A 72,089-nucleotide genomic window follows, 5' to 3' on the forward strand; every position below is an offset into this window, starting at 1 on the left:
TTCTGTCTCAAGGTATACACATAACAATATCTTTGAGCTCTTTACAGAACTAAAACTCCCCAGCAAATGGAGTTAGCATTCTTCATTCCAGAGAAGACCACCTGAGGCCAGATTAAAGGAACCAGAGAAGCTCATCAAGAGATTACCTGAGGGCTTCCCTGGTGGCGCAGTGGTTGAGAGTCCGCCTGCCGATGCAGGGGACACAGGTTCGTGCCTGGTCTGGGAAGATCCCACATGCCGCAGAGCGGCTGGGCCCGTGAGCCATGGCCGCTGAGCCTGCGCGTCCAGAGCCTGTGCTCCGCAACGGGAGAGGCCGCAACAGTGAGGCCCGCTTACAGCAAAAAAAAAAAAAAAAAAAAAGTAGAGATTACCTGAGACCAGATTAAAGGTGTACAGGCCCTGCACACACTCAAATCTTATCAGCCACCCTGCCCTTGAACCATTGCTATAAAACTCCTCACCAAATCCTCGCAGGTTTGGACATGCAGTTTTCCAGTCATGAGCCCTCTGTGCCCCGCTTTGCCTGGCAAAGCAATAAAGCTGTTCTTTTCTACTTCACCCAAAACTCTGTCTCTGAGATTCGATTTGGCACTGGTGCACAGGAGCTGAGATTTTGGCATTAATAACTCTCCCACCTCTCATGACAAACTCTCCATTTATTCATTTTTAAAAATCAGTATGGACACATATTTTTAAATTTTATTCTACTAATTCACAATTTTGATACTTAAATTGTCTCCCATTTGGTCAATGGAGCCCCTTCAACATAGCTTCTGTGTTCTTTTGACATGTCCACATCATGTTTTGAGGACTTTTGGGGGACAAAAAGACTCATCTTGTTCTCTCCCTGCCTCAGCACTAAAATCAATCATTTCCCTAAAGGGTGCTGATTTAGTGGAGAATGGTTTTAGAAACTAAGATTTGAGTTCTATGTGTACCCACTGCTTTTGTTGGAGGTCACTCTCCCAGACTCTCTCAGTGGACAAGCACACATGGTATGTTTGATTGTGCATGTATGTATATATATATACATGTATGCACGTATCTATTTGAAAATGATGAGTTTACCTCATTATCTTCAATTCTAGTCAAACCCACAGGGATCCTTCTAGTTTTTTCCCTTTCCAACTTGTAACTCCTTCAGGAATGAGAAACCAGGCTCCCATTATCCTCAATATATATATCTATATATCTATCTATCTATCTATTTTTTTTTTGCGGTACGTGGACCTCTCACTGTTGTGGCCTCTCCCATCACAGAGCACAGGCTCCGGACGCACAGGCTCAGCGGCCATGGCTCACGGGCCCAGCCACTCCGTGGCATATGGGATCCTCCCGGACAGGGGCACGAACCTGTGTCCCCTGCATCAGCAGGCGGACTCTCAACCACTGAGCCACCAGGGATACCCTATCCTTAATATATTTACTTATCTGATCAATCTCTGTGTGTGTTACCAATTTTCCATTGCCACTCTTCCCCCTGCAGGTGCCCTCTTCAGCCCACTGGGGCTCCGACACCCCACATCCAGGCTCTTATCTCTGCTGATGCCCCCATGGGTGCCCTCCTCACCCCTCTGGCGGCCTGAGAGCCTGCATGAGCACCTCCCCACCTGCTCCAACTCTAACACCCCATACCAGTGGCCCTACCCCTCTACACCCCTGTGGACACCACCCTTGTTTGTCCCATCTAATAGCTCTTAGACTGAATTGTTCCAGAAGGAAAGGAAAAAGGGCAACATAAACTTTGTGCATTTTCTTAGGTCATTTTGCTGGTGCTACTTCTAGTACCTCCAGTCATGAGATTTTACCTAAGTTGACTGGTCAGAAGAACTTGGCGGCACACCCAGACGTGTGGCCAAGCTGCAGGCTGCAGCAGACAGGGATTCTTGCTTTCCAGCAGTGCCGAGCAGTGAGTAATTGGATAGGTCCTCCTTTTTACTTCTAATGAGCAGTAAGTTACTGGTAATGGGTAAGAAGAGGGTTATTTAACTAACAGTTTCAGGTCTTGTTCTAAAGTTTCTTTGTAGCTAACTAGGTTTCCATTTCAAATTCACTTAGGTATGAGATTGGAATTAGGCTTCATAATGAGCTTCCCTGCTGGTCCCATGTTAGCCTTCTTCTCAATGGTTCTACGGTATGGTACAGAAATATGTCATTTCTACAAGAGATTAATATAATATAATGTAATATATAATGTAATGTAATATAATGTAATGTAATATACTATAATATAATAAATATAATATAATATAATTAATATAGGACATTTGGGGCTTTGCACACACTGTTGCCATTTCCTTCTGTTGACAGAGGAAATTCCACCCACACTGTGCACAGTCCCTTGAATATATATGACTGTGATCATATTTGACTTTTTCGCCTCTGTTTTGAAGAAACAGTCAGGAGCTGTGGAGTATGTTTTTCCCTTTATTTTCTAGGTAAAGCAGTGGGCATTTATAAGCTTTGACATTTCATAGCAATGAGTTTTGCTAAAACTGCCTTTTTGATATAAGAAAGGCACTTGCTGTCTTCAGGCTCTGATGGGAACTATTCTTGTAGCCTATCCTGGTTGCCTTCCAAAATGAGGACAGATAAGGCACCCTCTGGATTCACTAGCAGTTGTCCCGGTTCAGACTAAATCTTGCATTGCCTAGCAGGAGAAACTTACCCTGGCTTTTCTTTTCCCTCTGTTTTCCCCTCCTGGCTGTTTCTGTGGTCCCTCAGAGTGTGGATAAATGTCCTACAATTCCTTTAGACAGAGAAATAAAAACTAGGAGTCCAGACAGAGGTGGTATCATATCATGGGAGCTCTGGAAATGAAATCAGGAGATTTGCGGTTCAGTCTTTGCCTCTGTGGCTAAAAAGTTCTGTAGAGGGCCTCCCTGGTGGCGCAGTGGTTGAGAGCCTGCCGATGCAGGGGACACAGGTTCGTGCCCCGGTCCAGGAAGACCCCACATGCCACGGAGCGGCTGGGCCTGTGAGCCATGGCCGCTGAGCCTGCACGTCCGGAGCCTGTGCTCTGCAACGGGAGAGGCCACAACAGTGAGAGGCTCACGTACCGCAAAAAAAAAAAAAAAAGTTCTGTAGAATGTTTGGAAGCTTCTTAAGCAATTTAGGCCAGCTAAGGGGATGAGACTAGATCAGCAGTTTCTAATTGGCACTTTGTAGATACCCAGGGACTGTAGGTCACTCAGAGCTGCTTCCAGGGTTCATGGTAGCAGTTTTGGGGAACTGGGGTGATAGTCACTGAGAAGGATGGAAAGTGGGCTGTGCTGTGATAATCTCCATTGTCTTTCACTTAGAGCAGCAGCAGCTCAACTTTCATATATATTACACCTTAGTTGTACTTGAAGGATTTTTTTTTTTTGAAGAAAGCATTCTCGTAAAATAAAACAAGAGCAAATCAAATAAAACTTATGAGACTCTCAAAGTCCCCTTTAGCACCACATATTTAGTGGTCTCCTATGACGTTTATGCATCTTACATGCTCGTTCACTTGTTCTCTGAGATGAGCCCCATCTGTATCAATCTGGGAGAGAAATTCCATCTGTACTCTGACGAAGGGCAGCAGAGCCCTGCAGGACATGAAATCTGCTGGCTTGGACTTTGTTCGAACAGGTATGAGGATGAGAAGAGGTGGAAGAAGCAAAGGAAATGGGGTTTTGCATGTCACTAGTTCAACTCCTCCAGCCTTTTCTGTTAAGTGAGGGAAGCTCCCCGATCTCTGTAGGGCAGCAGCAGTGCCCAGGACCCCACATTTTTTGGGGTGCGTTTGTGAGAAGTAGTGTGGCAGCAACAGTGGGGAGAAACTCAGCAGGGGGCCCAGATGCTGCCCTTCCTAGTCTCTGAGCTATCTGATCAGGACAAAGGGAGCCAACTCCCCGAAACGAGCTAGCCCGCAATTTAGTTATTTACCCAGTTAGTCGTGGGGCACTCTTGAGCTCTTCTCCCACCCAGCACTGTGTACATTTACCTCAAGAATGTGCTCTTTGGGCTGGTGGTGGTTGAGATTGAGTGACATCTTTCTCTGATGCAGAATAACTGTCTGGAGAGTTATTTGTGGGGTGGAGGTAGGAGAGAGCAAGGAGAGTAAGAGCGGTACACCAAATATTCAATGTTATAAAACCTTCAGTGATTTATCTAAAATTACTGCGTATTGAATCTACTAGGGGCCATATACATCTTTTACTTTTTGTATAAAACTCGGTCTTCAAATAATTTAAGACCAACACCACGTTAAGAGAAAAAAGAGAATTAGATAACTGTCTTTCTTACACAAAGGATTATTTAAAAAATAATGAAAAGCTGTTCCTCTAAGCCCTCTTAGAACACATGGAAAAATTCAGAATAGTATAAGAACCTCTTGAGTACACTTCCTTCTCTGGAAATCAGAGACCTGAGCTGAGGGGTTTGAGGTAGCGCTGCTTAGAGGCCACTGCCTGGATGAGGTAACGCCGGATCCATGGTTTCCAGACTTATTAAATTCATGGAATATTAAAATAAACATGTGAATCAATTGTGATGATTAATTTTATGTGCTAACTGGCCTTGGCTTTTGTGCCCAGTTGTTTCAACACCAGTCTAGATGTTGCTGTGAAAATATTTTTTAGATATGATTAATATTTGAGTCAGTAGACTTTGTACACAGCAGATTATGCTCCATAACTCCCTAATGTGGGTGGGCCTCACCCAATCAGTTGAAGGCCTTAAGAGAAAAGACTAAGTTTCCCTGAAGCGGAAGGGATTCTGCCTCCAGACTGCTTTTAGGTCCAAGACTGCAACATCAACTCTTGCCAGAGTTTCCAGCCTGCAGCACCCACAATTGAGTAAGCCGATTCCCTAAAATCAATGAACCTCTTCCCCACCCCATCTCTCTGTCCACCTACCTACCTACCAACCTACCTATCTACCTATCCGTATTGGTTTTGTTTCTCTGCAGAGCTCTGAATAATGCACCAACATAAGACTGTGGTTTTAATTTTTACCAATAAGGACTCAAAACCAAACAAATAAATAAAAATGAAAACCAATCATCTACTGTTATCACTTCATGAAGGAAAGAACAATTTTCTGCTCCCATAATAGGAAAGAAGTAATCTCAGAATAAAGGAGTTCTATTAATTGAAGAAGTCATGTCCTACCAAACAGCTTACTGCACTGACTTTACATTTTTCATTTTCCATTCACAGGTGGAAATGTCTGAGCCAGTCTTTAGGACTTGTGCTCGGGGTGACCCAGCTTCTGATTGTGTGGGAGAACAGCCCCACTGTCACTCCTAAGAGAACAGTCTCCCCAAATACTTCTCCCTGATAAGAGAATGTGGGAAAGTGATGAGGTGTCAAGACTTACTGTCCTTTTCTCCTTTCCACAAACAGTACCTAGAGAATTGTAGAATTGTTTATGAGCCATGTTCATTCTGCCGTCTCTTCTTTTTTTTCAGATGGTCATAGAAACATCTTGTTGTAAAAGCACCTCACTGTTTCTTCTTAATGAAACCACACTTCCTTTATGTCCTTTCAGCTCAGTTCTGCTGTTCATGCAGAGGCCGAGGAAATTTTCCCTTGCAAGTTTCTTAAAATTCATTATCCTAAGAGTGTAAGACCTGGAAGTTCCCCTAAAGATCACAATGTTCAAGTCTACTTTTGACAGGCGAGATAACAGAGGCTAAGAAAGGTGGAGTGGAGACCAGGAGTGGCAGAGGAGGGTTAGACCCCAAGTTCCCGAATTTCAGTAGAGCAATGGCCTTGCTCATTAAAACTTCCTCTTCTGCCGTCATCACTTTCATTTCAGTTGACTCTTTCCCCCAGAAGAGCCCTTCTCCTTTTACCTCTCCTTTTCTTTGCTTTGACGTTACAGATCTGAAACTCAGTGTTTAGCTATGCCCTGGCTTTCTTCCACGTTCTGTGTACGGATGGCCTCTCATAAACCTCCTTTTATCTAGGTTTCGCATTTCCCCACCTTCCTCTGCTGAAGCTTGATACCAACTGACCTATAAGGGCTTGCCCTTCAAAACAGCCTTAGTCAACTCTTGCCTGTAAGGTCAATTACTGAGAGGACAAGTGAAAATAATTGCTTGGAAATTATTGCTTAAATTAAAGCTACAGAATTCATTTTGTTTCCTACATACTATTTATAGGATCTTTTCAAATTTCTCATTTTCCACACACTTGAAATTTTATCTATTGGGTAGGGTTTTGTGAATTTTTTTTTTTTTTTTTTTGGTACGCAGGCCTCTCACTGTTGTGGCCTCTCCCGTTGCGGAGCACAGGCTCCGGACGCGCAGGCTCAGCGGCCATGGCCCACGGGCCCAGCCGCTCTGCGGCATGTGGGATCCTCCCAGACCGGTGCACGAACCCGTGTCCCCTGAATCGGCAGGCAGACTCTCAACCATTGCGCCACCAGGGAAGCCCAGTTTTGTGAATTTTTGAGCCACAAATTTACCTGAGTTTCAGATTCTGATTTATTTTCAGTAGTGCTCTCAGTTTAGTTTACTCCAATTGCAAAAATACTCCATCTCTGTAGGTATTTACAGTAACAAAACCTGAATGCAAATTTAGAGAAATTCAATCAATGGTGAGTCATGGGTGCCAATCTCCACCTCATCTAAACAGTCTGGCAACCCTTCCAGTTGTAGCCAGAACTTTTCTCATTCCTCAAGAAGCAGCTATTCACCCCTTCCCTTGAGCTTCTGACCCCATCATCTTTTCCTTTTCTTTCATAGAGAATAGAAACAGCCAGGTAGGCACTTTCTCAACTTACCCTCCAACGAATCTCCTTCAAATACTTTCATCTGCAGTTTTACCGTCTATCCAATATCAAAGCCTGAGATGATCCTTGGCCTCTTCAAAGACAATTCATTCTAGGTGTGCCACATTGTTCTGCCTCTTCAGTGCTTTACTCCTTTGATTACTGCAGCCTCTCCATCTTTAGCCTTTCCACTAGATCTGTCTTCTCAGTATTTACTCATGTTTAAGTATTGATACTCCCCAACTTGAAACAAAACAAAAACCTTGGACCCACCATCCTGACTTCCTCAACTTTATTTTATGGTTAGACTTTTTAGAGCTCATACCCCAAATCCACTATCCTACTTGCCCACACACACTTCAAATCATTATGATCTACTTTTGCTCCCATAGTTCCAGTAAAACTATTCTCATTGAATTCCTAGTTGCTAAATCCAGTGACCTTTTTCAATCCTTATTTAATTGCTGGGCAGAATCCTTTTCAGTTGGCCAATATAGCTCTGTTGGCTTTTATATCTCTTAGACCCAAAGCCTACAGGGTTTGTTAAGAGTTCCTGGAACACAATCTCAATTTGATGAAATAATTAAAATGGAAAATAGGTGGGAACCCAATGGTGAAGTCTTTTAATGCTGAGCTGTGAGGATTGATTTTTATTCTCTAGGCAGTGGTAATCTATAAAAGGCTGAGAAAGGAAGTACAATAGTAATATCACATCTTTTGGAAGTAAACTCTGGGGCAGCAGATGGTTTGGAGCAGTGGTTTGCAAAGTGCTGTGTAAAAAAGCAGGATCAGCGGCACCTGGGACTTCGTTAGATGAAATTCTTGGGTCCCATCCTGATCTACTGATTCAGAAACTCTGGATGTGCAGCCACGTGACGTATGTTTCATGAAGCTCAAAGTTAGAGAACTACTGGTTTGGAGGAGAAACAGAGACAGAATAAGTACTAGTCATCAAAGGCCTAAAATAGAGTCACAATGTTGTGGAGAATGGGGTATGTGAAGAGAATGTGCAGTATTCAGTCACTGGATGAGGGCCTTAGACATTTTTTTTTTGTAACTACTGACATAGAGAACATGCAATCCTGGTGCTGCCTCTGAAGTCTTATTCACTCCTTCATTCAACATATGCTTACTGTGCCGGGGTCATTTCGTATGACCAGGGAGAACACAGGCCAAGCTCAGAGCTAAAGTTATGATCATCACTGGTTTGTATTAGATCACTTCCTGCAAGATCCTTGTAGATACAAACTGTGAGCACTTACAGTAATTCGTGGAGGACAGAGAGAAGTGCTCCAAAGTCACCCCACCAATGAACAATGAACACTTTTAACAGGAAAACAGGGCTTCCCTGGTGGCGCAGTGGTTGAGAATCTGCCTGCCGATGCAGGGGACATGGGTTCGAGCCCTGGTCTGGGAAGATCCCACATGCCGCGGAGCAACTAGCCCCGTGAGCCACAATTACTGAGCCAGCCTGCGCGTCTGGAGCCTGTGTTCCACAACAAGAGAGGCCACGATAGTGAGAGGCCCGCGCACCGCGATGAAGAGTGGCCCCCGCTTGCCGCAACTAGAGAAAGCCCTCGCACAGAGACGGAGACCCAGCACAGCCAAAAATAAAATAAATTAATTAATTAAAAAAAAAGAATCCGCCTGCCAATGCAGGGGACACGGGTTCGAGCCCTGGTCCGGGAAGATCCCACATGCCGCGGAGCAACTAAGCCCACGAGTCACAACTACTGAGCCTGCGCTCTAGAGGCTGCGAGCCACAACCACTGAAGCCCACGTGCCTAGAGCCTGTGATCCGCAACAAGAGAAGCCACTGCAATGAGAAGCCCATGCACCACAAGGAAGAGTAGCCCCCACTTGCCGCAACTAGAGAAAGCCCTCGCACAGAAACGAAGAGCCAACACAGCCATAAATAAAATTTTTTTAAAAAAGGCAAAATTCCTTTAAAGAAAACAAAACAAAACAGGAAAAAAGACATCTACATTACCAAAAGATTTAATTTCTCTTTAGAACCTTCGCATCAGTTTCAGCTAACCCAAGGCAGACCATGTGGTCCTGAGGGATAGTTCAGCTATGTGGTGGCTCTCAGCAGTTCACTTTTAGAAACCAATTCTGTAAGATCTCAGAGCGGGAGAGCACTGAAATGAGGTGTAACAAGGTTCTCAGTTGCAAGCCAGAGAAGGCAACTGGTTGATTTAGGCTGAAAAGGAATTTATTCAATGGGTAGAGATTGCCCAGGAAGCTTGGAAACCAGGCAGCAACAAAGGTGATTCATCGGCTAATAGGTTCATGGCCAAATTCTCAGAGCAATGGCTACTCAACACCAGATGCTAGGAGCTTACCTGTTGTCCCCATTGGCTATACCAGATGTTTCCCCTAGTGATAGTTAGACGCTGCTGCTCTCAGCGTGGATCCTCTCCTACCCAGTTTCTTTGCTTCGCCAATTAGGGTGCAGTGTCCAAGTTGCAAGGGAGGTTGGGTGAAGTTTTTGCTTTCACAGGTAAAAGTGGTCTGTGCCATTTGAACACTGGAATGGGATTCAGATGCAGAGCACATGTCGCCCCTACCCCTCCAAAGAAAAATACACTGATGTAAACTTGCAAGTCGTGTGGAACTTTACAAGGGATCTAAGACATCATCTAGATCAGATTCCAAAGATAAAACCTTTTAAAACCTTTTAATTAATAATTTAGAACACCAATATATAAATGATTTAAAAGGCGTTCTGCCTGCAGCTCCCCCTCCTTTCTATTCATCCTACTCACACCTACTTACCAGTCTCTAAGACACCTACAAAGAATTCTGGGTCCTGTAATGACATTTAAAAATGAGGGCGAACAAATCATTTTACAAGTACTTTGAAAATTCTTGAGAAGGCTCAGAACCTGTGCAGGAACAAAGATGATGAAGCAGAAGGCTTACATTTTACCAACTGTTGGCTCTAGCTTGTGAATTCAGGCTTAGAAAAATTTAAGTGATTAATTTCCCTTAACGTCACAAAGCAGTTAAAGCTAAATAGGAGAACAACTTCATTTGTGGTCTGGCGCTCTTTCCAGTACTTTCTCCAAACCAGACTCTCTTGGTCTTCATTGCCTCTTCTGGAAAACAAAGTGGTCTTAGACTGTTAGACTTTGAAGAGACCTTCAAGGACGATCAGTATTCTTTGCAACCCATTAAATGTTTCAATGCTCAAACATCCCTTATTTTGTAATCTTCCTCTTATCTCTTGAACAACTGTTTCCTAGTTTCAAATTATTACCACAAGGTATATAAATTACTTTAAAAATCATTTGTGGGAAAAATGATAATTAAAAACAAAATTCAGATTCATAGTGCTAACCATGAGTAATTTTGAATACTTTATTATTTTAATACCCTTTTAAAGGCCAACTTAAAAATATTCACAACAGCTTTATTCATATAACCTTAAACTGAAAACAACTCAAAAGTCCATCAACAGGATGAATGGCTAAACAAATTATAATACACACCAAAGACTAGTCAGCTAAAAAAGAGGGAATGAACTACTGAACCCTGCATTAATATAGATGAATTTCAGAGCAGCTGGCTGAGTGAAAAAAGCCAGAAGCAAATGAGCACATCCTGTAGAATAATATTTATGTCAAGTTCTAGGTCAGGCAAATGCAAATTACGGTGATAGAGATCAGAACAGTGGAAAGGAAATGGAGAGTGAAGAGATTAGAAAGGGGCCCAAAGAGGGGATGGTTACACAGTTGTATACACTTATTAAAACTCAAACAACACACTTAAAATCTGTGTATTTATTGTATGTAAAAAGTACACTCCAAATTAAAAAGTTGTATAGACATCTAGAAAGCCACAGGAATCTTATTTTCTGCTTCTGAACTCCTGGGACAGAGGGAATATTAAGTATCAAAGAAAGATTCTCACAAAAAATTAAGAAATTGTTAGATAACAATTCTAAGTATAGACTCCCTAATCGTGAAAAACAAAACTTTTCATTTGGGTCAATAATTTAAAGAAAATATACGGACACAAAAATATCCACTGAAGCTAGCAGATAATAAAATATTTATTTTATTGTTGTAAAATTAAAAATAGTAGACAAGCATATGTAGTTACAGTTCCAAAGCAGAGCAATACAAATATATAAATTATTGCAGTTTTAAAAGGAAAATATAACAGCCAAGTAATGTCTAAATAAACTTTTTTGAAACCAACTTGGTTTTCATCACTGCAGCTTCATTTTCTTTTCTCAAAGGTCTTAGACAATTTTGTACGAATTTCTACTCAAGTTTAAAGCAACATTAACACACACACAAATTGTAAAAGTATGAATGGCATTTAACAGAAGTCACTACTGAACACTGCCTAAAATGCCTCTTTTGGAGGCAGTAGAATGGAAATAAACATTCTACACGTTTGAAAGAAGAAACACACATTTACTAAAATTCCCTTTGCTTTCTGTGCAGTTGAGGGAAGTTCAACTAACACTTTTTCTGAAAGGAGGGTGGAGGGCAATACTCATCCTCATGATTTTTAAACTTTTTAATTTGTTAGGAAAAATTGCGGACTAATTCAACATCACTGAAATGCATTAGTAATCTGGATTATTTTAAACTAAAAAGAATAGGAAAAGCATATGTTACAAACTAGGTGCTCAAGAAATCTCAACGCTAGAGACTTGCTATGATATGGTTCATAGCAAGGTGACCAAGCTGCTTAATAGGTTAGACTACATCATCATAAGGGCAGTTATGAAAGGATGAAGTGAATGAAAATACTTAAGACGCTGGACAGAACCTTGTTATTCCAAGCACAGTATTACAGCCCCCCTCCAAGATACCTTTACTTGTGCCAGAGCCTTATTACCTTATTATTTTGGTAATAAACTCTCTCCCACCCCACCACCACAAATTTCCTCAAATAATTATTTCTACCAACCTAAGGTTAAAAATGCAATTGAACACTGAAATGAAATCAATTATCTTTGCTTTTCAGTCATATCTGAACAAAAGATATTTTAAAAAAATCTATTTGTAGAGTACTAAACTTTTTATTAAGTACTTAAAATTACTCACATATCTTACTTTAGCATAAAAATAACACTACAAGAACTTTACACTGTACCATTTGAAAATTTTTTATGTCACGTAACTTAATTTTATGGTCACTAACCTGAACCTCCTACTAAGCTACACAAATAATTTCTTTAAAAGTTCCTACTGAGGTTTTGAGCATATACATTTTGTATTACATTTTACAACATTAATAACACTAGCAGATTTCTTCCAAAACAAAACAAAATAAAGCCCAAACTGGTAAACATTAACACATTCATCCCAAAATATTAAAAAAAACCCAAAATGCGACAAAAACTGACCGAAAGCCTCAACATTGTAAACACATAGGTAAAAAAAATATATAAACAAAAAAGAATGAACTTTAAACCATTTTCAGTGGTAAAGAATACAGTAAAATAAAAAACCCGAGAAATCTCAAGATGCTTGTCAAGATGCCAACAACAAAAGAATATGTTTTGACTATATTTCTGAAATCACTTTCCAACATGAATTTCTCTTAAAAACAATCCTCAAATGCATATAAAAATGGGCACTTTGTGGTGAAATGAACAAATAATTTTGAAAAACTAACAACATTTCTCTGCTCCAATACTGTGTGTAAGCAACTACATTATGGAAAGAAACACTATCCTGCTGCCTGCATGCATCATCTATTATTGGTCTCTTAAGTGCATGCCTTTAAGAAAAAAAAAGACTAATTTGGATACTAAATACTAGGATCAAAGGATAATAACCGCAAAGTAAATAGGTTTTTAGCTTAAATAAAAGGCTGCAAGCATTTTAAATCTTTAAAGAGAACAATCTTGTGTGGTCAAAATAACTTTAAACAACTGATGTTTTAAACTTAATTCAACTTGTCTAATTATGAAATCTAAAGTGAAAAAAATATGAGTCTTATTTCACTCCCTTTAGTCACATAAGCTGTGAAGATGTCAGTAATGGCTGATTAGCAGTCTCTTTTTTTACCATTTTTGAAACTAAAGGTATATGTGAGGTTTTCTTCTAAACTTCCTCAAAAAGTACTAACAACTCTGCAGAAAAATAGCCAAGCATGGTAACCAATATTTGCGGTATTTCATGTTCTCTGAAAACTCAACTCTATCCCTTACCCTTATTTTAGCATTTACAATAATTGAATATTCAAGAAAACTAACATAGGAATATAAAATAAGTTTACCAAATATTTGGATAAACTGCTGTGCAAAATACTTTTTTCAAAAAATTTTTTTAACTAGGATATCCTTCCAAATTAAGTACTAGTGCGAGTACCAGCACCACAGGTATTTTTTAAGAGCACCTTGCCTTTGAAGGGCTTAAGTAAGAAATATCTAAATGGAATAAGTTAGAGTCCTCAATTAAGACCTTGGTATATACGCCCCCATCCAATTGTGCCAAACTCATTAGTAATGCTACAAATTTGCCAGAAACTCTAAGAAATAAGCAAACACTTTCTTTGGATAACACTGTTATATTTGGGACTGCACCATATGGCTCATGTTCTGGCAACAAGCTACTACTTACATCAAAGGCAACACATCCCAAACTTTTACGACTGTCCCTAAGTGACCTAAATAGAACCACAAATGTGTAGAAGCACCCTGGCTGGGAAGATTCTTAATGAATTATGTCAAAAAAGAGTCAAGTCAAATTTGAAAATCTGACCATAACAACGAAGCACTGAGATACTTATCAGCTTCATCAGGAAATGTCTTTATTCAGCTTATAGTTTATAGATTTTGATATTGCACACATTCAATTAAAGCTTATCACAACTAAGGCAATGCATTCCCACTCCCTGGATTTTTTTTTTTTTTTTTTTTTGTGGTACGCAGGCCTCTCACCGCTGTGGCCTCTCCCACTGTGGAGCACAGGCTCCGGACGCACAGGCTCAGCGGCCATGGCTCACGGGCCCAGCCGCTCCGCGGCATGTGGGATCTTCCCGGACCGGGGCACGAACCCGTGTCCCCTGCATTGGTAGGCGGACTCTCAACCACTGTGCCACCAGGGAAGCTCCCACTCCCTGGATTTTAAATTCATTCTGGGTGACTCAAAGGATTGAGAGAAGTTGAAAACATCTTTCAAAAGCTCCCTCCGAAAAGCAGTTATGTCATATTTCAAAGAAAACAAAATCAGTGAGATATCAATTGATATCCTCAGGCAAATTTAACACATTTTAGCGTTACAAAAAGTTGTTTTCTACTAGATTGAGGTGTTTCTTTGCTTAGTCAAATACTCTTTGTGTTCAAGACTAAAATCTGACCCAAACCAGGGCAGGCTGCCAAATTTAAGGCAGAAGTTATTCATATCTTTATGTGTGAAACTGCCAAGTTAATGGGCTTTTCTGTGGATTCTTTCAAGCAAAGGATCTTACCTCATAAATACATTCTAAGTACCAGTTGAAAACAGAATTTAGAGCCCATTTTAATTCTGCATTGGTTATAGCTTTTACTATATTATTTGAAAACTTATCTAGCTGTTTGAGACAAACTATTTGTTCAGAATTCTTTGGAAACATGATAGGCAATAAGAGTATCCTCTTAAAAATGGACTTTTTTTTTGAATTAAGAGTTCTGTTTTTCTGTGACTAGCAATTTTCTCTTTTCCTTTAGATTCTAAAGTTTAGAAAATGCTTTCTTTGGGCACTACTTTCAGTGATGTTGATAACAGAATTTGGACAGTTGAAGGATTCTTGAACTTTTATCTTAAGTGGTACACAAAATGATTTTAATTTTTTTCAAAGATAGGACAACAATTTCATGGCATATTATATTTGAAGATAGATAGACATTACATTTGACTTGGAAGTGAGACTTGACTTAAATTCTGTCCAAATCTAACACATCAAAGTCATTAGGATGAAAGTAATAATGACGTAGAATAGGCTTTTACTTCTATGGAGACAAGCTGACATACAGAAACTAGATTAGCATTTTCTTCTTGGACTCATAACTGTTTTTGTTAGAAAAAAATAATGTCTTTTATTTTCCTGTATACTTGCTTTAAAAAGTTATTAATTCCTCTTTCATAAGAGTTATTAGAAGTCAAAACAATTCAACTAGATAGATTTCTATGCCAAAATACATTTATCTTTGGAAAATAAGATAACAGCTGTAAAAACATTATTAAGAGAATAAAATGCAGTGATCTGAAATATGGGTAACATTCACACATGAAAGTGTAAATATAATATACAGAACCATTCAAATACACATTTATAAACAGAATGAAAAGGTACCTAAAATACTATTTTTATATATAAAATTTTCATATTAAAATATTGCTCAATAAATAAGAGGTGATATTATGAATTCCATTTACCTCTTAAATGTTATCTTTAGTAGTTTAGACTAACCTAAGAACTTTGTTAACCTTCTGTTGTTCTGACAGGTGAATTACATTAAACCATGTTTAACAAAGTCACACTCTAACAGTATATTTAAGTAGTCACATGTGGTAAAAGTTAGGGAGGGCTGTTTAGTAATTATGGGAAAAAAGATTTCCCAAATGAACCCAAATGATTAACCCTAGAAGACTAGAGTGTAATGATCTGCTTTATTTGACAAAGATGTTAAACACTGCCTTAAGTTTTGCAAATTTAATGACCATAAAATAATTGACCATAACTTTCTTCAACTTCTTCAAAGTGTGCAGGCCAAAAAAATGGCAGGCCATAGGAAGGACGTGTAAGTTTAGAGTTCAGTTGTTTATGGGTAGGTGTGACTTCATTCCCGTTCGTCCCATTTGCAGACACGGTAACTTGGAATAGTTCTTGAGAAGCTGTTCGATGGCAATGTGGCGGACATGGAGCTCTGAGGCCAAAGAATCTTTTTCTTGCACTTGGTGGGCTAACTCTTCAAAAACTTCTGTAAAGATTTAAAAAGTAGTTCCATTTTTAGTACACAGAAAGCTAATCTATGATTTATATTTCAAGTACTTTAATTAAAATGAATGCACTGGGCAAATGTTTGCAATGAAAGTAGTTTGAAACCAAGGAAACGGTTGTGTTTTGATCATCCTAGGAAGTTGTATGCTTTGCATAGCCAACTGGAATACTGTTTTTCTTTTCTCCATCAAATGAAACTTGAGAGTCAAGCAATGACTTAGAGATGCATAGCAGAAATGGCAGTTACAACTACCTCTGAGATACTTGGCTCAATCTGAACAGATAAACAGGTTCAATCAATTTCTAATATGACTTATGGACAGTAAAGTACCCACTAATACCCAGGTCTGGAACCCTCCCTAAGAGGCTTTGGAATCAGACTACCGGAGTTTTGAATCCTTGTTCTGACTCTCACGAGTCTCAGGCAAGTAACTTAAACTATGTTTTTTTTTTTTTTTTTAATAAATTTATTTATTTGTTTTTGGGTCTTCGTTGCTGTGCGCGGGCTTTCTCTAGTTGCGGTGAGCGCTTCGTTGCAGTGCTCGGGCTTCTCATTGCAGTGGCTTCTCGTTGCGGAGTGCGGCTCTAGGCGCACGGGCTTCAGTAGTTGTGGCTCGTGGGCTCAGTAGTTGTGGCTTGCGGGCTCTAGAGTGCAGGCTCAGTAGTTGTGGCGCACGGGCTTAGCTGCTCTGTGGCATGTGGGATCTTTCCGGACCAGGGCTCGAACCCATGTCCCCTGCAATGGCAGGTGGATTCTTAACCACTGCGCCACCAGGGAGGTCCTAAACTATGTTTTAATTTCTTCTTATATATAACCTCGATAATGAAAGTAAGCACCTCACAGGTTTATTGTGAGTATTAAATAAGATCATACTTGTACTTACCGCAGAATAAGCACTTGATAAATATAAGGTGCTATTATTATTATCTTATTATTCTGAGAGGGTGTGTGGTCAAGAAAGACTACTAGCTTTGGAGTTAAAGACAGGGGTTATAATCCTTAATCTGTTACTGACTGAAAGCATGATCTAAGCAACTAAAGCAACTGCAAGCAACTTAATGTCTCTGAAGCACAGTTAGTTTCCTCACCTAAATGGAAATCAATTGCAGGAAAAAAAAAAAGAAACAGTTGGGGAATTTGAACACTGTTTCAGCATCCTATTTGATGATGTTAACAAATTACTAGCCATTTTTTTTTAAAGATGTGATAGAGGTTGTGATTGCCTAAAAAATGGTGTTATTTTTTTGAGAAAATCCTACACTATTTACGGACAAAACAAAATGTTGTCTGGGATTTGTTTTAAAATCATCCATGCTGGAGGTAGGGGTGGGTCGAGGGGAATGGGTGCACGCAGAGATGAAGGAAAATTAGCTATGCTTTTGATTATAGTTGAAACTGGGAAAGATGGGTCAACGGTTCCACTAGACTATTCTGATTACTTTTGTGTTTAGAAAATTTAATAATAATTAAGAAAAAACGGGGCCAATACCACCTGCCCTAAAAGAACTGCTAAGGAGCACACGTGCACAGTGCCTGGTACAATAGTAGGTAGTCAAAAACATGTTAGTAAGAGGTAGAGATTAAGTTGTCTCCGTTTTCACCTAAAAAAGAACCTATTTCACCTGCAGTTCATAAAGAATAATAATGAGAATTCTTTTTGCTCTGGAAACTCGAGCAGGTTCTAATCCCATAATTTAAATGCAGATGAAGCTAACGGGATTTGCTGTATCAAAATTTGCACATGTAAAAAGCACTGACACTGAGTCTTTACCCTGTATTTGTTGTCGGAGCTCTGCATTCAGTTGCTTTACCTCACCAAGAGTCATCGAATTCACTGAAACATGAAAACATATTCATTATTACCATGACAACCTGGGAAAAGACGTTATCTACACCACCAACACAATATCCTATTTAAAAGAAATATTTGCACTTATCTTCCCACGTAACATTCTGCAGGGCCCCAAGCTTCATTCATTAACTCCTAAAGTGTTGAGTTTTCAAGTTCTGACCACAACCCACAGTAAGAAACATTTCACTCCCAGTCTACCTCCACCTGTAATAAAAGGTTCACTGAAAAACTCTTAGCATTAGGTCCACTGGATTCTGCTATTTCTCATTCTGTTTCAGTTTTTAAAAAGTGCTAGTCACTACCCATCAAGTTGATTTTGCTTAAGCACTACATGCTTCATGATGTGTAGCTTGAAAAACACTAAAGTGCTATGGAAATAGTTTGAAAAATCAATTTGTCTACCTAGCTATATAACCTTAGATAATTCATATGCAGAATCAAGGAGTTTTATAAAAATATACCCAAGCGCCCTTCTAGCTCTAAGATCACTTGATTTTAAGTCAATTAAAATTATCTTAGCTCCTGTGAGTTTTTGAAGAAATAATATGCAGACTGAATGAGTCACTTTTTCCAAGTACACACATTACCTTTGGCCTTTAGTGAAATGTCAGATTTCTGCTTTTGAAATGCCACCCCCAATTAGTCTCGTAGGGATTAGCAATGTGCCAGTGTGTGTTTGTCAATGGTTGAGGCTGTACTTCTAGACTATATGAACCCTGAACTTTCCAATTCACAGTTGTTGATTCCATTCCGTTAATAATTTAAAATGGCAAAACAAATGATGGGCCTGCAGAATTCCAATGGTTTAGGACCTACTAAGGAATATTCCAAAGAAATGACGAAGAGTTTTAAGACATCTCATTTTTTGCTAGGGTGAACCTGTCATTTAAATACTGTATTTACCAAATCTATAATATCACAGCAAAATTCTTGACACATCACATATATAAAACATATAAAACTCCAACCTTTACCTCTTCTCCCTATTTTTACTTACATTCTTCTCTGCTGTAATGTGGATGCTGGGTTTGGACATTAGCCTCTGGACTAGAGACTGTCTCTTCTTTTTTCTGTTCCTCGTTGTGACTATGAGGCCACAATTGACTATTGTGGCATAAAGTGGCACCTGAATCTTGTAACACAGCAAGCCCAAAGTCCGTATTTTCCCTCTGTTCCAATATTCTTTGTGTACAGTTTGAGAGGCCACCTGCATTTCCATCTATCCACTTTGCAGAATACTTTGGTACTTGGGAGTCAAACTGTGGGAGTAACTTTTTATCTGGCTTATGCCTGAAATTAAACAGGTGATGCTGGGGATTTTTAGAACATTCAGAATCTGAATCCAGATCCTTATTTTGTGCATATTGTACAATCCAGTTTATCTTCTTACTCAAAATGGTTTTAACTTCTTCATAAGTACTTTTTGAAAGCTTAGATCGAGGACACTCCTGGTTTGCAATCAAATGGTATTTTTCAAAGCAGTCTTTATGGCCCCTTAATGATTTGGTGTGCAAGAGATTAGATTTTGGTATTCCTAAAGAAAAAAAAGAAACAGAAGACTTGAGACAGTTTTGTTTTTTATAAGGTGCATTGAGAAATACAAATCTTAGTAAAACACAGTCACTGATAATTTGTAAATCAGAGGAAAAATGCTGAAGAATATTGGTATTAATATAAAATACAGACTAATAATTTATGCTTCAATTTAACTATTCAGTAAATTCTGAATAGCAGAAATATTAAATTCTTATGAATAGTAAAGCCTTTCTAAGGGCTTAATGATTCAATTTCAACCTCAGCCCAGAGGCATGTTGTTGCATAATATTAAAAAATACTACTGAACCAGCAGTTTACATTTACAGAATCTTGGCCTTGATATTATAGTGCTTTCTTCACTAATCCTCCTGAAGTACACACTTGAAAAAAATTTCTATTATAGGCTCAATAAGAGAAATGCTTGACAATTTTTTTCCCAACAAAAAACACAGTAAATCATGAACTTAAGTTATTAGTTACGTTTTTACTGGGGAAAGATAAACCAGAACCAGAAAAATACACATTAATAAAAGCCTCAAAAAGTCGATGAACTGTTTATTTTTTTAAGTAAGAAAAGCATCTAAAATGTTTTCACGTTTGATACTTATTAAAACTTTATCAAGATAATTTTATCTCTAAAAGAAATGCATTACACACAATTATTACTCATATAGCAACACATTCAGTCTACCAAGATACAATAGCCAGTATAATTCTTGAACTCACAAGTGTTCATTATGCACCATAAATAATGGAAATATTCATATTACATGTTTATGTTTCCCAACTTTTTAGTACGGCTTAAGCATACTATCTCAATTGTTTTTTAAAATACAGAATACCTTTTCAAATACACAACACACTTCCAAATATAGAATACATTCATACATTTTCGTAAGTTCAAACCATTTAAGGTCAAACAGCAGTGCTTTTATACTGAAGGTGAATAAGGGATGTGGAACTGAAAATTAATGCCTGCCAGAATTAAGCAGTCTAAATCTGCTTAGCTTTGAAAACAGAGTAAGTGGAGAGCCACTCAGGTGCTAGGTTAAAAAAAAGTTTTAGCTGACTTCGTCAGAAAAAATTACATTCTGTATTCACCCCTTGTTTTAAAAACTGAAGTTGTAACAATTTTATTAACTGCAAATGCTGGCTAATACTAAGATAATGAAGTATTTGTGCTTTAATGGCATCAAATCAGGTATAAAAGTGCTTGCGAATACTAATTTGTTCCAAAATGACATAACATCAGCCAATGGTAGGTCCTGCTAAGACTGCCAAAACCAGTGCTAACTGGGCTGTCAGTTCCCTCACAAGTAAGCTATGGGGCACGCCTCCTAAACACTAACAGTCTAAGCAGACGAGAGTCAACGACTCTCACCAGGAAAACTCAACTATCTCAGCCTTGTTTCTTCCACTGAGTGTAAAAACTGAACTTAAACAGAATTTCATACACGTTTTATTTACCCCTTTGGTACCTGTACTGCAACTGTGTGTGTATATATTTTTTACCAGTTATTGTCTGGTTGGGTCAAATTTCCAGCAGAATTAAAATATTTAAGTGCAAAACCTCACAGCTGTATTTCAAAACCTGGTAAATTAACATAAAAAAGGAAGTTCACAAACCTTGATTAGAATAAAAATATTAAAAGTATTGTTATTATGCATGTTTCATATCATAAGTAAGACAAAAAGGTAGTTAGTATCAATTATAGACAAAATAAGAAATACCTCCATTCTGCTGTTTGATTCTAATACTTACTGCTAGGCAGAGAGAACCTGATAGCTTGCTTACTTTACTAACTTTGGAGGATTCATTAAAGAGCTTCCTTACTCTTTATAAACTCTCTTAGGGCTCACTGGCCTAAGATGAGGCTGACGGCTAGCTAATCCCTGAAACAGTAAACAGTCTCACTCGGTCCACTGCCACAGCACTAATCATGTAGCAATGCTTTAGCTGAATCTAAACACTGTAAATTGTTTCTCCTTTACTATGTATGAAAGAAAATCATTCAGCATATAAAAAGGGTTCTAAACTAGGCTACAGAAAGGCATTATGTTTTGCTGTTTTATATATATATATATATATAGTGTGTGTGTGTGTGGGGGGGGGTACGCGGGCCTCTCACTGTTGTGGCCTCTCCCGTTGCAGAGCACAGGCTCCGGACAAGCAGGCTCAACGGCCATGGCTCACTGGTCCAGCTGCTCCGCAGCATGTGGGATCTTCCCGAACCGGCGCACGAACCCGTGTCCCCTGCATTGGCAGGCGGACTCTCAACCAATGTGCCACTAGGGAAGCCCTTGTTTTTTCGGGTTTTTAAAATTTTATTTGGAATGTTCAGAAATTGTATTAAAAAAGATAAAAAATTATATGAAACAAATTTCCTGATGTACCCCACAGCTTCAACAACAAATCAGTATGATGGATGTTTATTTGAAGACTAATGTGGGCTTTTAAAGATATTTTTACCCAACGCTGCTTCTTAGTAATTCATGTAATATAACTTTTTGTCCTCCAGAAATAATTTTTTAACTTTTACTTAAATCCCCAAATGAATGCTTGGAACCCGGTAAGCACATGATTATATGCATATTGGTAATCTGCTGAGATAAACAGCAAGTCAGAGAACTACAATATTCAATTTAATGTGAAAATACATAAATGTAAAATAAATTTCCGATTCAGACACTCAGGTGAAAAATCCCCTATAAAAGACATAAAAAAAGTCATGTCAGGAAGAGTTCTGAATGTGGGAAATATTTCTACTTAGATGTCCCATAGGCTTCTGAAACTCACCCTGCCTAAATGACACTCCTCTTCCTCCATTTTTACCACCCAAACCCAATCTTCTTCCTAAGTCTGGTACCACCACCTGCTCAAGGAAGAAACCTGGGTGTCCTCCTTGACAGTTCTTCCCTGCACCCCCATCCCAGATGTTTTACTGTCCATCTTAACAGATTTTTTTCCCCCTAAAGTCTAGCAGTACAGCATATTAAATCCTCCTTCACTCCATTATTACTCCCACTACATTATCTGGGTCTTCCTCACCATCCTATCTAGTTCTCACTTCCTCTAAAGAAGCCTTTTCTAACCAGTAACATCTGAGTTAATCACACCAGACTGTACAGTTGCTTCTTCACTGGCCTTTATCCCCCGCTAGAAGGTAAGTTCTGTGAGAAAGGGGACCATCTGTTTTATATGCATCCTTATTGTCATAGTGCCTGGCACACAGTGAATACTCAAGGAAAATTAAATGAATAAAGGAAAATTAAAATTATATTAAAAAACAAACCTAAAACTTATTACCAGTTATTATTTGAGGTCTACTGCCATGAAGTTTTGCCCATCCTAGCAAGGTAACTAGGATGTGCAATTAGGCCAGGCTCTCAGAAGTTAATTAAAGGCATCTTCCAGTAAAGTTACTCCTATGTTTATAGTTTAACGTGCCATTAGTCCCAAGAACTAATGAGTGGCACTGATACAGAAATGGCATTCCTGTGGCATCATTCAATCTGCCATACAAAATCAGGAACTTCTATTCAATTACATATTTTCATTAGAAATGTACATACAGTGAATATACAAGAAGGCTATTTTATGTATACTGTAGCTCATTCATCCAGATCTGTACCTGTAACTTCTTTAGCTCACTAAAAATTTAAAACTTGAATCAGTTTTAAAGTTCAGTTTGAAAATGTTTGTCTTATAAACATAGCTTAAAATATGCAGTAGCAGAAGAAACAAAAAATTTAATACACGGACTAACTACTTCGTATACTTGAACAAATTACTTTTTAACCTAGAAAAGAATGTGAGTAGCCCACTTAATTTGTATCAGCAATATAGGTGTCATTGTATAAACTCCTGAAGTGATTTTGTTTTTTCCAGTTTATCAGTTCGAATATAAGAGTAACAACTAATGCTATTATCAGAGATCCCAGTGAGTTTCCCAACTGACTTTACAATTTTGATTGCATTTACAAGTGTAAACCGCTCTGAGTACCATTTATTTCTTCAGCAGCTTTTGAAAGGGAATGAATCTAAATGCAATTAAATAAGTTGATAATTTTGAGAACCTGAGTTATAAGTAATTTTCAAACCAGTTCAACAAAAATTGCACTAAAACTTCCTTACTAATAAAAATTCTGAGGGCCAATATAATTGACACCTTAACTATCATAAAATCTTTAAAACATAACACAAAGATGTCCATGTAACTGTGTCTTGAGTTCATGATTATTAGAGAACCAAGACCTTACTTGGCAACTGTAATTGGTAATATTTTTTACAAGTATGTACTAGTTTCTTCTGGATAGAGGCTGTTTAGAAATTTATATAGGCGGTACATTTCTTTTTTATTTATTTATTTATTTTTGGCTGCGTTGGGTCTTTGTTGCTGCGCGCGGGCTTTCTCTAGTTGCGGCGAGCGGGGGCTACTCTTCGTTGCGGTGCGAAGTCTTCTCATTGCGATGGCTTCCCTTGTTGCCGAGCACGGGCTCTAGGCACGTGGGCTTCAGTAGTTGTGGTACACGGGCTCAGTAGTTGTGGCTCATGGGCTCTAGAACGCAGGCTCAGTAGTTGTGGCGCACTGGCTTAGTTGTTCCGCAGAATGTGGGATTTTCTTGTACCAGGGCTCGAACCCATGTTCCCTGCATTGGCAGGCGGATTCTTAACCACTGTGCTACCAGGGAAGCCCCTAGGCAGTACATTTCTGTATGAACAGTGGTATTTTAAAAAGTTAAGCTGTTTCTATTCAACAGTTTTCTTTTTAAAGTCTTCCCACTTTCATTTCTGATTTTGTTACACCATTCTCACATACTTTGAAAACCCTCCCACTAACCCATCTGGCATGCTATCCCCATTTTTATTCTTTAAATTCCTCTTTAGGATCAATTTGCTTTAAGAAAACTTGGTTATACTCATAAAAGAGCAAGAGCCACTCAAATGTAGATCTTCCTGTCTACGTATCAGTGTCACCCTTTTAAAACAAAGATATTTCCATGCATAATTTAATATGCCTATTGTAGTAACATAATTTTTCCTCTCACAGGATGATACTCTCAATGGCACTAAAAAATAGCCACAAAACCCAAAACACTTAAGAGTTCTATGACGTGTCCCATTACCTTCTGCTTTTACCCCCAGCCTCTTGAAGAAGATCTTATTTATGATTTGGTGGTAATTATGCACTTTCCCTGATGGTTCCCTAGCTGGTCCTGTCAAACAGTACCATGTCTCAGCCGACTACACTGATGCTACATGCCTTTTATTTCACATGTTCTCAAATATCATATCATCTGACTGCCTTACGCATATATACTCTCTGTCAAAGAGTATTACTCTCTGTCAAATTCCTTCTGAATTTGACTACTATATTTCATTTCTCAAAGGACTGGCTTCCTATAATTTGGTATTCCATAGGTAGAGCAAATATAATACAACCAATAGTTGGATGTAAAGCTGTAATACATGTTACCATATCAGTAGGAGACTGGAAAGCTCTAAGGGAGTAAGCACTTCGACTTTTACTACAAACGTAAAAGAACCAGAATTAGAGAACTGGCAGTATTAGTTTTCCAAATGGTGGGTTTGTGTGTTCTTTCTTAATTTTTAAATAAGACAAGATAATTTAGTTATAATTTAAGTTCCAGGTTGTTAACAGGCTGTGAAGAAATTTTAAGCACACTGCCTTTAGACATGACCAACATCTGTGCAACAATTCACGCAGTACTGCTTCAAAATCTTTTTTATGGAGGCTCACATTTTGCCCAGAGTAAAGACTTTTCCAAGAATTAAGGTGTTTTCTTTTTATGATGATCTTATCTTGGTTGCTAGGAAAGGGAGAACAAGCACCTGCATGTTTACATGTTGCCCATATTAAGCCATGTTTATGTACTTCTTTAAGTAACTGTTAACTGTAAAGATGGAGGGAGAGCTAAACTTTGTTGTACTAAGAATGAAAGGACTGAGCTGTTATGCCTTTGATTTTGAGGATCAGGTTCCCATTTCTGATAAAATGACTAGAGGAAAAGTTCTGTAAGTAGAGGTGGCACACCCACAGCCTGAAGTCTGGATCCATACTGCAGCAAGTTAAGTTTAGCCTACAAGTGTTTTTTTTAAAAAAGATTCACTTACAATTTTCAATTTCTTGGTTTCTCTTAAAAACAAAATCAGAAGATCTGACAGTAACTGGCTAGTAATGAGAAGCAGCTACTACCTGAACATTAGGTAAGTGCTCTCCAATTCAAACAGTCCTTATCCTTCCTTTCATGAGTGTGCAGGAACTTGTGACCTAGCAAGCTCTGCAGCCATGTTGGTTAGTGACTCTCATACTATACTCAGACTCTGTGATGACATAGGTCTGGATTGCTTCTGCGTAAATAATGGTTGTCCCAATGATGCTTTGACACCCAAAGCGACCAGGCTCCTCTGCATTTGATGATCAAGCAGCAGCCAAGCCATGATTCAAGAAGAGTTATTACCATTATACCTACTGCTGGTCACACATGCAGTGGGAGGATGCCCAGATTGTCTAAACTGTCACTGACAAAAGGCAGATCAGCCCGAAGGTGGGAAGGCAAGGATGGATAGTTGGAGCACCTACTTCCTTCCTTAAACCCACAATAGGACAGGCTTCTACCTCTTGGAAAATTTTACCAGTTGTCCTATGTGCCTTAGTGAGTACTATGATAAACAGTGCTCCTTTCCCCACCCCCTCATGCCACCTACAGTCTGCCGTATTCAAATACCCAACAGTGTATTACTGGCAACTGTACTAAGCCGATATACAGATGGGTTCAGCAACTTGCTTTTTCCACATTTTGAGAATCACTGCCTTAAAGAAAGACATACCAACAGGTGGTCTTTAGACAGCATATTTCTGCTTAGGAGATGTTTATGCCATTTTAAAATTTTTGTGTGAGCTAAGAGGATTAAGCAGTTGGTCAAAGCAGCTTAATCCAATAAAGGAATTATAAGGGCAAATTTCAATCAGCAAAGTGTTCAGAGAGATGATGTTAAAAGATAAATCTCAACCTCAAATAACCAAGGTAGCCACAGCAGAACTGAGTTCTTTTATTGATGGATAAATAAACTGCAAATGATGTGTCAAAAAGAAAACCTTTCTCAGTGAATTTTACTTTTTCATTATAATGGTTGGGAAATTGGGGAAACACACCTACATAACAACTGTTTATTACTAACAGGGTACAAAAAAATAACAATCCACACTCAATTCTGCTCTCAAACTTAGCTACCTGTTTTAACAAGAAAGGTCCAATAGAACTCTCTGTGAAGATGGACACGTTCTCAATCTGTGCTATATCATAGGATAGCCACTAGCTACATGTGGCTATTGAGCCTTTGAAATGTAGCTAGTATGACCGAGGAACTAAAGTTTTAACTTTAATTTTAATTAACTTAAATTTAAATAACCAAATTGTGGTTAGGTTACCATATGGGACAAGGCGGCTTGTCCATAGGTAATTGATGAAGTGAAAGGGTACTTGGAAAAAAATATGAATGGAAGCTATCCATGTTCAGGATACTAAGCTCACAGCAGCACAGAATATAAAAAGCTAAAATTGTTTTTCTAGCACATTAAAATATATTTTATTTACACTATAATTTTTAAGTGGCACAAAGAATTAAAAGTTATATTATAAAAAATTTTAAGTCAATAATCCAGTTGACCCAAGTAACCCTTTACTTGTTCCATTTTTCTCCTAAATAAAACTTCCCTAAAAATAGGCAAGGTTAAAAAATATACACATTACCTAAACAAAAGACAGTCTGGAAAAAAGGCTTTCATAGTAACACTGGATGAAAGAGGATAAACCACTAAGACAAAGGAAATTTATGGGTTCAAAAGCCAGAAATGTGATAGCCATATGCACTCTGCCCTTTATCTCCTGAACTGCCTGCCATCTGCCCAGTTAAGGTTTTGACTGATTTATTTTCTTACAAATAAGAAAAACAAAATGAAAAGCTGTCCTGCAGCTATTTATAAAACATCTGTTTTGCATCTCAACTTCTCTCCTTATATTTGAATCACTGTTCCTGAAATTCTAGTTGACTATTCCTTATATAAATGCTTTATAGCAATATCTATTAATTAGAGATTTACTAGCAAGTGAATTTGAAGGCATTTATAATTTAATTACTACTATAGGTAGTAAATGGTAAAAATTAAGACATGGGAAACAATCACTATAATTCACCAACCATTTGATTAGAAAAACTAAAGATTAAAAAAAGGTGATAACTGATGAATCATACTGTAAAATATTAAAAAAAGTATTGTGACTGTGTATTATAATTGAATCATAGCAATTCTAGAGTAAAAAGAACTTTGATTAGAACAAAGGGTTTGGAGAACTAGTGTACAATAAAATCATTCCATGATGAAACAAAGTTTTAAAAATTATGGTCCAATGCAATGAAACCTTTTACAAAAATGTCAGCATAGTAGAATTTTACCTATTGACACGAAAAAGATGTTTCTGATATATTAAATTAAAAGACTGGTTATAAATAGTATATATAGCCTGATTTCATTTTTTAAACACAATTTACCACGCACACATGCATACTCTATGCAGAAAATAATTTAGAAAAACAACATACCAAAAATATTACGAGATTATTGGTAGATAGGTGGGATTATAATCTTAAATTCTTCTTGCTTCCTGTATTTTGATTTTTCTGTAATAGGCATAGTTTGCTTTTTTAATGGAAAAAAAAGACTATTATGGGAGAAAAAAAATCTTTTCTCATTTTAAATAGTGAAAATTTAAAACATTAAAAAAAAATGCCCATAAGGAAACATTTCGGTCTGGGAAAGGAAATGGTGTTCCTTAGTCTGAGACAAATTAGGTTTTGTACTGTATGTTCCAGTGAACTAAGTAAAACAAAAAATGTACAGCTGAAATGGTAAAGATACACATACCTAAAATATCCCAATATTCTGAATATGTTTTTAAATTGAGAATTTCCTGAGGCTAACAATGTATCTATCAAAGGATAACCTTCAAATGAAAGAAGTCCCTCTCCCCCAAAGTAAGATTATAACGACAGTATAGTTTTATCTGGCAATCCTTGTTGGAGACCCGGAAGACTTCAAAGGGAATGAGGGAAAAAGACACTGATACAAGAACAGAATTCATACTGTTGAAAGAAACTGTGGGGAAAGGATTGGCTGGGCAGCTCCTACATGAAGGAAATTACGGCAGCTAGAGCAGAAAAATCTACTGAAAGCCAAATCATAAGAAGGTAAACTCAGGATAAAGTCAAACCTCCTCAATGTACATAAAACAATGAATTATTTTGGCAATGGAGGAGTTGTTCAATATACAAACAAATCATAGTAATCTTTTCAGTAGAATTTCATCTTTTCAGATGAGATGAAAACAAAACCCTTCTATATTTCAATTTAAATCAACACGAACATTTGCATCACATACTATATTTACCAAAGAGCTCCTATATTCATCATCTTTCTGTGATCCTCGCAGCAGCACTGTGAAAACAGGCAACATCACCTCTATTTAATACATGTACTCCAAAAGTTAAGCAGTTGCATACTTGGAGGAAGAAGTCAATGGTTCAAAACAGAGGGAACTAGATAAACAAAAGTGTGGAAGTGAGAAAGAAATGGAGGAAAAGAGAGGAAGGGAGAGAGAGCGTGCACAAATGATTGGCTTGTAGAGTGCCTTTGGAAGGGTAATGAAAGATCAAGGTAGCCAGTTAAGCAGATACCTGGTCATGAAATGTCCTACGTGTCATGTTAGGGAGTTAACAGCCTAACCAGATGAAAATAGTAAGGAATCGAAGAGTTCTAAGAAAATGAACAGCATGCTCAGATTTGCATTTTAAAGACCCTTCTGGTGATACTGAGAGAGAACTAGGGGTGTGTGGTAGCGATGGGGAAAGGGGGATAAAGTCTATGAAACTGATTAAGTGGGTCTTGAAGTAGTATTGGTAAGAAGGAATAAAGGCCTGGTCAAAGGTATAGCAGTGGGAATGAAAAGTCAGGAACAGATTGGGGAGAATCAACAGGACTCAGGGACAGACTGCATGGAGAGGGTGGGTGGGAGGGAAGCAGTGAGGGAACAGCGTTGCTGCAAGGCCACAGGCCAATTTGCCTCTGAGAACTGAAAAGCCATCCCTGCCAGGGTGCATGGCTTGAAAAGCAGAGCTTAGGTAAGATTTCAGCCATAATTCCTCACTGCATCTACACAACTTTATGTGGACAGTCCTGAAGAAACTGGAACCATTCATTTGCTAAGGGCAGTTTTTCAAAGTTTGGTCCTGAAACCACCTGCATAAGAGTCAGCTGGGATTCTTATTAAAATGCAAAATCCTAGACTCAACTGTAGACCTACTGAAACAAAATATCTCAACTGTAGACCTACTGAAACAAAATTTCTGGGGTATAGGGCCTGGAATTCCATGTGAACCAAAGATGAAGGAAATAAAAATGCATGTGTATATGGAAATAAGGAGAGAAATTTAGTTTGAGAAACGTAAATTCAAGACGGCTGTAGAATATCTAAATGGAGAGGTCCAGCAGGTGGTTGGATGTATATTGATAAGTCTGGTGCTTAAAAGACAGATTTGGCCTGTGATATGTTTGTGGAGTTCCATTAGCTTACAGAGGTACAGCTGAAGCCAATGCATGAAAGAAATAGATGAGTGCGATATGAGAAAAAAAGAAAGACAAGGACAGAATTCAATGAAACACTAGTATTTCAGGGGCCTGTAATAAGCAGTGACCCTAGGAAGAAAAGAGGGCAGAAATAAGAGGCTCGAGATATTTTATCACAGAACCCAGGGAGCTGAGTGTTTCAAAAAAGAGGGAAATGTTAAATGTCAGATTTTGAAAACGGCAGGAACATGAACCTATTTATTGTGTTGATAACTAGGAAGTCAATGATGAAAGCATAGGAGGTATGCCAGTTACAGGGGCACGGAAGATTAAGTTGGGAGGAGAGACAGAGGGAGACAATGAATGAACACTGCTCTTTCAAGAACTATGGCTTAAGGGAAAGAGAGGAAAGTTTTTCCCTTTTCTCTTTTTTAAACATGGGCGACATGAGCATTTCTGCCATTCTAATCATCTTTTTGGTCAATCTGCCAGGTTACGACGGAGGAGATAACTGTAGGTAGGCAAGATGATGTGTCAATATACGATAAAACAAATGAAGGAGAGGATAAATAAATGAAGGAAGAGTGGGTGGTAGAAAAGAGAGACAGAATGTAAGCAGCATGAAATTAAATTGTTCTGTAATTAGTCTCTACCGAGAATTGCGATATTTTCTTTCTGCAGATACTTACGACTGCTATTTCATTTGGTTAGTAAATACACTGGTAATCTAAGGCTGAGTTTTATGGAGAACTGTCTGATTTACTATATAGGAATTATATTTTATTATATTGTATTTATTCTACTTTGTAGTAGAAATATAGCCAAAATGTTGATTGACATTGAATTGAAACTTGATTGTTGATATATTGAAATTATTCTGGTGAGATTTGGTCAAGATTATAAAAGATACTTTAATACTAAATAACAGAAATGTGCTCAGGGCAAATACTGCGAACAGTGTTAATGAGGAAGTAGTAAGAATACAAAACCTTTAAAATCTTTCCCAACACTTAAAGATACTAAAGATCCTCTTTAATATTTGAAGATAAAAATATAGAAGTATGAATAAAAGAGGACTTCATGTTAATTTTGAAACACTTCCCCTCCAATAACACCAAACTTCAACATGTGAACTCTGTTTTCAAAACAGACTGGGGGCTTCCCTGGTGGTGCAGTGGTTAAGAATCTGCCTGCCAACTCAGGGGACGTGGGTTCGGGCCCTGGTCCGGGAGGATCCCACATGTCGTGGAGCGACTGAGCCCATGAGCCACGGCTACTGAGCCTGCGCTCTAGAGCCCGCAAGTCACAACTAGAGAAAACTTGCACGCAGCAACGAAGACCCAACGCAGCCAAAAAAAACCAAAAAAAAAAACAGACTAGTAATTATCATTCACTAAATTCATTGTAGATATTATTACACCAGTTATCATGAGTTTTAGATATTAAAGATGTCATTTAAGTATATCTGTATAACACTTTAGAGGATGGAAGGCGTTTTTACTGTCTATTAATTTTAATCTCCACATTATATAGGAAATAAACACTAACTGTGAATTTTAAGTAAGGTAATACATGGAAAAATGTATCAGCGATTGAATTTATTCTTCATAAAAGGCAAATAATCCTATATCGCCTTCCAATGTACCATATAACTTATTCTAATGTTTTTCCGTCCTCTCATGTAAGCTTCACAAGTTTATGTTTGTTTTGTTAACTGCCTTATCCTTAGCTACCAGAACAATTTCTGGCACACAGCAGTTGCTCAATTAATATTTACTTAATCAATGTGTATAAAAATTGCTATGAACATAGCTTTAACTCTGAGATTCAGATTTTGATGGGTACACACAAACCATTATTTTGCCTTACTGTTTTACAGTTGAGACAGTAATGCCAAAAAGCTAACAGAAATAGATACACTAGTTTAAATTTTTTTGTAAATAAACAGACACTGTCCCCCTTTATTACAAACTATAAATCCAAGGCTCAGTGTTTAATGGGTTTATTCCCCTTATCTAAATCCTAATGTGTGCCAAACTGGATTAGAATAATTTAAATCCACTCTATCTAGAACTATTGTTGATAACATTTTGATAATTCTGCAGCGTTACTCAGCCACTTTGATTTCAATCATTTATACATTTTGCACGTAACACCTTATCTGAAATTCAGAATGTTAATATCCTTTATAATGTGGAGATTAAATTAAGATGCTGTAAAAGCACCTCTGAACATCTACAGTGCCTTATAAAGTTATGTTGTCTTATGACCTGTTTCTTCTCTTTCTGGAAAAGTGTTCCAGGCGACTACCGGGGCAGATGAGCAAAAGGGAGATAGCGTGCAATTCCAGGATTGGTGCTAATCTTTTCACTGTTGTTTGCACTGTCTGACTCCACTTACTTAGAACCCTATTCTGTCTTCAGAGGAAGACTAATCAGCATAAGTATGTTAGCCTCTATTACTTGAATGGTTGGAAGGACGGAGAGCAGTGTTAGAGCAGTGTTAGAGCAGTGTTAGAAGAATTGCCTCATCACCAGCTGCCACCTGTATGATTCTGTAGCAAATGTCAGTGTGCAGCTCAACTTCCTTTTTCCTTCTAGGCAGGGACTAGCAAGACTGTCATGTGTGCGTCTCTTCTTCCTAGTTCTTTCCTCCTCTCTGATAATCATCAATCTAATCCAAGAGTTCTAAAAGACCACATTTTATTGACAGACTATTTAGATTGTAATCTATATGGAGATTGCATCATCCCACTCTCTTAGGTCATGAGAAATGTCTATTTTGGATATTCCACCAAATGTGTATTAATCAAATAATATCATAGGTAGAAGTAACTTTTAAAAAGCAAGCATTTCTTGAGACCCAAATTTTGTTCCTTGCTTGAACATTCACATTTGTGTAATTCATCTGTAACTTTGCCTGAAAGTTACTTAATATCTCCTAGATTCTTAAGAGTTCATGTAATTTTTTTTGGAAGGAGAAATGATTTAGGCACTTGGACTTTTTGGAATCAGATACCTTAGGTTTGGACTTGCAAGCTGTGTGATTTTGGACTAGTTTCCCAGACTCTCTACTCATTTCCCTCATTCATCAAATTGGGATAAGCTAGCACCTAGCTCATATAGTTGTATTAAGAACGAAATGATGCATGTAACACAGAATACCTGACAAACAATACTGACTTAAATTATTTAGGTAAGTCACTTACCTAAAAGTGTAAATCCCTTAAGTATCTGACAGTTGGACTAGCTTCTCCCAACTAGAGAGTGATTATTTCACTTCTTCCAGAGTAGAGACAGAAACTTATCTTTGTCTTCTTTCTTCACAGGCATTATTTTGCATGCAACAGAAAAATTACTCTTTATTTCTGGGAAGCTAATTTCTCTTTATAAACTCTCTAGTAACAGTTATTCAAATTATTTCAACCATGAAAAGTGCATCCCTTTTCTGAGAATAGATATTAATATTTTTGACCTAAGTATTAAAAGATTTTCAATCTAGATTTAATTTGTTTCCGTATAACTCATAAAACATTTTTTTTCATCTTTGTCAATACACTGGAAGGAATGAATTATGAATTTGAATCAGAATGTCATTTTTATCTATTTTAACAAATCCTTTATTTATAATTATGATGTTTCTATTAATAAGATATTCTGGGTTGTATATTGTTTCTTTGTTTTCAACTTAAAATCATTGATTTAAAGAACATACTTTTATTATTACTGATTTAAAAGGAACTCTGGATCATCAAATACTTTGGGGGTCATCATATGAGCAAACATCACTATGCTGAGGTGTTCTGAATAACAAGAGTTGCAGTGTGTAAATGAATGTAGAAACTCCCACTCTAAACACAGCTCTGTTTAAGACTTCTTGCTCTGTGTTTGGAGAAAAATACTATGTCTGTTTTCTACCTTCTTGATGGAAAAAGATAACCATATATCACTCTTAGTATTATTCGCTACATTTTTCTTTTGAATATGATACAAAGTTCTTCTACTAGTAAAATTTGTAAAACTTTTCGGAGACTCCAGAAAGGTCTCAGGCAATTCTGTGAAAGGGCAGAAAAATAGCAGAAGAGTTTCACTGTGGGCCAGTTTAAGGGAAAAATATAAAAAAAGACAGTTCTCTCAAGTCTCCTTTAGACTGATTCACTGATCAATCACATACTCATTCATAACTTCTTGCCAGTCCTTGTACTACTGTTGATTATATACTAGTAAATAAAAGACTCTAATCCATGTCTTTACGCAATTAGAAATGGGGGAGGGGTGGCGCATTAAACAAACACATAAGCAAACAGTTACAGCAACAAATTATAGCAAGTGCCATGAAGGAAAGGGCGCTATGAGGACAAGCAGGTTGGGGCTGACAGCGGTGGCAGGGGCGGGAAGTGCTAGGGCAGGGAAGACCGCTTTGAGAAGTGCCTTTCCAAGCGCCAGGGCAGGCAGGTTCTTTCCTGCGGCGCTGCCTTGCATGCATTTTCGCCAGGCATGTAAGTCCGTACCTTCTCCACAGTGCGCTTCCAACCCCAACACTTCTGATCGCAGGGGTGGAGGGGAATTCACTTATTTAATTTATTTACTCATTCATTTTGAAAGGAGATACACGTGGTACAGGGATAATAGTTTAACTTTAGACATGTAGTTGGAAGTACTTATGGGCTATACAAGTGAAGATGTCTACAAACTAGTTGCATATACAGATGTGTAGCTTGGGGGTGGGGAGAAAGAGGTAGGAGGAGATCTGTTACATATCAGCGCATAAAAGGCCATGAAAGCCCAGACAGAGTGACGATGGAAGGTCTAGGACAGAGCATGCCAACGTAAAAAACAACAACAACAAAAAAGACACTACAAAGATTATCAGGACTAATCAGAGGCATTAGGAAAACCAATAAGTGAATGCCATCAACATAGCAGGGCTGGTCTGCAATTTAAAACTTAAAATATGGCAAAGGTCAATGTCCATTTCTCACAATGGTTACAACTGCTCTGACACCAGAGACCTGATCTGAATCCCTTCTGTGTCAATCCCTTCTGAGTTCAGCCTTTTGAATTAGATTCTGGCACAATAATTTCAAGATTAAGAAATAAAAATATAAAACTGCTCTTACTGGTAACATTTGAGAACCAGTATGACACAATAAACTTAGGTATCTCGCCAAGAAAACCCAATTAGTAAGTGGCAGGGTCAAGATTCAAGGCCAGGTCTGAGCCCAAGGCCCACATGCTCAATCACTAGAGCAGAAGTGGACCTTTAGCAGATGTATCCAGCTGTAGAAAAGCAATCTTTCCTGTAAAGGTATGAGGAAGGTGGCATTACCATGTTAGTCTGTCATGAACAGAGGCTGGGAGAAAGCAGGAAGGGGTTTTCCTAAGTTTGTAACATCTAACTTACCGATAATGAGCAGTAGCGTTAAACATCACATTTTATGTACCGAGATGGGTCAGAAACTTGAAAATTCTTATAAGCTTTTTGGCAACAAGTTCACATGAGATCTGGCTGCATGCCCATCCTCAGAATACAATGCCTCATTCTCTAAAAATCCCTTCCAGTTCAAACTCCTGGGTTAGAAGAATCACCAGAGCATTACTTGTTGGTCTTAGTTATAGCTCAAATAGTTTGTCTTCAATGTGGTAACCTTTAATTACCAGAAAGGCCTCCCTATGGCCGATTTTGCTAGGTGCATACTCAATGTCCTTTGTCCCTTTCTTTGGAAAACACTGATTTTATTTGGAGCAGCTTCTCTTGAAAGGGGAGTGGAATGTATAAGAAATTGTTAGGTGGGACTTTAGGAAAAGCTCCTTTTTAGATGCAGGAGAGAATGCTACCATGTATCTTTTGTGAGATGTCCTTTCTTTTCTGTCTGAGAATAAGGAAGCAATGGCTGGAGTTCTAGCATCCACCCTGGCTCATGAGATGACTGACGATGGCAAATATGTGTTAAGGAAAGTGGATTAGAAAACAGAAGCAGCTTGAGTCTTTCTGATCATGGAGCTACCATACCAACTCCAGACTCAACTTCTTTTAATATGAGACATATAAATATCCATTCCATTTTACTTCATCATTATTTGGATTTTCTATTACATACAGCCAGACCTAACTCCTAATAGAATATACCATTCCAGCTGAAATTCATGTACGATCTCAATTTTAAATTCATCCTAGACTTTAAAATTAGACAGCTTAAAGTTAAAAGGAGAAAAAGTTGGGAGTAACTAAAAAGAGGCCACCATTACTAGGACTGGGATAAGAATCTGGAACCTGGCTCCTCAGATATGGGTTGTTAGTTAAGTCACAAGTCTTTACCAGATGTTGTTAGCCTAGTTTTATTTTTAAAAAATATTCTATAATTTAAAGTTATCACCAATTAAACCTACATTTCACTTCTACCCTCCCTACTCCTGTCCAAATAATGAGATTATACTATCAGAGCCATTTAAAAAGTGTTCAAATTTATTTAAAGTAGAATTAAAAGGCAGTTAAAGAAAAAATAAACCTTTCATCTGTATTTCTAAGTATATCAAAGATAGCCAAGCTGAAGTTCAAAAGGCATATTAGGCTTTATATTTAAAAGTGCTCTTTTAGTTAATAGCAAGGCATGATGTTTGTCATTACGGGGAAACAAGAGAAAGAGGTTAATGCCAGATTGAATTAGCAATATACAGTCTCCTTATCACAAGTAAAGTGGTGGGCTTTTACTTAAGTGGAAAGATGCTGATGTGCCAGAAGCAAGTCAAAGGAAGAGCTGTTGACAGGCTTTGAGTAGTTAATGATCAATCCTGACTTCCAAGCTAAGTCAAGATTTAATATTGAGATTCAAACTGCTTCCTGACTACTGACCATGTGAACCATGTGTTGGTCAAAGACACAGAGAATCAAGGAAGAATGAGATTAAAAGTGAGCATTGGGTTCACCAGTGCCTTAACCAAAAGGAAACACCTATAGACTTCTCTTGCTGGAAAGATTACTAAGGATCTGCATTAGGGTCTGTTTCTAGAAAAGTTCCTGGGCAGTTCAACAAATTAGAGGAAAATGAAGTCTGAGATGGATTTTACAGTCCAAGATGGACTAGTAGGCATTAAAAATGCTTACTAATCAGCTAGCAAGATCAACTCACACTGAAAACTTTGGCATAAGAGGAATTGATCTTGTCTTATAAAAAAGTTTCTCTCGGGCTTCCCTGGTGGTGCAGTGGTTGAGAGTCCGCCTGCCGATGCAGGGGACACGGGTTCGTGCCCCGGTCTGGGAGGATCCCACATGCCGCAGAGCGGTTGGGCCCGTAAGCCATGGCCGCTGAGCCTGCGCGTCCGGAGCCTGTGTTCCGCAACGGGAGAGGCCACAACAGTGAGGCCCGTGTACAGGAAGAAGAAAAAAAAAAAAAGTTTCTCTCTATAGAATAGAAAGGAAGTCAATTATTAGAGGAAGGTACAAATACTAATTATTTGCACAGTATTTTGGTACAAAATGAAAACTGACAGTATGAAGTAATAGATTGGAGCCCTGGATCTCTCTCCCATCCCCCAGCTGTAGTTTCATTTCTGACTTTCTTATATTACAGTTGAGTTTCATTACTGGCTCCTGACCACTCTGGGCTACCTTCCTCCCAGACTTAATAGCCTAGGTAATAGTAGTTGGTAAATAACTTTAGAGATTTTAGCACCATGAACCATGAGGCATATTAATGTATTTGATCATACATGCATATAGCGTCTTAGTGTCAAGGACAGGCCATCAGTATTAAGAAGTTTAAGCATCTATCTCCTAATCCTAGAAGTGGACAAGTAATTCTAATGGTGAATTATAAGTGCCCCCCATCAATCTCCTTAAAGTGCATTTATTAGGTCCTTGAAGTATATCACCTATGGGTTGAAAGTATATGAAATGTAGGTACTCGTTTACTTTTAAGTACTGTAAAGTCATAGAAAAAAAGGCAACTTAGAGCCAAGCTCAGAATATGAAATCTCTCCTACAAGATTAGACTGTCTTTTGTTATTTCTTTCTTTCATCTTAATTTTATAAATATATGCATGAGCACATTTTAAAAAATTTGATTAGACTAGTTTTGATTTGACATAAGCAACACTTGATTAGCGCAGTTTTGATTTGACATAAGTAACAATCCAAAAGGTGTAAAATATTTTTGTTTACTACAAACCTGTGAACTCAAAACTACCCTAAAAATTCCAAGAAAATTTTTATCTAGCCTCTTAGCTGAAAAAAGAATAGAAGGCTTTAGAGCAAACTCAGCAATTAGAAAGCTAAGAAACCAAGTAACAGCAACATTACCATACTACAAAAAAGTTATACCAAAAATAGTAAAGTTAAATGTCATATTTTTTTAAAGTCCCTCTTATCTATTTATTGATTGGCACTGTGCTGAGAATTTGGTAGGGGAAAGAAAACTTCAAAAACATTTAAAAAGGTTTACTGACATAGACAAAGAACAGACTTTGTTACTTTTCAGGTATGTGATTACTTTATTATCACTTTTTACCATTGATTTTTAAAAAACCTGTATACTGGGCTTCCCTGGTGGCGCAGTGGTTGAGAGTCCGCCTGCCAATGCAGGGTACACGGGTTCGTGCCCCAGTCCAGGAAGATCCCACATACTGCAGAGCGGCTAGGCCCATGAACCATGGCCGCTAAGCCTGCGCGTCCGGAGCCCGTGCTCCGCGACAGGAGAGGCCACAAGAGTGAGAGGCCCGCGTACCGCAAAAAAAAAAAATAAATAAATAAATAAAAATAAAAACCTGTATACTGATATAAAAATAGAAATTTTGAGGAATTCAGGGTTCTCATTTCCCTCCTTTTCCCCTAACATTCCTAATACTTAGAAAAAAAATCTCATGATATTAAAATGGTTACATGCACAAGCTCATCACTGTAGTAAATATAAAATGTATCTGTGAGATCTAGGAATTGACTTCAGATAAACTGAGAAGAAAATTCTAAAATAATTTTTCTTATGAAGATTTAATTGGCATTTAAAAATATAAAACCTTGAGTGTACATAGAGTTCTAATACAAATTGAGAATAATTTTTGTCTTTTAAGTTAAAGAAAACTCTTATTTCAACACATAGGGCTTATGACAAGCTTATATATTGAGATAAATGTTATCAGAGATGAAATATTTATAAGATGGTACCTGAGGAATACTTGTATATTCTCTATACAATGATGAAGAACCAGTTAAAAGGCATTAAAAACAGGCTAGAAAAGCAAATATGAAAGTTTACATTTCTGTAGATAAATCCTATCACAGCATGAACAACACTAATGATTTAGCAGGAAGCACTGATAAGGAAAAGTTGGCTGACCGAATATCAAGGAGAGCAATTAGGACTCAGGAAAACAGGTTTCTAATATTAGCCCTATCAACTAAAATAACTACTGACAGTAGATCAATGGAATTAAAATCACATATACTAGAACTAGATTGGCAGGCTTCAAAGCCCAGCACTGTCATTCACTGCTGGGCAACTTCAAAGTGCATTTTTTAGGTCTTGAAGGTTAGACTCCATCAACTTTAAAATGGATAATAGTAGCCATCCCAGAGCTATTTTGAGCTGAAATAGATAATCCATGTAAGGTGCTTAGTACAATGCCTGGCACATAACAACAGCTTGCCATCACTGCTAGAGCAACCTTGAACAGTCCAACTACCTGGTTGCCAGTTTTCCTCAATGTAAATACAGGTTTGGCTGAGTCATTTCTAATGCCTTTGCCCATCTAAAACTAAAATCTACAATGTAAAAGAATGTATAGGGCCAACTCTATTTCTAAAGAACATACATTAATATCTTTCACTCTAGCATGATTAAGGACATGGTAATTTAAATGCTACAGAAGAATCATGTTTTTAAGTCATCCCTTTGAAATTAGTTATAATGCTACATTTACTAAAGCCAAAGTTTTATGCGTTCTATGCAACCCACAGGAAATCCATGATCTTCCATCGATTATGTTTAGCAACTACAGTTCTGAGTACAATGGCAAAACTGTCAAAACCAATATGATCTTAAATGGAAAATGAATGTCATATAATTAACTCTACATGTTTTTAGTAGTCTACTTATGGTTATAATTTTGACTTTTACTACAGAGTATCTATATATATTAATTTGGCACCTACAACAATTTCTGAAAAACAAGTCTTAATAGGAATCTCAAGGTACATAATCCTATTTTTTTAATGGCAAGAACATTTGATATTTCCTATTTAATAAATAGAACAAGTAGAGATAATACAAATTAATCTAAAGATCTAACAAAATCTCTCTACTGAAATGTTACAATTCAAAATTCAAATGGCAGGCCAACTTTTTTTATTGCCAGAATATTAAGATTCTTTTTTAGTGTGACTCAAATATTAAAAAAAGAAAATCAGAGTTTATCATGGTAACATCAAGATTAAGAAAACATATCCCACATGTTTCTCAGGGACAAACTACTGATACCCACAGACACATTAATTGTGCACCAACCCAAATACTTTAATAGAGATTTTTTTTAAGTATTTGGAGAACTCTTTTTCGTATACTCTTAGAGATACTACTGAGAAATTTTAAAAGCCTTTTTAGTTTAAAGGTGTGTGTGATCACCGAAAAGAGGTTATCTAAAAATTTTAAAATGTGTTGCAGATAATAAGATAGCACTGGGGAAAAAAGTTATAGCTCACCTCAATTAGGTACTAGCACGGTAGGCCAAAAGAATAAAATTACATTCGCCTATCAATGTAAATGTTTGGTTATGTTATTTCTTAATATTAAAACAAAACAACACACACACACGTGTGTTAAAATCTGACAACTTAAGCTCTCAAACCAGCAAAGTTTACTAGTCAATACTCATTCCTCATTTTTATATTAGTAAAATTGGGATTAATGCTGTGGGAGTTAAAAAAAAAAGTTTCTCTTAAATTCATAGCTGTGCTACCTTCAGTTTCATTTCCAGAAACCCTTATCTTTAACAGATCTCCACTTCCTACTTGACACAATTTACAATCATTCAAGAAATTTTAGTTTTACCTTGTAACTAGTTCAGCATAAAATAGTTCTGTAAAGTTCATGCCATAAAATTAATTTACACTGTGTCCTTACCATCAATATTTAGCTCAAAACAAACGTGGCAGAAGGAGAGTGTTTCTTTGTCTGTTCCCAGTTTACAAACACTGCAGATGTTGTCATCATTCAAATCAATGCTTACAAACTGCTCCTCTTCGTTCATAGTGCCCCTGTTAAGAAACAGAAAAAGAAAGTTACACAATTTCAAGAACTTGCCATTAACGGCAATATTAGGAACTTCTAGGAAGACAAAGGATGCTGTTCAGGTTATCTAAAGCAACAGCCCCATCAAACAAGCATTGCCATACTTGTACTTCAATATTATACTTTTATTGTGCAAAGACACAAGCTAGTAAAACTTAAAGCCTAACCGTAAGTGACACTACGCCTAAGCGCCTTTTTCGGTCTTGTGTTTTATTTAGTTGACGGGGTCTGACGGAAAGCAGTTTTCGGGTATTCTAGCCCACCCCCATCCCTGAGTAGGTGAAGGATCTTAGCAGCGACACCTATTCAGCTACCGGGGTCAACCTACTTAACGCTGTTAAAGGTAGGACGAACGATCTGCTCGGGACACTGCTTTGCTAACTTCATTGTGGGAACCTCAGATGCGTTTCGCTAGCTCGGCGTAGCGAGGTTTCCTATTCGAGATCCGGGGCAGGAAAATGCACATGGAAAAGTGAACACTAGGGAGGGGGGCCGGCCGCTTACAAAGCATCCTCACGGAAGGTCGGGGCAGCGGCTCCGCTGTGCGGCCCGGGCACGGCCGGAGGCGGGGTGGCCAATCAAGGCTGGGGGTCCCGGAGCCCGGCCGGCGGGAGCGCCGCGTCCCCTCGCCCCGGGCTTCCTCCCACCCAGGAAGAAGGCGTTCGAGGGCCACGGCAGCTGGTCCATCTGGACTCAGCGCCTCTGGGAGCCGGGTCCCCGGCGTTGGGGCGCGCGCTTGCCCCTCAGGGTGCCGCGAACCCGTCATTCTCTCCGACCGTCCGTCGGGGCAGCCCGCGCGGAGCAGCGCCAGGGGCCGCGGGGCTCAGAGTGCGAAGGCGGCTGGACCAAGGGTGCGGGGACCGGGGCGCAGGCAGTCGGGGGCAGGGGAGCTGGGGCTTTACCGTCCGGCTTCGCGCGCCGCCGCGGATCCGCGCGGCCCAGGCTCCTCCACTATTGTTTCCGGCCGCAGCGCAGGCGGCCGCAGCGGAGAAGGCTGCCGTGCGCCGGCTCCGCCCCCTCCCGCCGGTGCCATCCCTCGGAGGCTCTGGGGGGGATGGGGGACGGCGCGGCTGATAGCGAAGCCGCGCGCTCGCTCGGCGGCCGCGGGCACCGCCGCTCCCCTGCTGCACCGACGCCGCGGCCTCAACTCGGATTTTCTCTTGATTCCGCCCCTCTTGGCCGGGGTCTCTTACCATTCTGTGGAAGGTAGCTCCTCGCACGCCCCCTCCTCTAGGCAAGTAGATAGAGGAGTCCGTTACCACCTCCCCCTTCAGGGTAGTGGAAACTACTGCCCCCGGGCGGGGGCCGCAGGGGCGGGGGCAGAAAAGTGACGAGTGGATGGGTGAGAGGGCCAGAGATGCGTGGGTGGAACTTCGTGTGAAATCGGTAGACTGAAGCAAAATAGTATCATTTGATCTTTGAGTTAGGTGCCAGTTGAAGTATTTAATGAGGGAAAAGTTCGTTTTCAAGTTTCATAATTTAGGGATAATCTTAAATACAGAAGCTTATTTTTTACAGATTGTCTTAGAAATGGGGCGCCCCTCCCCTGTAATATGGCGCATTCCTTACACGCCCACGAGGATAATCCCGGAGCCCCACCTCTTACTTTAGGTCCTGCCTCTTTAAAAAGCTGATCTCTTTTTGCCCACTTTGCTTGACATTTTAAACCATTTTTTTAAGGTTATAATTCATGTAACACTTTCACTTACATTTTCTATTGTAATCCTCAAAACAGCCAGAGAAGAGAAACGAAAAGAGTTTTCTTCTTTTGCATCCTAAAAATGACTAACCCAGATTATCTATTGGTTAGAAACAGAGCTGGGACTTGAACCCAAGACTGCTGACATAAAATCGCTGCTATTTTCCAGAGCATCATAAACAGCTGTCCTGGTTACACCAACAAAGAGAAAGGGGACTAGGTTGTCAGTCTACATGTAACCGGTGGTAGGAATGGATTCCATAGATCTTGCGAACTTCTAGACCAAACTGACACTTGATATAAACCATCAGTGCCCCAGAAAAGTGGTCTGTGTTTTTGCTACTTGAAGTGTAGGAGATGAACCAGCAACATTGGCCTCACCTGCCTCGTATCTTGTTAGAAACGTAGACTATCGAGTCTCATCCAAGACTTCCTGAATCAGAACCTGTATTTTGACAAGACCCCCCCAGGTGATTCCTATGCAGATGAAAGTTTGAGAAGCACTAATTGAAATAGAAAAATCTATGCGTTTTCTACTTGAATTTCACATTCTAAGTAAATATGACTAAAATGTCTTACATCTTGGATTCTCCCCATCTTTTCAATGAAAGTGCTTTCTAAAATCACTAACAAGGGACTTCCCTGGTGGTCCAGTGGGTAAGACTCTGCTCCTAAAGCAGGGGCCTGGGTTCGATCTCTGGTCAGGGAACTAGATCCCACATGCATGCCACAACGAAGATCCTGTCTGTGTGCTGCGGCTTAACGATTTTCTTGTATCGAACAAGTTCTTTTCATTTCTCAGGGTTATCTTTCTGTGGCATTTTGCCTTTTTAACTCTCCTTAAACCTTTCACCTTGTTTTTTATTTTTAAATTATTTTTAAAAACCTACACATTGGGGTTTAACTTACAGAAAAAAATTTTTCCCGTTTTAAAAGTACAGTTGCTGAGTCCACCACCCCAATTAAGATACAGAACATTTCCACGACCCCAGAATTCCCTATGCCCCTTCTCAGTCAAGCCTCCCACCAACATCTGATCTAATTTATATCACTAAAGACAAGTTTTACCTGCTCTAGGACTTTATGTACATGGGAATAAATGGTATGTATTATTTTATGATTGCTCTCATTCAGCATGTTTTTGAGATTCTCAATGATGTTTTGTAATAGTAGTTCCTTTTATTGCTGAATAATATTCCACAATTTGTTTATCCATTCACATATTGATGAATACTTGAATTGTTTCTAGTTTGGAGACTATTATAAAGCTGCTATGAGTATTAATGTAAAAGTCTCTGTGTGTTTATGTTTTCTTTCTCTTAGGGAAATAACTAGGAGTGGAATTGCCGAGTTGTATGTATGGTAAGTGTACACTTACTTTTAATTTTAAAATAAATTGCCAAACTGCTTTCCCATGTGGTTATGCCATTTTACATAGTTAGGACTGTTTTATTTTCTTGATGATTTGACCCTTTTATCATTGGTGATATTTTTATCTCTGGTGAAATTTCTTCTCCTGAAATCTACTTTATCCGATATCAATATAGCCACTCCTGCTCTCTTATGATTAGTGTTTCCATGTGTTTCTTTTCTCCTCTTTTTATTTTTAACCCCTCTATGTCTTTATACTAATGTGCTGCCTGTTTCTATTAACGGACTATTTTTTCCGCTGCTGGGTACGTCATATTTTCTTGCTTTTTATATGATATGCATTGATTAGTTGCTGAACAATGTAAAAGTGATATTGTTGAGTGTAGTAGGCAGAGTAGCTCCCCAAAGATGTTCACACCCTCATCCCTGCATCCTGTGAATATGTATGTAACATAGCAAAAGAGATTTTGCAGATATAATTAAGGTTGTGGACTTTAAGAGGGAGATTATCCTGGATTACTGGGGAGTGATCCCAGTTTAATCACATGAACCCTTAAAAGCAAAGAACTTTCTCCAACTAAAGTCAAGAGATGCAGCAGAAGAGGAAGTCAAAGTGATTAGAAACTTTGAGTTAGCATTGCTCTAGGAGCAAAGACTGGATCCCAGCTGACAGCCAGCAAGGAAATGGGGACTTCAGTCCTAAAACTTGGAGAACTAAATTCAACCAAAAAACTGAATGGATTTGGAAGTTCAATCCAGAACCTGGTCTACATCTTGATTTTAGCTTTGTGAAATTCTAAATGGAGGATTAGAAATCCATTGTACCTGGACTTCTTACCTACAGAACTGTAAGATAGTAAATGGTATTGTCTTAAGCCATTAAATTTGTGTTAATTTGTTATGGCAGTATTAAAAAACTAATACACTGAGTGTCTAGATTTTTAAAGAGTGTTGGGCTTTATTTGGGAGGCTGTTACTCTAGTAGCCTATTAAACTTTTGTGAGACTCTAGACTATCCTTTTGCTATAAGAATTTCTAGTTCTCTCTTAAGGAGTGGCTTAGGCTGTCTATTGTATGTCACAGGTCTTTAATAAAGTTTCTATACTCTGCTTGGAGAAAACTCAAATAATTACTCTCCCTATGAGTTCCAGTAGTTGTTCATATTGTAGTTCCCAAGTAATTCTTTTTTCCCTGGTAATTAATTTTTGCCCAGCCTCTTGGAGCTTCACCCTGTACATGCACAGCTTAGTATTCAGGTGAAGACTTAAAACGTGTTCTGAAACTCTTTCTGTGTATAGCTCTTCCTTTCTAGCATTCCTGATTACAAATTCCAGACATCTTGTACTCCCCAGACTCAATCTTTGTCTCCTCCTCCCAGCTTTGCTTGGATCTCCTCATGTGGACTATGGTTTGAAATTACCTCCAGGCATAAAACCAGGGCAATTGTAGGGCTCACCTCATTTGTTTCCTTTCTTTCTGGGATGACATGTTTGCTCTGCGTGTGTTTCAGTGTCTGAAAATAGATATTTCATAAATTTTGCCCTGTTTTCTAACTTTGAAGAGCTATTCTGGTACTCCTTACTCCATCCTGGCTAGAATCCCTTGTTATTTTTGTCAGTGGATCCTTCATTCATCAAATAAGAGCTTCTTCCCAGGTCTCTTTGCTTCCAATCTAGTTTTTTTTCAGTCTGTCTTTCACAGTCCATTATGAAATAAACACAGGTGAACTCCCCTTCTCAAAAACTTGTCATGGCATCTTGCCTTTCTCCTAACAGTAATACATGAATCTATTCAGCATTTAGACAGTTACAATGGGCTTTCCAGTTTACTGTCTCATTTGATATAACCTAACATTTACTTGGATAGTCAAGGATTTTATTTTTAATTAACTGCAATCCTTTCTAATTTAGTAACTGAGTAAAGTGTGCAAAAATGTGTTACAAACTGTAAGGGGATATATACAAAGATTAGTTATATAATTTGTTCTTGACCTAAAACCGACATTACCTTGACTTCAGGCTTAAATCAGTTAGGAATCCTTTCAGATGAAAGTAACAGGAAACCTGATTAACAGTGTCTGAATCAGGTAAGGTTTTATTTGTTTCACCGAACAAGATCTGAGGAGCCATCTCCCGGCAGTGGTTCACTGGCTCATTATATCAGGACTACCTTCTCTGCATCTATTCTGGCTTTCCCTTTCAAGAGCAGAATGGCTGCCCTACAGTTAAGCAACATATTGTCTTCCAGGCAAAAGGATGGAAATGGAAGATGTAGGGAGAAGTGGGAGGGAAAGCTGCCTCTTTCATTTTTGTGAGGAAGGAAAAGCTTTCCTGAGAGACCCCAGCAGATTTCTGCTTATATCTAATCACTAGAAATTATATGACAACAATGGATTCTAGGGAAGTGAGTATTTAGTTTTTTCAACCTCTATAACAGAGGCAAGGAAAAGAAGTTAGGTATATAAACCAACAATGACTGCTAGAGAGTTTACATAATTTTCTTTTCTGAATATCATTTTTATGTCTGCTCTGGTGCAAATGACCCTCGCTCATCATTCCAATGAATGTCTGCTATAAAAATTTCTCTAATCTTCTCGCTTTTCTGAATCCCCACAACTCTTGTTCATACCACTGCTATTCTTGGTATTTTTTCTGGCATGTTCCTATTTTAAAGTAAAGGATTCAGTATACTTAGTGTATCTATTCATCCATCTCTTACCTTTGCTGTCTTTGCTTCTCTTTATGTGTTAATTCATTCTCTGCTGTTGGAGATGTGCTTCATCCATTTAGCCTGGAAGATTGATGCATGCAGCCCCAGGCTTAGAGCCTTCTAGTACCATGACCCTAAAGGACCCAGAAACTCAAGATGTGTGCATAATCAATTGCATTATTATTTCCACTTCTTCATACCCTCCCTCTGCCATGTGACCTCATAGCTCACTATAGTGGGCAGAATATATTTCCCCACCCTGATGGAATATTAATGAACATGACGTGAGCAGAGACCTTAAATGTGCTTGTGTGATTTAACTTGGCTTCTTGTGCCTCTGTCATATATCACTAAGAGAATTTCGCCCAGATAGTTGCCAGTGCAAGGAGGATGAAAGATGTGGAGCAGACCTGCATCCAATCAGCAGCCTAAAGCTAGGGAGGCCTACCTGACCTACAAACCTGTGATAGATACTTGTTGTTATAAACACTGAGTTGTGGGTTGTTTTGTTATGCAACATATTGTAGCGATGGTTGTTAATACAGCAGGATTCTAAATGGCCAAGTTTAATTCATATGCTCATTTCTGAATCAATTATAGTGGCTAGTATTGGGTTGGCCAAAAAGTTCATTTGGCTTTTGCATTAAGATGTTACAGAAAAGCCAAATGAACTTTTTGGCCAAACCAGTACTTCAATTGGCCAGGCTTGGATTACATTCCCGCATCTCCCACCTCACCCCTCCCCAGAAAACAGGTTGGCTCAGGAATGGGGCTGCAGGGATTAAAATTTGATCTCATAATATGGGAGAAGAACTCCTCCAAAGAAAAGTGGCTGTTGTTACCAGAAGAAGGGAGTTGGTTTGAAAATATAACAAACAGGCAAAAACTATTGTTAATTCACTCTGGTGTTCTTTATACTTCAATATTCATTGCTAGAATTTAAGCCGGTTGTTTGCAAGGAACCCTGCTGTAGTCATCTTGTATTTCAACGCTTACCTTATAGATTGTGCTTGTATCAGTTAGGATTAGGTTTCACTGCAGTAATAAAAAAACCCTGAATACAAGTAACTTTAAAAGATAGGGCTTTATTTTTTCTCTTACATTGAAGTCTGGGGATGTGCAGTCTAGGGTAGGTGTGGTGGCTCTGACCCACAAAGTCCTCAGGAACGCATGCTGCTCCTAGTTTTCTACTCTGTCATCCCTAGGACATGGGCTCATCTTTTGGTGCAAGAGATAGCCCCTTTCATTAGAGACAAATGTTAAACAGCAGGGTGGAGGAAGATGAGAAGACAGGGCAAAGAATATATACCAGCTGCTTTTTAAGGATATTTCTAAGAAGCTGCTACAAAACATTTCTGGTTACCTCCCACCCTTCCAGTGGTAAGAGCCTGGATGAAAGGGAGACTTGGGATCAGACCTTTATTCCAGCATCCATGTGCCCAGCTAAAAATCAGGGCTTCTAAATAGGAACAGTGTATATTAGAATAGGCAACAGGCAATCTCTGGCACAGTACTCAATAGATATTTCTTGAATGAATGTGTTAAGTGAATGAATCATGTATTAAAAACTAAAATTGGTTAATAAACTCTGAAGACTAAATTTTCAATCTTAGATTCAATGCTGGCTTAAATAACCTATTTGAGGTAAAATACCTATCCTATTTCTCATTTTTAGCAAGCAAGAAAGCAAAAATTGACTGTTTTAGAATTCTTTTTGCTTTACACTCAAATTGAGCAGTGTGGTAGGCTTATTTCAGTGTTGTTGATCCATTTTCTAAAAGTCTAATTTTTATAGGATTATAGACAAAGTTTAGTACTGCTCTATTGGAATTCTTAACTCTGAAGAAAATGTCTCTCTTAAAATTATGGGTCCTCTTAAGCTTAGACCAGCATCCCTTCGAAAGTTTGGGCTACAAATATTTGCATTAAAGGGATTTACCACTTATAGTTTCAGTAATGCTGACTTTATGGGTAAGCTGTCTGTTGATCCATTGTCCTGTTGTGCAAGCAGAACAAACCAAACCTATTTCCAGTCTGTAGATGAATTCACTGTTGGCATTGCTGGGAGGAGATTGGGAGTTAACTACTAAGCTATTGATTTTTTTTTTTTTCCCACTGTGGTTCAAATCCAGTCTTTAGTAATGTGCACCATTCCCACTGTTAAATTCAAGGTGATAAAAGGGAAGTTTGGGATTGATGTCTGAAGTTAGAAAACAGTCTGTTTCACAATATTTTACCAGAGGTTTATTTTTATATTTCATTGTATAAATATAAGATGTCTGGGTATGGAATACTCAAGCTAGACATTGAAATCCCGACATATTTCTGAGTTAACTATTAGTGTACCAATTGAGTTAGATAGAGAATTTTAAATTTCAGAATTTTAAAATTTTCAGGATTTTCTTTAATTCAGTGAGGTTTGTGGATGGGAGATGATAGCATTAATGGTAAGTGAAAAAGAATACAACTTTTTTGTTTTTGGAATTTCTACTAAACGTGTACTTTTTCACAAAAGTTAAAACTAATTCAATTTTTAAAATACTTTTTTTCATTCATTTAATCATTCATTTATTTATTTGTTCATTTAACAATTTCTTATTAAATGCTCTTTATATTTGAGATACTTTTCCAGGTATTAGTTATACAGTAGAGAGCAAGAGAGTGCCTACTCTTGAGAAATTTAGAACCGATGCAAGGGACAGGCATTAAGTAATTGCTTTTGGAATGGAGTTTTTAATGGCATTGAAATATATTTACATTTTAATTGCCGTAGCACTATAAAGATGTCTAATTACCACATTGGCATATATTTTTGTATTCTGCTTTTTTTCATTATTCTGATAAATTTTACATGTTAAGTATAGTAATGATTCACTTATCTATAATCTGTAGGAAATGAGGGGTTCCACCACAGTTTTTTTTTTCCAGAATAACTGGAAAATGATAGTTTTTAATACTTTAAAAATTTTAGCTATTTTGAAAGAAAGCTGCAATAGATTGAACGTTCTCCCCAAATTCATATGTTGAAATCCTAACCACCAGTGTGATGGTATTTGGAGGTGAGGCCTTTGGGAGGTGATTTGGTCATGAGGGTGGAGCCCTCATGAATAGGATTAGTGCCCTTCTAAAAGAGACCTTAGAGGGCTCCCTTTCCCTTCTGCCACATGGGACTCAGTGAAAAGGTGGTTGTTTATGAACCAGGAAGTAGGATCTCACCAGACACTGAATCTGCCAGCACCTGAATTTTGGAGTTCCAGCCTCCAGAACTGTGAGAAATAAATTTGTGTTGTTTATAAGCCACCTAGTCTATGGTGTTCTATGGTATGGGTAGTAGCAGCCCAAACTAAGACAAAAGTTTTCAAAAATGTATCAACATTATGTTCTTTTTTGCCATCTTAAAATATATAGAAGATAATTTCTACATTAGCTGGGGAGTTAAATTTCTGTGTTAGAGTAGACTAAGTTGTAGTAAAAATAGACTTAGAAAATCAGTGACAATGAACAAGAAGGTTATTTCTCCCTCATAGAATAATCGAGGGTGTTCCATGTTGGTAGCAACTCTCTTCCACATGGTGATTCAGGGACCCAGATTCTCCCATCTTGTCATCTTGTGACTCTTTTATCCTCTGGCACCTTGTCATCATGTCAAGGCTTGTTCACCACCTCAGGTTCAGCCAGTGGAGAGGGAAACAGTGTGGATGAGGCACACCTCTCTTAAAGGCTGGAGTCCTGAAGAGACAGGTGCGTATCACAGCTACTCACATTATCATAGCTGAGATTTTAGTCACATGGTTACATCAGTCTGCAAGGGAGACTGGGAAATGTAACCTAATTATGTGCCAGGAATAAGGAGTGGATGAATATTGATGGGAAGCTAGCTGTCTCTCACATAACCTGCAATTCTGGCTGCCAAGTGTTGTGTATGTCCTTCTCACATTCATCCTTTCTCCATGCAAGACACATAGAGCACACTCACCCCTTTCCCAAGGGAGAGAGCTCAAAGTTCCATCTACTTACTGTATCCAGCTCAAATCCAAGGATTTCTGAGTGATGTTTAGTCTTTTCACTCAGGTCCAGATGTAACTCAGGTAGATCAGGGTGGCCCAAAAAATTAAAACCCCTATTCAGGTAAGAAAACAATGAGAGACACAGCAGTCATTGGTCCATAGGACTGATGGAGACCAGTTGGGCAGGGGTCTCAAAGACCCCTGGAGGCGCAGTGGTTGAGAGTCCACCTGCCGATGCAGGGGACACGGGTCTGTGCCCCGGTCTGGGAAGATCCCACATGCCGCGGAGCGGCTGGGCCCGTGAGCCATGGCCGCTGAGCCTGCGCGCCCGGAGCCTGTGCTCCGCAACGGGAGAGGCCACAGCAGTGAGAGGCCTGCATACCGCAAAAAAAAAAAAAGAAAAAGACCTCTGCTCTAGCAGTGGCAGAAGTGCCTTGACTGCATCCTGTTTTTACTCTCTGGGAGGGAATTCTTATCCATTACTCTCTGTGGCCCCTTGTGCTACCTTCTGGAAGAACCTTCCTCATCTATTATTCTTCTTGGCCACATCTGAAATGTGTTGTGGGAATATGTTCCCCTTAGGGGCTGTGTGTATTTTGCAGCTTTTTGTAAGCCTGTAGGTTGTTTTAAGGCTCAGAGTCAGATGGATCTTTGGTTCTCAGGCTCATAGATTCTTTACCAACACAATTTCCTCAATCTTAGTAAGCTCGTAGTTTATTTGCTTCCAATATGTCTGTAAGCACAACCAAAATTTTTTCTGGATATATTCTATACAGTACTTCAGTTTTTGCTTTCTTCTTCTTCCTCTGACATGTTCTTTTATTTTAGTTGCAGTTATCTTGAGGCCATCTGAAAAATTAGGGTGGACTGGGAAGGTAACAATCTGACCTTTTGCTGTTTAATCATTATCACTCCTTTAGGAGGCCTTCTCCAATCACCCTACTTAAAGCTTCCTCTCAGTCCCACCTTACCCCAGTCTTTAAAAAGAAATCATTACTTTCATGTATATATGAAATATGTGTATATGAGATACATTTATCTTATTTATCATACTTATTGTTTATTGTCTGTCTTCTTCCTCTAGCATGTAAATTCCATGAGGTTTGGAAGTTATATTTTCTTCTCTCATATATCTCAGGGACAGAGAATAGTGCCTGCCAAATATTTGTTGAATGAATAAATGAATGAATGAATGATTTGAGAGTGTGCTGACTTTTCAGGATCTGCTATATACTATTTTGTTAATGAGCTATGCAAATACTGCTGGTTATAGCTATTTCCTCCTCTTCCATGTAAACAATCCTCATTTTCTTCATTGGTAGAGTAGGGCAGGGAGGATCCATCTTTGTTCTCTGTTCTCTAGCCCTAGAGAACTCTTCTATGCCAGTTCTGGAAATTATATTCTTCTTCATCTAGACTAACAATGGACAAGTTTCAGTCTTGGCAAGTGAGAGGTAAGCAAAAATGTGGTAGAATGGAAAAACCTCTGGAAATAAAAAAAAAAATTCTGCTCACCCCCTTCTTTTTGCTTTGGCGATTCTTTACTCTTGTGTTGATGTGATGTTGAAGCTTTACCTGCCATCTTGTGACCATGAAGGCAGACATTGCTAACATACTGAGGTTAGAAGAGTGGAAAGATAGAAAGGACCTGGACCCATGTGACATAATTGAATCACTGCAGCAATCTTGGATTCACCTTTTTAAAAATAAGATAATAATGTCTACTTCATTTAATCCATTTTTGGTCTGCTTTTCTGTTACTTGTTGATTGTAGCTGAAAACATCCTAATTGATAGAGTAGCAGTATCTTCAGTAGCTGCTGAGACTAAATGACCACTATTCTGTTCATGCATATCCTTGAGGAATTGACAATAAGGGTACAAATGAATAATCACAGAGTCATCTATCTAACACACTGTTATCACAGAGCAAGTGCTTATTAGCATTCCAATTCAGTATAACTAGTGGAACTGGTTAGTCTTTTAGGCACTCCTAGTTGGTACCTCCTAGAGGTAGTCTATCCTGTCATCTCTGCAATGGGCCCACATGGATTCTACTATAAGGCACCATTTGAGAGAGGCTCTTTTCTATTGCCATAGGAGTGACACCAGTGTAGACAATTTTGGCCATATTGTTTATTTCTTATCCACTCAGACATAAACTCATTGGTGGAGAAGATTATAGGGTTAAGGAGTTGGGTGGGTTAGTTTTCCTTTTTCTCCTCCATCTCTACCCCTAGGTACTTCTTAAACACCCAGGAGAATGGAACTGACTCTGGCTAGAATGTGTCGATCAATTTGTGGCAGCTTAAGTATTTTGCTACAGGCTATTGGTAAAATTTGCATGTATGCCTAGAAAATAAATTAGAATTGCAGATTGTTAAATATTTCAGTTTAATCATCTGGAAACCTGTAGTGGTTTTATGTCCTCAAAAATAAAACAAAACTAAAAAAGCCCTGCAGCTTTATCCGCCCAAAGTAGCTATCTAGTCATTGATATGTTGAACCTTTTTTTTTGCAAAGTCATTCAATATGTGCAAATGGTAATGTTAGCTGACAAATGAGGATGTGGGCTTTCTATCTGGAACTCAGTAAGAGAAGATGACTATATCCAGCTCTTTTTCATAATTAAAGTTCAAATGACAAATTCATGTATTCTCAGTATGAGACTCAGTCTCTCTACAGTGCATCATAATATTAGGTTCATTGGCTTACTTTTTACGTTGGGAACATTAAAAGTTTCTGTAGGAAAAAGGTTTATATAGCAAAACTCAAAAAAAGGTAGTGACTTAGAGTATTATACTGATTTCTGATAGACTCAACAGATAGATTAATTTATATGCTCATGGGAGACTGTTCAGGAGCTACTCTTAGTTTATCTATTTAAAGTTTGTATCAAGTGCCTTTAAGTCTAAATATCCTTAATTTTTTTCTCTCTGCTTTAGAATGGTTTGGGGATTTCCATTTTTTGTTTCTGTCTACTCTCTGGTCACTAACTTCTCTAATGGTATTTGACTCTTCCCTTTGTTTGCTTCTTGTTTGTGATATTTAATGGCTAGTTTCAGTTAACCAGATGTAGGGGAGAGATTATAATTTTCATCTTTGATACACATAAACTTAGTATTTTAAAAAGAGGAACTGCTTATGTATATATCTGAGAGGAAAACAAAAAATAGAATATTGTCAAAAATGTCCAGGGACGTAAGGCTAGCAGCTGTGCCTGTACCAAAACATGTTTTTGTTTTTTTTTTTTTGCGGTATGCGGACCTCTCACCGCCGTGACCTCTCTCGTTGTGGAGCGCAGGCTCCGGACGCGTAGGCTCAGCGGCCATGGCTCATGGGCCCAGCCGCTCCGCAGCATGTGGGATCTTCCCGGACCAGGGCACGAACCCGTGTCCCCTGCATCAGCCGGCAGACTCTCAACCACTGCGCCACCAGGGAAGCCCCAAAACATGTTTTGATTGTCTTCTGAGGAGGTCAAAGTATTTCATATATTATTTTATGTTCATGACATTCCTACTGTTGTACAGGAGCAGATGCTATCTCCACTTTATGTTGTGGCATTGAAGAGTGACTTATCCGTAGGACAGAGATGACAATGAGTCTAACAGCAGTGAATTTCCCAATCATAAATTCTAGAGCCTGCCTCGTTATTAGAGTCATCATATGCAGGGAGCCCCATACTGTGGTTTCCCACCAGGTTTTTATAGTTCATGTATAGTTTCTCTCCTGCCAGATGCAATTTGTAATTTTTTTATCTTGAGAAATATTGCCTAGTAGCACCACTGCCATTCTACCTTTTTCAGGTTTCCAGGGAAACAGTACTGTAAAGTTAACCAGGGTCAAGTTTGTTCATAAAGGACAAGAGGTTTTGTTAATGCTTTACCTGCAGTTATGTAGTCTCTTTTGTACTATTAAGACTGAGTTGGAGTCTTAGCAGATCTCGGTCACTGATCAAGTGTACACTCACCCTGGTTCGAGTGGGTTACATGTAATTTTATAGCTAACAAAAATATTTTCCAACCTTGTTATTTTATAAATAAAACCCTGTTATTCCATGTTTTGTATTTACAACTTTCGGTAGAGATTGAATTAACTCTTGGCACTTGCCCAGTAGTACAGATCAAACATAGTGGAGAACACAGCCCCACTGTTGGGAATTCCCACTGAGTTACAATGTTGTAATCCAGAGTGAAACAACCTTCAGCACATAATCTGACTCTCTACTTAATACATCTAAAAGGGCATAGACAAAGACAGATCTTCCCAGGCATGTAGGAAATACAGGCATACCCCAACAGGATTTCTCCTAGTTTAACATTTTTCTAGTAGAATGCCTGTGACTTTTAATATGTCATAAAGTGTACATATCTCAGCTGTAGGAAAAATTTATACTTGTGCTTCTAAAATATAATATGCTCTATATTTTTTAGGTATAATTTACATGTGGTGAAATGCACAAATTTCAAGTATACAAGCCAATAATAAATCAATACACCCAGGCAATCCACACCATTGTCAAAATATAAAACATTTTCAACACCTTAGAAAGTTCCCTTGTATCCCTTCCTGTTCAATCCCCTATCTTTCCCTCTACCCCAAGGCAATCACTATTCTAATTTCTATCAATGTCAATTATTTTACCTGTTTTGAAATTCATATAAGTGGAACCATAAAGTATGAACTCTTTTGTGTCTGGCTTCTTTTGCTCATCATATTTTTGAGATTCATCTATATTATTGTTTGTAGCAGTAGTTCATTTATCATTATATGAATATACAGTACTGCAGTATGTTTTTCTGCTACCTCTTTTTGGACAATTGTGTGGCTTCCAGTTCTAAGCTGTTATGAATATGGTCGCTGTAAGTATTTTTGTATAAACTTTTGATGGACTTGTTTTCACTTCTCTTGAATAAATACCTAGAATTGCTGGGTCATAGAGTAGGTATACGTTTAACAGTTTCACAGCTTAAGAACCTGCCAAGCGATTTTCCAAAGTACTTGTTCCATTTTGCAGTCTCAGCAGCAATTTATGAAAGATCTGGTTGCTCCACATCCTTGCCTATATTAGGTGTTGTCAACCTTTATTTTCAGCCATTCTAGTATGTATAAAGCTTCTGGAAGAAAGAAACATGAGAATATCTTTGTGACCTAGAAGTAGGTAAAAATTTCTTATAGAAACCACTAACCATAAAAGTAAAAATTAAATAATTGTATTCATTAAAATTAAAAGCTTCTGCTCTTTGAAAGATACTTAAGAAATGAAAAGCCATCTACAAACTGGACAAAAATATTCAAAGTAATATATTTGACAAAGGACTTGTAAATATACATACAATTAAATAAAAGAAATAGCTAAAATACTTGAACAGAATTTAACAAAGGAAGATATACAAATACCCTGTAAGCACATGAAAAAGTACATAGCACTGTTAATTGTCAGTGAAATGAAAAATCAACAAAATATGTCCAATGAAACAATGTATAGGAGTGTTTTTGAGTTATTTCAGCCGCAACATCAGACCCACATGTTGATATTTGAAAAGCTCTTGAGTCTTCAAAGAGGAGATATTCAGTATATTGCTAAGTTATTAGCTATATTGATTTATTGGGAAGTAACGTTTAAACATTTTATGTTCTAACATGATAGTTCGTTAATTATTTAGGGGTGTTTTACTGCATTTTAGGAAATTGACTGTGGGTTTGTGGTTGACATATACATTATAATTTTTCCCATTAAAATCATGGTAATTAGGTTCACAGTAAGTATTTTTTACTGAACTATTCAAGAACAGATTGCTGAAATTAAGAGGGAGGCAATGTATTTATTTATTGATGAATTGAATTCTACAATCAAAGGAGGAAAGGAAAGTATTTAAAGACTATTTTTATTTAGAATTTAAACTATTTCTTAAAACAATCTAATGACCATTTTAAAATTTGAAGTTTATATTTTTCAAAGCTAATATTACTAAATGACCTAGTTATTCATTCCCCAGTATAATAGGAATGATAATATTGAGCTTCTTTCTCTTACAGGCTTCTTCCTTTCCCTCTTTTCTGTCCTTCCCCTGATAACTATATTTAAGTGCCCAGAATATAGAATCCAAAATAGAGAGATGAGTAGATTGTTATCTGGGTCTTTCTTGCTCTAAACTATGACTAGAACTAAGTTCACCTGAATTTTATCATTATCATCATCAAGAGCCCTTTAAAAGAAAAAGTATTTTTTGTAAAAATTCTAGAAGTTCTGTCCAAGCTCTTCCCAGAACAAAAGATCCGGTGAACAATAACTTTTTTATATTAACAATTCAAAGTGATAGGTCAACTTTATGAAGCTGCCAGGATCCTCAGCGTGGTTAGGCTTCTCACTCACCTCTAGAGCAGGTCTCTCAACCTTGACATTATTGACATTTTGACTACTGATTGTTGTGGGGACTGTCTATGCATTGTAGGATGTTTAGCAGCATCTCTGGCCTCTGCCTACTAGATGCTCGTCGCACCACCCTAAGTTATGACAACCAAAACTATCTCTAGACATCGCCAACTGTCCCATGGGGTGCCACCCCCTTCCTCCTTCTCCCCTCCCCCGCCAACTACCTGCTGCCTTTCCCCCATCTTCTCTCTTAAGAACCACTTCTCTAGAGTTTATCTTAACTATCAGGTTACCTTCAATACCTAATGCTTTTTTTTTTTTTGGAGTCCTTTAGACTTTGACCCAAGAATGGCCTGGAAATCTTTGGAATACCCTGTACTGAAGAATACTGGTTGGTGACCCTTATCACCTTAGTTATTCAAACTCAGCACTAAATTAGAATCAGACCATGCCTCAGAGGGAAGGCCAGGCCTGAGGAAAATAGCAGCTCACTTTGTTAATTTCAATTTAGTGTCACAGCATTTCAGTCAATGATTTATTATGTTTTTTTTTTTTTTTTTACAAAATATGTTATAGTTCCCCAAAGAGAGTTCTTAATCCTCTTAAGAATGCAGTAAATTCCTTTATACCTGCTGTAAGTATAATTTTCGTGGGCCCTGAAATCATATATGCAAAACAGGTAACATTTTATTTTCCCATTTTTACATTTAGTTTCTATTATATGCCTGATTTCTCCTGATGCTATAAAACTGTATCTAGTCATTTCCAGGTGAACTCAGTCTTTGTCATACTTTTTCAGTCAAGCTTAAAATTGTGTCAGTTCTGGATTTTACCTTCCTCTCCTTCTCTTTAGGGTGGCACTCCTGTTCCAAAGCATATTTATGATAATGACAGGATTGAAGTTGAAGTGGGAAGTCAGGGAGAGAGAGTATCTGATCTTTGGTGGTCATAGTATTTGTCACTCTTCCTAAGGTCACCTTCTGAAATCTCTGCACTTGTAAAAACCTCAGTTCCATGATTCACACTGGCATTTGGGTTACAAATTTAAGCCCCTTTGGCCCTCAGCTGTCTCCTTCAACAAACATCTGAGCCCTTCTTGGGGAAGTGGGGAAAGTTTATTTGTCCACTTCTCGGTGGCGAGTTTAAGGTAGAATCAGAGCCTCATTATTCCCTTGTGTCATACCCAGCCGTGTGTAATTGTTGGCTCGATGTTATTATGGTGTAGAGAGACCCACACCATCATTTGTGTCCTGGGGTACCAAATTGAAGTGGTAGATCTAGAACACCACACTTTTCTCCAACCTTCTGTCTCCCTAAGCTACACAGTTGTGAGAGAAGATCCTGTTCCAATCCTCCTCATGTGTGCGTTTAACCCCTTTGCTTCTCCTTCATGACTTCTTTTCATCCTAATCAGAAGGCTCTTATCTTCTGGGCGTGGAAGGTTCAGTGGAGAGGAATGATGTAGTCTCTTTCTGCAAGTACTTTTGCAATGTCTTTGTTGTCCTGGAACACTGCTTTTGAAGCTAACAGTAAAGAATCTGACATCCTTTTCTGCTGTTCTGCAGTAATTTTTCTTTTCCTGAGTTAGAAAATGCCTTAGAATGAATAGAGTGAGGGAAAGTTCTTGGGGCAACTTTTTTTTTTTACAATAATAATTATAGAGCATGGATTTTTAATGGATTTCATACTGCAATGAAGACATGAAAACATTCCTTCCTCTCTTCTTTCTCCACCAAGAACCAATCAGGTTCTAGCATTTTCTTAATTTTATCTTATGATCTGATTCTCTTCCATTGCCATGGCCACTCCCTTCTAGTGACCTCCCCAGCATTTTGCAATAGCCTTCCAGCTAGGCTTTAGTCTCACTCTGACTTTTGCATCCTACATACTGATTCCACATGAATCTTTCTAATAAATAGTACCAAAACTTTTAAGGATGTTATATTGCCTCTGAAATAAATTACATTGACATCCTGTGTAGTCCAACACCAACCTATTTTATAAAATTTACCTCCTATTTCTTCTTGTAATGAAATCTCTAATTTATTTGTGCAGAAGAAAACACTGAATACTTATTATGTTCCGGACACTGGGAAATGGGCGAAAGATTTCACTCGGACTGAAAGATTCTTAATGCTAAGAACCGTGACCAACAAGAAACTAAGGAAACAGTGGGAGTGCTTATTACTTTGATAGGTTTCATTCCTCTATGCATTTTTCTAATTCAGCCAGGCTGAATTACTAATGTGATTAAAAAATTTTGGTAATGTGGCTACATTATAAAAAGTAAAAACAAACGTGAAATTAATGTTAATAATACATTTTATTTAACTCAGTGTGTGTAAAATACTATGATTTCAACTAATCAACATACAATTATTAATAAGATAGTTTACATTCTTTTTTTATTCTAAGTTTTCAAAATCTGTTGTATAGCGTACACTGTCAGCACCTCTTAATTTGGACCAGCCACGTTTTAAGTCCTCAATAGCCATGTGTCACTAGTGGTTACCATATTGGATAGTTGTATCTAGAACATTATTTTGCCAAGAGTAAGTCCTTGATAAGGACTGGAAAACTGACTCATCAGTAGAGTGAAAGGCATTTAAGAAGAGATGCAGGGAACGGAACCATCATGTACCAACCACATATTATGTACTTGCACTGTTAAAAGCCCTTTAGTTTGTTTGTTTTTTTTCCTCAAAGTGGAGTCTGAGATAAGCATTTGGGAGAAGGTAATCTATTAGGGAGATGACTCCAGGAAGCTAATTAAGGGTACATTATTGAGCCAGTTTTGCTATGGGCAACTGGTGCTCAATTCCACTGCAGACCCTCCAAACAACTGTATAGAATGGGCTTCAGAATTGTCCCTTCAAAAACGGAAGACTGAGGCATTTATCCACTGACTCCCGTTCCTCATTGGTTGAGGGTTGCCCCTCTGGTTGTTAACTGCTCCATGTTTCTGGAATGTTCTCAGAAGGATGAAGAATTTTACATCTTCAGAACAAGTCCTGAGGAAGAAAAGTTGAGAAATAAGACAGACACTTGGGGTAGAGTTTGCCATCAGCATGGGAATTATCTACCACCAGTTGGAATCAGTGATGGACCAGGCACATGGCAAAGCCTCTGCTATCCATACATTATATAAGACTTGCGAAATAGACATTATTATTTCCAGTTGAAAAATGGGGAAACCAAGAATCAGACAAATTCTCATTCCTGTTCAAGATGACATAGCTTTTAAGTGATAAAGTGTGTTTCTATACACATATGACTCATGACAAGGTCCACAAAGGACATATTTTGGGAGATTTTTCTTTTTTTAGGGAAAAAATGCAGAGTTTTTTTTTTCTTTTATTACATCTAATTTATTATTCCAGAAATTTAGACGAATCTACAAAGTAGGTGTTGATTGAAGTCTCTTTAACCAGTGTTTCTTTTTTCAAATTAATTTATTTATCTTGGCTGCACCAGGTCTTAGCTGCGGCATGTCGGATCTTCGTTGCAGCGTGTGGGATCTTTAGTTGCAGCATGCGGGATCTAGTTCCCTGACCAGGGGTCGAACCTGGGCCGCCTGCATTGGGAGCCCAGGTCCCACTGGACCACCAGGGAAGTTCCTAACCAGGTTTTTTGAAAGGGAAGTGCAATAAGCTTTGTAGCAGAGTCTCGTAAGAATATGATATACTATTAAAAATGCACATTTGCTGTTGTGCTTGATATATTCTCTGACCTTCAGAAAGAAATTTCCAATAAATTTTGTAAGCTCACTTATTTCCGTTATTCACTGCTGAATTTCTAGGGCAGAGCTTATTTTCAAGTCGATTATTAGTACAACAGATCCTCCCTAAATGGAAGAGACTGAACACATCACACACTGGACAGCTCCCATTATCTGAAATAGCCATAAGCCGCTGTAATGTTAGAGATTTGGTTTAAAGGATTGTCCTCTTGGAAGACTGGCTGTGGTTATTTGTGAGGCAGAACAAATTATAAAACTATTATGGCTTCAGAGATGTATGTTTCTAATGACTGCTCTTCACCAGTCCATAAAATGTCTGCTTTAAAAAAAAACGGGTGAAATATTAGAGCCTTAAAAGATTAGATCATTGGAATATTATTAAAAATGTCTTTATGGAACCTGGATGCAAGGCCACTGGGGTATATAACTTACCAGGAATACTGACAGGAAGTCATCTGCATAAAGAAAGAAAGGCAAGTTTAAAAATGAAAAAGAAAAGGCTTACTAACAAAACAGTAATAAAACTAACCTAGAAAAACGGTTGAAAGAATACTGTTACCTGTGTTTTCCTCTGCAAAGGGCTATGGAATTGGGGTTACTCAGGAGTGAGAGAGGGAAGACAAAGAAGCCTTTTCTTTGTCTCTATATGCTTCTGTATTTACTTGAATTTTATATACACAAACGTGTCGTGTATAATTTGTGCAACTAAAAATAACTAAATATACATAAAAATATCTAAAAATAACCTTAGACTAGAAAGCCACAAATAGACTTACATTTCGGTTTTATTCTGCTATTTTCACCTCCAATATAGCATTCAAATCTAATAGCTGCAGGAAAATAATGATGAAGGGAGGGAATCTTCAGAATATTTGATGTTATCAACAGTTCCATTTTGTAGTTAGGGATGCATTCCAAGTTTTCTTCAAAAATTAAATTTTACTGTTAAATATGTTTTTATGCCTGTCAGACTCATTCTATGCAGTGGAGGACATGGTGCCTTGTGCTAATAAGCACTCAATAGAAGCTTTCTGGACGTTACAATGATGAAAAACCTACCTGAAACAGAGAAGGAATATTTGACCAAAAAAGGGGAAACTAAGTGTTTAATACTTAATATCTCCTTTTGATCTCTTCTTTAGAAGTATTTATCTTAAAGTATTTGTTCTTCTTATTAAAGTCATATGTGCTTTCTTAGAGATATATTTGGGGTCCTGCTTGGCCTGTTTCATTGGAGTTACCTCTGTTCCTGACATTTGGAAGAAAGGGGTTGGGTGCCCATCATATTTTGAACAGCTGACTTCCCATTCCTGGTCCCAGCTGATTGAACCAAACAGGGAGCCCTAATTCAAGCTGAGCCAATCAGCTTGCCTATTGTGTATCTGAGGAAGACAAACAGTCAGGTGATGGTGGTCTCTGGAACTAAGGGCTGAGACAAAAGCAGCCACATTGGGATCCTGTGCATTGATCCACAAGCAGAGGAAATCAGAGGAATGATTCAGATTCCCAGAGGAAGCATAAGAGAGTAAGAGGTGATGTGCTCAGTGAGAGCAGGGACAAAAAGAATTGTTGTCTTGTTTTATTGCTTTCAGATTTAAATTTTTTGTGAGACCTGGCCCTGCTTTCTGTCTTTGGTTATATGGGATGGTCCCGAATACTAGCTTGTTTAAGATAGATTGAGTGAGCTTTGATTTTTGCAAAAACATTTAGAGAATATGTAAGAAATTCAAATTGCCTGTAAAATCATACCCAATGTAAACATTTCCTTTCAGTCTGTTTTGTTCCTATAGAAGTGCTATAATCATACTCTCTATAAAATCTCCTGTTTTTCTTTTTTACAAACTTGTGAGCATTTTCCTATTTTGTTAATCCCAATGCTGGTTGAAGCCAACTCTCATTTATTAGGACCTACCATCATACAACTGAACAGGTCTGGAGAAAAGCATCACCTTGCTGACTGGTCTCACTCTTAACTCATTAGTATTAATCACAAATGGTCACTTAATAACTGTCTAGCAACAATACTGCACTTCTCTCGTTCTCCACTTGCCATTACCCAAAGACTGTTTTCTTTTCTTCTCTCTCCTCAGTGTTTCCTTCTCCATCCTCACTCTTTGCTGAGATCTTGTTTCCTATTTTACTGGGATGATAAAAGCCACCAGAACAGTTATAGTATGCCCCTACCACCATGTCCACCCACCCGAATGCTCTGTGACCATATATTCTGTCTTTCATTACTACAGGTGAACTTGCCACACTCTTGGCTAAGGCCAGTCCCTTCCACTGGCTCACCAATTTCCATCCCCGTCACATGTTTAAAGACTGCACATCAGCAGTTGGCTTTTCTGTTCTGTAAAATCATGTTCTCTCTGCTGCCTGCTCATTTTCACGAGCTTATAAAATGCTACTATTTCTCCTATCTTAGGGGGAAAAAAATTTCTAGACTCTATTTCACTTTATTTACTGGGTCATTTTTCTGCTTCTGTGAAAAGCACATCTTCTTAATGGTTCTATCTACTTGTTATCTGCGGTTTGCTCATCTCCTATTTTCTAATCAGGCATTCATTCTCATGATTCCTACAAAACAGCTCTCATAAAATCGCCATTGACTTTTGCATAGCTAAAACCAGTGCTTGCTCTTAGTTTTCATCTTACTTGAGCTGTTGTCAGTATTTGACAGATGATCACTCTTCCCTTAAATATTTTCTTCACTTAACTTTTAGGATACTGTACTCTTGGTTCTGTTCTTACTTTACTGGCTCCTCCTTTTCAGGATCATTTGCTCCATGCCCTGTGCTCTGATCCCTCTGTATATTCCCAGTCTCTAACATTGGTGTGCCCCAGACTCAGCCTCAGATCTCTACGTTTTCTACACTCACTGTCTAGGTGATCTCACTTAATACAAAGGTTTTAAATACTATCTATATACTAAGGGCTTTCAGATTTACTTTTCAAGCCCAGACCTTTCTCCTCATCTCCAAATTCACATACCCAACCCAACTCAAAACTTCCTCTTGGATGTCTAATAAGCATCATCAATCCCCAAATGTCTGATGGCCTCAGGACTCGAACCTTGGAACTCTTCTTTATTTTTTTCTTTCCTTTCCTTCTTTCTTTATTTTTTGGATAGTATTATTGAGATATAATTCACATAGCATACAATTCAACCATTTGAAGTGTACAATTCAAAGTGTACAACCAGTGTACAAAATGGTTTTTAGTATATTTAGAGTTGTGCAATGTTTACCATAATCAATTTTAGAACATTGTCATCACTGTCAAAAGAAACCCCCTGCCCCTTAGTTTCTACCCCCTACTTAGCTTTCCTTCCCGCCGTTCCCAGCCCTAGGCAACCACTGCCTCTATAGATTTGCTTATTCTGGACATTTCATAAAAATGGAATCATACAATATGTGGTCCTTTGTGACTGGCTTCTTTCTCTTAGCATAATGTTTTCAAGGTTCATACACATTGTGCTATGTATTTCATTCCTTTTGATTTCCAAATTACATTCCATTGTATGCGTATACCACACTTTAACCATTCATCAGTTAATAGTTGGGTTGTGTCCACTTTTTGACTATTATGAATACTCTTGCTGTGATCATTGATACACAGCTGAGCCTTGAACAACACAGGTTTGAACTGCACATGTTCACTTATATGTGGATTTTTTTCAATAAATGGGTACTACAGTAATACATAATCCATGTTTGGTTGAATCGGAGGATGTAGAACCATGGATACGAAGGACTGATTATAAAGTTATACTCTAATGGTCAACTGCAGAAGGGTCTGTGCCCTTAAGCCTCATGTTGTTCAATATTTTGTATGGACATGTTTTCATTTCTCTTGGGTATGTACCTAACAGTGGATTTGCTAGATTACAGGATAACTCTAGGTTTAACCTTTGAGGAATTGCCAGACTGCTTTCCAAAGCAGCTTGGAAGTCTTTTCTATTGGTGATCATTCCATTGATCTCATCCAGTCCGTGATTTTAAATATCATCTATATACTGAAAACTTGGAGATTTACATCTGCAGTGTAGAGCTTGCCCCTGAATGCCAGATTCATATGACCCATTCATTGTCCATTAATACATCCATCACTGAACTTCTGATTTTCCCTTTTGCCTCATGCTGCTAACCTCAAGCTTGCATTTCCTCTTGTCTTTTTCTCAGTTAGTGATGATTCCATTCTTCCAATTGCTCAGGACCAAAACTCAAGAGTCACTCTTTTTTTTTTTTTTTTTTTTTGCGGTACGCGGGCCTCTCACTGTTGTGGCCTCTCCCGTTGCGGAGCACAGGCTCCGGACGCGCAGGCTCAGCAGCCATGGCTCACGGGCCCAGCCGCTCCATGGCATGTGGGATCTTCCCGGACCGGGACATGAACCCGCGCCCCCTGCATCGGCAGGCAGACTCTCACCCACTGTGCCACAAGGGAAGCCCAAGAGTCACTCTTGACTCCTCTCTATCCCAACCCACATCTGATCGGTCAGCAAATCTTGTTGGCTCTACTTTCAAAATACTCTCCCCACTTCTTCTGTATAGTAGTGCCTCTGCTACAGTCCCAGTTCAAATCACTGTCACTTCTGTACTGCATTATTGTAATGTTACAGGAAGGGGGACCCCTTCCAGGGCCCGAGAGTGGGCTCTTGTCTGACACTCGGAAATGAATTGCCCAAGGAGACACACGTGCTGACAAAGCAAGAGACTTTATTGGGAAGGGGTGCCCGGGTGGAGAGCAGCAGGGTAAGGGAACCCAGGAGAACTGCTCTGCCACGTGGCTTGCAGTCTCGGGTTTTATGGTAATTGGGTTAGTTTCCAGGTTGTCTCTTGCCAATCACTCTGACTCAAGGTCCTTCCTGGTGGCATGAGCATCATGCAGCCAAGATGGATTCCAGTGAGAAGGATTCTGGGAAGTTGGTAGGACATCTGGACTGGAGTCTCCTCTCTCCTTTTGACCTTTCCCAAATTCTTCTGGTTGGTGGTAGCTTGTTCCCCATTCCTTACCAGGACCTCCTGTTTAAGATGACGCATGCAAGTGGTTACTATGGTGCCTGGCCAGGGTGGCGGTTCCCCTAACAGTAATAGCCTCCTAACTGATCTCTCTGCTCCAACTTTTGTTCCCCTTCAGTCTATTCTCAACAGAGCATCATGGATGAACTTTTCAAAACCCTCAAATGGCTTTCCATCTCATTCAGAGCAAAATTCTAAGTCTTTAAAATGGCCTGTGAGGCTCCCAGCGAAGCAGCCCTCCTTTCTCTCCTTTCTCTCCTCTTTGCTTAAAGACCCTTAACAAATACTTTAATAGGCCCATCTAAGGGATTTACCTGGCTGAGGAAAGCCAGTTCTTCTTCTGTCCCACCCTTACGCCTTTCTTTGTTCCAAAGCTTTAACTGTTGTCAGATCCCATCGTACTCTGGGAACCAATTTAAAAGCAAAACTCTGAGATGAAAGAATTCCCACAAAAAAATTGTAAAACTTTGTTAATTTATATCAGAATTTTATGTGTGTGTGTGTGTGTGTGTGTGTGTGTATTCTGAGGGAGTAAGGCCGAAGGGGAACTGATGATTTTAGATCATGCTGATTTTAGCATGATGGGGACATTCATTGAGATTCTGGATTCAATGTGCCTCTTCAAGCTGGGAGTAATTCTACTTGTTTGCTTGCTCGGTTGACTTGTAAGAAACAAAGCCTCACACTGTGTTTGAATCAGAAACAACCAGTGGCATTATTATTCTACAAACTAGCGGATGTTGGGAAAGAAGAACAAACTGAACTGATTTCTTCTCACTCAAAATTTTTATAATATATGTAGATTGGAAGACTGTAGGGGGAAAAAAGGGAGGGGGCGAGTTTCTTACATGTAAATAAATATAAGTGAATAAGACCAGACATGTTCATTTAACAATGCTGTTTGTTTTTGATTCATTCGAATACCCTCAAACAAAATTTAAAATTTGTTAGGACTTTGAAGGGTAAGATTCATTCACTTGTTCATTCACTAAGATATTTATTGAATACCCAGTATGTTCACACAGTTTTCTCGGCACTGGAGACACAGCAATAAACTAGGCAGATGAAAATTCCCTCATGTAATTGGTAGTCTAGTAGAAGAAAACGGAGGATAAACAAATAAATTGAAAAATATGGTATGTTAGAAGGTGATCTGTGTAAGGAGAAAAATAAATCAGGGTAAATTACGATTACCAGGGTGGGGAAGGGTTTAACTTTGAAAAAGTGTTGCAGGGAATGTGTCACTGAGAATGTATTGTTTGAGCCATGGCCTGAAGGAGGTGTTGAAGTAGCTTGTGCATTTCCAGGGCAAGAATATTCTAGGCAGAAAGAACAAGAAGGGCACAGGTCATGAACAGGACTGGCTTGATGGAGGAAGAGAGTAACTGGAGTGGAGTGAGCCAAGGTAATAATAGTAGGAGATCAGAAGCATAAAGTTGAGCCAGTTTGGATTATTTCTTTACCAATAAGATGAAGAACAGAAGATTATACAGTAAGTAGTGAAGGATAAGAAACAAACATTGATGTTAAACATGGCCTGAAGTCCTCCATCAGCAAGTGGAAATGATATATCCAGGACTGGGTCCAATCCAGGTGTAAAGGAAGAAGTAAGTTGCATGAGTAGTTTCATTAACTCTCACCTTGCCCCCTCCTGCTCTATTGCACTCCACTCTCATGGGAGAATTACTTCAGATCGTTGACTAAAGAGGAAAGCATTTGAGTTTGGTTAAAAATGGGTCTCTACACATTTGTACCAACAAGGAGTAGATTGCTGCAACTTCATTACCTCCCTTAGGAATGGCCCTGCAGGACAGTGGACATAGAAAATTCTCCCAGTGGACATAAATTCAAACAATTTATCTTTTTGTTCACTTTGTTAGTAGAAAGCCTGAGGTGAGTATCTATACTGATTGATGAGCAGTGCCTAATGATATAATCAGATTGTCAGGGACCTAAAAGAAACAGAATTGTAAGACTGACCATAAAGAGTTTGTGAGGAGACATATATGACTGAACCTCTTTCAGTGAGGTTCCAAAGTGTGACTAAATGTATCCTATGTGAATGACCACTAAAAGGATAGGCTTTTAATGAGCATGTGTACAAGATGACTCACTCCATTTGTGCTGCCCTGCCTCTTTCTCAAGCCTCCTTAATATTGGTAAAAGTGGATATGGTGACAGGAATTAAAACATGGACTCCTCAAAAATCTGACTTGGCTGTACTTTCCAGCAACAGCTATCAACCTTGAGCTTGTAGTGTAGTACCATACCCTGGGGAGGGCAGCTAGATGCCTTCCATCATGGAGGGGCATGTGACACTTTAAATTTTAATTTGCCTTTCCTCCCAGTTAGTTTTTTCTTTTAGTATCACTATTCATGGACTATTCTATGAACTATTATGGTATTCTAGCCAACCGCCCTCTGACCAAAGAAGTTTATTTTACAGTGAAAGAAGTGGGGCAAATGGTAGTTAAGTGGTCTAAGGTACATCAGGGCCCAGAAACATCTGTGGTCTAACTGGAGTCTTGAATACAGTATAGCTGAGATATAACACCTTGTGAAGAGAGGACCATCTTGTAATATCTTTTTTAGCCAATGATTAATATACAGTATTATTTCTCCCATAGATTGAATATATGGGTTTGGAGAAAATAGAATGGAAGTGAGAGTGGAACTTCTCCTACTTGTACTTAATAATCTACTTGAAAATGTTTTACCTCCCATCCCCATTCTCTGGATTTAGTTTGAATATTTTAGTATTTAACAGTGGGCTGTTTCCACTTGGGATATACCAATCATTCCATTAAACCTGAAGCTTAGACTGCTTCTTGGCCATTTAAGTTTACTCATGCCGCTGGGTAAATGGGCAAAAAGGAAGTAATTGATTAATCCTATCAAAGGTTTCACTACACAGTGTGTCCAGAGAGCAGCATAGATAGAATGAAAGTAATCTTCACGGATAGAATGAAAGTAGAATTTCCTTCTAGTACTGCTGTGTCCACTAGTACAGTTTAATAAAATACTGAATGAAGCAAACGCTTTATAAGCAGAAGTATCAATGGCTCAGATACATCAGGACTGAAATGTCGAGCCATCTACTAGGTGAAGAGCCATGAGTGTCTGGAGTACTGGTTGAAGGTGCTCCGTGAATGAGTCATGGAGAAGGGAGTTCATGAGTGCTGTCCGTTCTTAAAGGAAAGCCATGGAGTTTATCAAGGCCTCCCTTTCTTTGTGGGCCCTAAACTTCAACTTTTGTTTCCCAGCCCCACAAGACTCTAGGAAGCTCTGCTCATCTTCTGATTCTCCACTGAGAATTAGCAAATGCCGTAAGAGGAAAAGTCACTCTTACTGTCAGGTTCACCTCCCTGCACTTCCCTCCTCTCTTGGATTTGAGCCCCATGAGTCCTCATATCCTTAGTAGCTTTATGACATATTCACACAGATTTTTTAAAATTCCATTTTTCTAGCTTACTTGCTAGGGTGCTAATCTGTGATTAGCAGACTCATAGAACCATATTCCTTTCCTTTTAGCACTAATCTCAGTTTTCAATTGTAAACTCATTTCTGTGATAATTTGCATAATACCTGTATTCCCCACAACATGGAATTAGCTACCATACCTGTTTTTGCTCAGTGTAGTATGTGTGACCTAGCACAGTGCTAAGCACATAGCAGACACTTAATACTAGTAAGTCAATGAATGAACCTTGGACAACCTGCTTGTTATTAAAAGCATGTACCTATTAAGTGTAAAACAGCAGAGTCAAGATACGCCATTTACAGTCTGAAAATATCTGATCTCAAATCCTATTATTTATACTTAAAAACAAAACAAAACAAGCCTGGGTCAAGGCTTTGTCTTACATGGACTTTAAATGGCTCAGAAGGGAATGAGTATGTGCAGAAATCATTGCACACAGTGAATGACTATCCCCTGGGAGGGAGGAGCTCTAAAGAGTGACATAGAAACAGCTGGTGGTACAGACTCTAAGAGTTCAGAGCCACTCAGAAAGTGGGCACTGATGATTGTCGAAAAGTCAGCCTTAAATGCCTGGAGGAGAGGCCACACTCTGCCAGTGTCTAGGTAGCAACTGAATAGAGTTTAAACTGAGTCAATATGGTGTGAAAATGGCCTGTGGTTGCCCTGGGGGCAAACAAGATCAATAGATGAAGTCCTTAGAAACACAAGGTATGATACCTGTTAAGTTGGAGACCCAGAATCCAATGTATGTTTGAAACCTGTGTGTGTATTTATGTATGTTGTTTTCACTGTTTTATACTTGATAAATGGAGCAACTAAGTGAAAGAAAATAATTTATATTTGCTATCTGCATAAATATTTATATCTGTGCATACACATAGATACGTGTAAATACATAATGGTTTATTAACGCTTTCTTGGTTATAAATCCTTGAAAGAACTCTAAGTACTCTGTCCTTATTTCTTAATTAGGCAATATGAAGCCCCCATAATAGTTACTAGCTGTGAATAAGAGTACTATAAAAGTTACTCATGTAATTACCTCAGAAACTCCAACTTTACTGAAGTGACAAGTCCCAGAGTTAAATAACAGTTGGGAAAACAAAGTAGCTCACTATCTATAAAAAGTCACCCAACCTGCCAGTTTCTGGATGAAGTTGAATAGGGTAGCACATTTAGAAATAGAAGTGTGTTCATCCTAGATAATCCCAATTAAGCATTTTGTTATGATCAATTTTAATTTTCAGTTGCATCATTTAAGAAGAAACTTTATTCAGAACTATTACATTCAGCTTCTGGTAACAAAGACACAGGCTAAACAAAGTATGGGTCATAGTCTCTTATGTAGCAGAAGTCTAAAAGAATGCTGTCCTAGGCTTGTATGAAAGCTCCATGGTCATTAGGGTACAGAGTCCCATCTTTATAGCATGGATTTGCCTCTTCAAGGTCACACGATGTCTCCTGGAACTCTAGACATTGTGAATATGTTTCAGGCAAAAGGAGGGGAGGAATAAATGACAAAAGCATCTTTTTCCCAGTTGAGTCAGCGTCTTTTAAAGCAGTTTCCAGAAAGCCAGCAATGAGTTTTTACACTGCATTGGTCTTCTGTCATGGCAAGGGAGGTTGGGAAATGTCAGCATTGAGCTGGGCACATTGTCACCAGGAATGAAATTGGAATTCAACAGAATACAAGAAAGAAAGGATAAAATAGATAAAGGGTTCTGTTGCAGAGATTCAAAGTCAACATAAAAATTCCAGTGCTATAGCTATTTTTAGATACCTAACATGTGCTGGGCTGTCCACTACATCCTGGGGCACAAAAACAAATATTATATTGGGCCAGTTCTCAAGGATTTGATTGTTTAGTGGAGGAGACAGACTATAAATAGCTACTCTCAAGTTATGTGGTAATAATGAGAGGTTTGCTGGAGGTATGTGGGAGAGCAGAGTGAACTCAGTCCAAGCCAGAGGTATGGGCTTCTTGGAAGAGATGTTCCCAGAATCTAATCTTGAAGGATAGGTAAGAGCTGAGTGACATTTCAGGCTTGGGTAAAGATGAAGGCAACATCATTGTTTAATAGGAATTGAAAGCAGTTGGTGATTATTCGAAGGTAAAATGGAAGGTAGACGTGAAAAAGTAAAGAGTCAAGTTACGGAGGGCCTAGTCTGTTAACTGAATAACAAGGCTATGGAAAGCCTTGAAAGGGGTTTAAGCATGGAAACTCCACAGTCAAATTGAATTTTAGGTACATCATTCTGGCTGCTATGTGGGGAAGGCTTGAAAGGTGGGCAACATTGAGATAAAGAGTTATTAGGAGGCTATTTCAGTAGTCAAGGTAAGAAAGAATGGAAACCTGATTAGGCAGTAGTAGTAGGGATGGGAAGAAGGATTATAGAATCATGTGGGAGGAATAATTAGTTAGTGAATGAAAAGATGTAGGTAGACAGAAAGGAGTTTAGAATGACTACAGAAAGGAGTTTAGAATGACTACAAGATTTATGCTTTAGGAAACTTGGTAGACAATGGCACCATTAATTGAAATTGTAAATGTAAGAGAAGGAGGAACAGGTTGGGGTGGGAGTGGGGGAGTGGGAAAAAAGATGAGCTCTGTTGGAACATGTTGAGTTTGAAGTGTCTGTGTAACATCTAGTTGGAAATACTTAGTAGGCAATTA

The 72,089-nt window shown here is 38.5% G+C and overlaps 1 protein-coding gene across 2 annotated transcripts; it reads right to left on the reverse strand.

Annotated features, from left to right (window-relative positions):
- Window positions 1–15,022: 15,022 nt before the first annotated feature.
- C5H21orf91 (chromosome 5 C21orf91 homolog) lies at window positions 15,023–42,043 on the reverse strand. Of its 2 annotated transcripts, none has more exons than XM_060150772.1 (5): window positions 41,918–42,043; window positions 40,848–40,981; window positions 18,550–19,086; window positions 17,472–17,534; window positions 15,023–16,435 (listed from the first exon to the last, which is right to left on the reverse strand). In XM_060150772.1, exons 2-5 carry the CDS (start codon window positions 40,972–40,974, stop codon window positions 16,380–16,382), a joined length of 783 nt encoding a protein of 260 aa, XP_060006755.1. In that variant the 5' UTR covers window positions 40,975–40,981; window positions 41,918–42,043; the 3' UTR covers window positions 15,023–16,379. The 2 variants fall into 2 exon arrangements, with proteins under 2 accessions (XP_060006755.1, XP_060006756.1); XM_060150773.1 differs by having other exon boundaries at window positions 15,026–15,679.
- Window positions 42,044–72,089: the final 30,046 nt, after the last annotated feature.

This window comes from Lagenorhynchus albirostris, chromosome 5 (assembly GCF_949774975.1).
Source record: "Lagenorhynchus albirostris chromosome 5, mLagAlb1.1, whole genome shotgun sequence".
Lineage (NCBI taxonomy): Eukaryota > Metazoa > Chordata > Mammalia > Artiodactyla > Delphinidae > Lagenorhynchus > Lagenorhynchus albirostris.

Excerpts from the sequence above, each read along its gene's own strand:
- C5H21orf91 (XM_060150773.1), bottom strand. The coding sequence starts at position 40,974 with ATGAACGAAGAGGAGCAGTTTGTAAGCATTGATTTGAATGATGACAAC. Across the intron at positions 19,087-40,847 it reads TTTTGAGCTAAATATTGATG|GAATACCAAAATCTAATCTC; the intron begins GTAAGGACACAG and ends TTTTTTCTTTAG. Across the intron at positions 17,535-18,549 it reads ACATTACAGCAGAGAAGAAT|TGAATTCGATGACTCTTGGT; the intron begins GTAAGTAAAAAT and ends TTCATGTTTCAG.